We start from the raw sequence: 72,089 nt of genomic DNA on the forward strand, positions 1-72,089 counted from the left end.
GACGAAAATTAAATAAATACGGAATAATAAATAAAACGTGATAAATAAAAGATTAAATAAATAAAAACTATAACATAAAAATAAATAAAGAAAAATAATTTAAATAAAATAAAACGAGTCTAGTCCTCGGATAATACCTCAAGATCGGTATCTGACAGTCGAAGTCGGTTGATTCCACGAGTTGTGATTTTCCGGCGTTTTTTGTGTTTTTGATAAAATATTCAACTTTGGAAAATTTGAATTTTTTTGGGAAAAAAAATATTTTCTCCAAAAAATTGACTTTCTCTCTCTAAAAATGTCTAGAGTGAGAAAGCTCCAAAAATTCCCTCCCCTTTTTTGCATGGGGATCCGTGCCTTATATAGGCACGGATCTCGGAATCTTTGGGCGACGCCCGGCTAAAGTTGGGCGTCGCCCAAAGTAGGTTGGGCGAACGCCCAACATGCGTTGGGCGTTCGCCCAACAAAAGTTGGGCGTCCGCCCAACCCCGTTGGGCGTTCGCCCAACGTCGTTGGGCGCTCGCCTAGAGGCCGCCGGGCGTGCGCGCTCAGCGGCCGTCGGGCGTGCGCCCCGTGCTGTCGGGCGCGCGCGCCCAGCGGACGTCAAGCGTGCGTCCCGCGCTGCCGGGCGCGCGTCCAACTATCGTCGGACACACGTCGGCTGGCGCTAGGCGTTCGCACCACGTCGCTGAGCACTCGCGAGCTGTCCACTCGGCGATAGCGACTCCTACTGACCTCTCGTTTTTTTATTATATATTTTTGCGTTAAAAACTCCCGGAACCAACCGCTTCAACCGTCTTGTTTCAAGTTTTCGTCACAGGTCCTCCGACTCGGTGTCTACACTTGCCCCAAGGATTCTTATCCGCTGCCTAACATAGATCAACTCCTTGATCAAACTGCCGGTCGCAAGATCTTGTCTCAGTTTGATGCCATCGCTGGTTTCCAGCAGATCCCTTTGGACCCAGCCGATGCCGAGAAAACCTCTTTCATTATGCACGAAGGCACATATTGTTACAATGTCATGCCTTTCGGGTTAAAGAATGCGGGGGCCACGTACCAGCGTTTGGTAGATAAGATGTTCGCCCATCTCATTGGCAAGACGGTACAAGTGTATATCGATGACATGGTGGTCCTAAGCACCGAAGAGGGCGACCATTCACAAGATTTAGCAGAAGTGTTTAAAATCTTCAGAGCCTATAACCTCAAGCTGAACCCAGAAAAATGTTTCTTCGGAATTCGCAATGGAAAATTCCTGGGTTGCGTGGTATCAGAAAAGGGCATCGAGCCTAACCCCGCAAAAATCGAGGCAATTCTAGCAATGGAACCACCGCGCGACCTGCAAGGGGTTCAAAGGCTCAATGGAAGAATCATCGCTTTGGGACGTTTCATCTCTTGCTCGGCGCAACGGTGTCTCCCCTTCTATAAAGCAATCAAGAAGGAGCATCCCTTTAGGTGGTCTACAGATTGCCAGACCGCGTTCAACGCCATAAAAACTTTCCTCGCAACACCCCCTCTGCTCTCGGCGCCAAAACCAGAGCAGGACATTCACTTATACTTCACCATCACGGATGAAACAGTAGGAGTCGTTTTGACTCAAGAATAGGGGATGGAGCTTTTTCCAATCTACTTTCTGAGCAAAGTGCTGAAGGGAGCTGAAATCCGATACTCCGAGGTTGAAAAAGCCCTATTCGCCATCACTCAAGCTTCAGAGCGTCTGCGACCATATTTCCAAGCGCATACGGTTGTGGTCAGAACCAATTATCCGCTAAAAAAGGCCGTCCAGAGACCAGAGGTTTCCGGGCGTATCACCAACTGGTTCGTTCGGCTCTCCCAGTTTGACGTACGTTTTGAGCCCTACACGACGATCAAGGCTCAGGCACTATCTGATTTTATCGTCGAATTTACTGGATGTGCTACCACCACGCCTACGACAACGGCAGCTAACACTGACGACATCTGGACTATGAGCATAGATGGGTCCTGCGCTCCAGGACGGGCAGGCACTGGCATAGCCATTCAAGGACCCAGCAATCTCCACATGCGGTACGCCGTCCGACTATCTTTCCCGACTACGAATAATCAGGCAGAATATGAGGCCTTGATCGCCTCTCTTCGGCTGTCGAAAACAATAGTGAACGGACGACTAACAATATGCTCGGACTCAAAACTTGTCGTCAGCCATGTCAGCGGCATTTACAAGGCAAAGGACCCGACAATGTGCCAGTGCCTGGCCCTCGCCACATCCCTGATCAATGACCTCAGGACGAAAGGAGTAACCCTTGACCTAGTGCTAGTACCGCGAGAGGAGAATGAGGAGGCAGACGCTATCGCCGCTCTTGCAGCAGGCGAACGGTCCAATGACCCGCTCACCTTAATCGAGATCGCAGGCGCCCCGACCATTCACGTCGAAAGCTCGCTGCAGATCAACTCAGCAGACACCGCGGCAGGAGGATGGAGAAGCCCAATTATCAGATATCTTCAGGATGGGACACTCCCAAAAGATCGGAAAGCGGCATCCCTCGTGGTCCGGTGTTCTTGGCGTTATGCATTGCATGATGGATTACTTTATCGCAAATCCGCCACGCATCCCTGGTTGCGCTGTGTATCCGAGGAAGAAGGGGATCACTGTCTTAAAGAAATTCACCAGGGCATCTGTAGCTCGCATCAGGGCGCCCGAACAATTGCGAAGAAAGCCTGGCTCCAAGGGTTCTACTGGCAGACCATGGATTCCGATGCAACGCGTCTAGTCCGCAGTTGTCAGGCATGTCAACTACACGCCAATACTCATCACGCCCCGACGGCTCCATTTAAGGGTATCATCACACCTTGGCCATTCGCGGTATGGGGCATCGACCTGCTAGGCCCTTTCCCGATGGCTTTAGCACAAAAGCGTTTCGTTGTCGTGGCGGTCGATCACTTTACCAAGTGGATCGAAGCTGAAGCCCTTGCCAAGATAACCGCCGACAACATTATCAGTTTTCTCAAGCGAACAATTATATACCGATTCGGGGTCCCTCACTCCTTTATCACTGACAACGGGAAGCAGTTCGACTGCAGTCAATTTCGCGATTTTTGCGCGGACTGGGGCATCAAAGGACGGTACACGTCGGTAGCTCACCCTCAGAGCAATGGCCTCACGGAGGTAAGCAACCGAATGCTCCTTCGAGGAATCAAAGCACGTTTATCCGACCAAGGCAGGGCATGGCCCAATCACATTACGGCAATCCTATGGTCTTACCGCACCACCCCTCATACAGGAACAGGACGCACTCCTTTTTTCCTCGCTTATGGGGCAGAAGCAATGGCACCGTCTGAAGTCATCCTTCGCTCCCCCCGACAAACCAGTTTCGAAGAGGTCGACAATAGCATGGAGCTTAGGGAAGCCAGCGATCGGCTCGAGGAGGAGCGCCTTAATGCTCTCTTGCATATCACGGCCCATAAGCAGAACATCACGCGCTATCACGATAGAAGAGTTCGCCCCCGCACTTTTCAGGTCGGAGACCTTGTGCTCAGAGAAGCCGCAGCTGCGCAATCCCCTTTAGCTCAAGGAAAGCTCGGCCAATCATGGGAGGGGCCTTACAAGATCGACACTGTTCTCCATAATGGGGCTTATAAGATCGCCTCTTTAGACGGGATGGTCTACGACAATAGCTGGAATATCCAAACGTTAAAGAGATATTATCAATAGCTTGTACACAAGAATCACGATTCATCGAGATATTTTGGTTACATCGTCTAACGATATCATTTTGTTAATGATTTTGAGCGAGCAGAACTCTATCTCGTTCTCCGCCAACTAAACATTTCAAATGTTAGCATCAGGCTCTTCGATCATATCGAACGCCTCCTACATCGTCTAACAATATCATTTTGTTAACGATTTTGAGCGAGCAGAACTCTATCGCGTTCTCCGCCAACTAAACATTCAAATGTTAGCATCAGGCTCTTCGATCATATCGAACGCCTCCTACATCGTCTAACAATATCATTTTGTTAACGATTTTGAGCGAGCAGAACTCTATCGCGTTCTCCGCCAACTAAACATTCAAATGTTAGCATCAGGCTCTTCGATCATATCGAACGCCTCCTACATCGTCTAACAATATCATTTTGTTAACGATTTTGAGCGAGCAGAACTCTATCGCGTTCTCCGCCACCTAAACATTCAAATGTTAGCGTCAGGCTCTTCGATCATGTCGCACGTCTCCTACATCGTCTAACTAAATCATATTGTTGACGATTTTGAGCGAGCAGAACTCTATCGCGTTCTCCGCCAACAAAACATTCAAATATTATCATCAGGCTCTTCGATCATACCGAACACCTCCTACGTCGTCTAACAATCCCATGTTATGAACGATTTTTAGGGAGCAGAAATCGGTCCTTTTCTTCGCTCCGTTTAACTTACAAATAATATAATAAAACTCCTCGAGCATCCGAATATAACATCCGAATGTTATCATTTGAGTATCTCCACACAACATTCAAGTGTTATCGAGTTTCTCGAGCACCTTGAACTTTCGCAACGTCATCCGACATTCCCTATGTAATAACGTCGGCACAAACTTTTTGGGACAACTTCACAAAAAAAACAGATAGATTGAGATGAACTCGCAAACTATAAGGTCAACTGAAATATCAAAATACAACAAGATCACTCCTGCCACAAGGAGCCATTGCAAACATACCTATGGCTACAGCAAACGCATAAGACAAACCTAACACATTTAGGTAGATCTAGGACAATCAGGGTTCGGGATAGCCTCCTCGTCCATCAAATCTTGGTGCATCGCTCTCCAGTCCACGCACTCATCGGTATTATGGCCATTCTGCCTATGATACAAGCAGGCTTTGCCCACATGTGTCACACGGTGATTAGGATTAGCAGGAACGGGACCAAGACTACCCTGCCTCGCGAACTCCAAGAAAACCACACTTCGAGGTTTGATGGGATCGACGAACGTCGGTCCATACGGACGCGTCGATGAGGCATGGCGCCCTACTCGCCGGTATTCCGTCTTATGAGGGAAGTTTATCACCCTTTCCATCTCATCGGCTAGAAGCCTTTTTTATCCAGGAAGGATGCGGATTAAGCACCGGAGCGACGGTTTCATCGGGTTGGAGGTATCCGATGCCCTCATGAGACCATATTTTCTTTTCTGTTGAAGAGAGCACGCTAACAACTACCTCATAGGAATCGGTGACAGATCCAGTATAGGGAACCGAATTCTCGCTCTCCACTTTCCTCCTTTGAGAGGCCCAGTCCCGGTTCATCCAAACAGGGGACGAATACCTCACCTTCCTTTCCAGATCGCGCTCCTCAGACGGGGGACAATAGACATAGGGATGTGGCATCGCTGATATTGCCTTTTGCACCTCCAGCACGCGGGCTGGATCGACGATGTCCCGAAGCGACATTTCTCCGAGAAGATTAGTTAAAGAAGAAAAGGAAAAGGTGAAAGAGAAATTGCAAGTCCACAACAACAAAAAAATCCGGCTCCTATTTATAGCAAAACGGAGAAAAGACATGAAAGACATCACAATGAACTCCAATAAAATCAACATGCAGGACACATAATTAGAATACTACAATATCACAAAAAAGATTCAGATTGTACGGGTCATCATTACATCTTTGAAAGCAAATGAGCAAAGTACAAACTGCCTACTACTGCTTCTTGAAACGGCCACAAAATTCGACGGCCTTCGCCTGGGCAGCTTTGTCATACACATTCGGAGCAAAGATCACCTCCGGAGGAACCTGGTAACCTGCGGAGTGAGCAGCGGTGATCAGCATCATACGATCCAGCTTTATGAGCTTCTCCTTGCGCTGACCAGCGAAGGCACGAAGATCAGCAGCCTCTTTCCGCGCAACTTCCAGTTGTTGCCGAAGGGAGTAATTCTCCTCGGACAGCACTGCCGCCTGTCCCATTTTCTCCTTCAAAGTCTCCGCCACTCGGCGAGTCCACCCAACAGCCATCCTGAGCAACACCCTGTACGCACAAATCTCCCCGACGTCTTGTTTCACCCTCTTGGAGAGCTCCACTCGACCGGTCGTCTCTACTTTCAGTTTCTCGGACAAAACAGTAATCTCGACCGCACGACGTTCCAGAAGCTCCCCCGCAGCTACCAATCTCTTGTTTGCCTCCTCGAGATTGCCAACAGATCTCCGTAGACCGTTTTCCATATCACAAAAAACATGATCATCATTAACGCACATGTCAAAGACCCTGGTTGCATTTTGGATAGCCTGCATAAGATAACACAAGTTAAAGACAAAAATCATGAAAGACAAATCTAGGCTAACAGTACGGATAGGAAAACCCACCACACCAAGGGCCGATAAGGTTTCCAGGCCCAGGTTCATTTTTGAAGCCCCCTCCATCCGCTGATGCTCCCCAGGGACCCTGGCAACGCGAGCCATCGCGCAAGCTAGATCGGAAGTCATCATATCAGAGTGCACCGATAAATTCATGATATAGTCCATGAACTTGGAGATTTTCGTTTCCATCCTCTTAACCATTTCCAGATGATCTCCTACTCGATCCGGCACGTCAGCAGACAGCTCGGTCCCACCATCAGTACAGGACTTCTTGGCACTCTTGCTGGCCTCAGCTGCATTTTCCCCGACAGGCTCTTCCCCGGCCCCAGATTCATCAACAGTTTTCCCCGTATCCCTTTTTCGCTTCCGAGCAAGCATCCCATAATTCAGACTGCCGCCTTTTTCCTCTTCAATAACGATCACCTCCACATCGCCCTCGAGCTCCTTGGCAGCTGGGTCATTCACGGGCTTTCCTTGCGGGACATCGACTATTCCGTCAGCATCTTCTCGTGCATCAAGAACCCCTCCCATACTTTGCACCACTTGGTTCGCATCCTCGAGTGAGGAAAACGAAGCCAATGAACCCGAAGCTCCTCCGAACGCCTCATCAGCGGTCTCCAGACCAACACTGAATTCATTAGGGTCAAAGTCCATGCTGACGCGAGGATCTCCTGGACCTGCAAATACAGAAGGGAAAAGTACACTAAGGCATTCCGAATACGCAACAGAGCATTACGTACGACATAATTCACAAAGCAAGTTAAAATCCCAGCCCCCCACCTACAACGGCAACATTCACCGAGATCGCCTCCAATTCCGCCAATTCTCCAGCCTTGAAGTTATATCCCCGTTTCCATTTCTCAAAATCCGCAGCCGACCACCTGGAAAGTTGAGCCATCCGCCATTGATTCCAGATGTAGTAACCGGTGGCCAGGAAATGACGAACTAACTCATCTACATCCTGCTTATGGTCCTTATTTGACGGGAGACCTTTCAAATGTTTCACCAAATTCTCCTCGAAAGGCAGCTTCGGGCGGGTTTTCAGCCATCGACTAGAATCCATGGGGTCCTCGTTCTATACGACCCTAAAAGGAAAGTCTCCGTCGAGCTTCCTCACCAAGAAATAGCGGTGACGGTATTCGGATAATTTATCTTTCAAACCACCTATCACTTTGAACTTCTGGTGTGAGAACGTAACATGTTGAGATCGGTGCCCCTTGTTTGGTTTAAAAAACTTGCGAAAAACCAGACCTGTTGCTCGATACCCGAAAGATTGGCACAGAGAATAGAAGGCGACCATCATTCTCCATCCGTTCGGGTGTATTTGCCCAGGGCACAGATCGTATTCCTTCAGCACTTCTATAAAAAAGGGCGGGAGCGGTAGCCGCATCCCCGATTCAAACTGCTCCTCGTAAACGATGAGCTCATTTGTGCCACCCGCAGAGTGGGCTCGATTTTCTTCGCCCAGCGCAACCAATTCGTAGGGTTCCCCAAGTCGATATACCACAGATATTGCCAGCAGATCTGCTGAGACAATTATACTATATGCATCTTCGACCGAAAGGGATTCCGATCTCTTAGGACGCTCGGCTCTCTTAAAGCGCTTACCTTCGATACTCGAAGTCCCAACAGATCGAGTCCACACCCTCTCACGCATTTCATCGTAAATCGCGACAAGGGGCCGCTCCGCAGTAATCAGACCTTCCGGCACAACCACTACCACCTCTAGAACGCCGGCAGCAACCCCTCCGGTAGGACGATCGACAGTAGGCGGTGGACGAACAACGGACTTCTTTCTTTTCTTCGCCGCACCGGCCACTGCGCTAGTTTCACTCTCCTTTTCCGCTCGCCTTTTTCGCGATACCGTTCGCGTCCGCGAAGTGTCACGAAGCGTGAAGTCACCAGGGGTAACCGGCGGTAGTCTGCTTAGGGCTCCCCGTGAAGAACCCTCTGACATAATACCCCTCCCCAGAAAAGACGAAATAAAAAGAAAAACACAAAGCCAAGGCCAAGAAATTATACGACTAACCTTAGCAGAAGTTACGACAGACTGACGCGAGGAATCTCCCGAAGAGCAACGATAGTCAGATAACCACCAAATATGCAGAGCACGAGCAAAAGAGGGCGGGCCGACACGATCGCGGAAGGAAGGCAAAACCCACAGGAAGCAAAAGCAACGGCAAATTTTCTCCCAAGGAAAATTTGAGGAAGAAATAAGAAGATTTCTACCTACCTCTTCTGATATTTATAGCAGGGGGGTAAAAGGCGCCGGCACAGCTCATTTTTTTTCATTAAATTTTTACGACGCATGCGGGGGATTTAATTACAGACGCAATTAATGCGGCACTACAAACAGAAAACGCATGCAGTAATCCCAAAGGTTTCTTCAGATAATCCGACGAACTCTTCTTACAGTTGTCTGCCATTTATCTGGCCAAGAAACAGTTGCAAACTCGAATCTTCTCGAATTAAATACTCGACTTAACTCTTCGGCGGGGGGGACTACATGATTTGGGATATGAACTAGGGCCTCAAGGCCCAGAAGGGCCCAAGGCCCAGGAGGGCCCAAGGCCCAAGCGCCCTCTATAAGTACGCAGCTCATCTAGGAAGTCAGGGCGGGTAACTCTTTCTAACTCTCACACAATTGATTAATTGACGCTCTTGAGCTACTAACTATCTTGATCGTCGGAGTATCCGCAGGGACCCTTCCCGGCGCAGGGACGAACGACCAGGCAGCCAGTTCACATCAGCAAAGGCTCGGGTCACAGTATTCGCATTCCCAGATTAATATATATAAAGGTAGAGCGGGTCGGGCCGGGCCAACTCGAGTTTTCAAAATAAATCCCAAGTCCAACCCATTTTATATGCGGGCTTGTGCGGGTTCGGGCTGGGCCGGGTCAAATGATGAATATACATGTCCAAGCCCAATTCATGATGGACGGGTTTGGACGGGCTGGGCGGGCCAACGGGTTTTTGAACAGGTCTACTTGTGTGTGAGCCTCATCATTTTTATAAAAATAAAATAAAAAATAACACGCTTATATAGTAACATAACGTGTTAGAATAGAAGATGTTTGGTTGGAGATAATGATACAAGAATGAGAATGAATTTTCCTATTATTAATGTTCGGTTAGTTTATATTCAAATGAAATAATTCCCTTAAACATTAAAATCTATAATTCCTACCTTTTACCCTGTCAATTAACTTTTTTTTTGATAAATACGAACTTTATTAATTATAATAAAAAAGAATAACATTGCTAAGGAAGTAAGGGGTAGAATACGAATAGACACAGAACTAATCGCTCGTGTTAAGCAATGAGCCGTTGAGTTCGCTGAACGCCTAACAAAAGAGACTGGAACATTTTCAAGCTCTTGTAGAATAAGAATACATTATGCAATAATATCATATAAATAAGAAAATTAGATGAAGGCTGATGAATAGCGTTGACAACTGAGAGACAATTGGATCGGATTTTCACATTGCTGTAATTGGATGATTTGATCTACGATAGTGCCTCCTTAACTGCAATTGCTTCAGCCAGAATAGGCTCATAGAAACCCTCCAATGGTTCGTGGTAGGCATAGATATAATCCCCCCGGCAATCACGAAGAATGAATCCGAGAGAGCAATACCCAGCACGAGGAAATAAGCATGCGTCAACATTGCAGATAAGAGAGCCCTCTACTAGGCGTTGCCAATGAGCAGACCTTGGCGGAGCCCCTGGGCTGGGTTTAATTTGAGATGCTGTGCTGCCCGCCACTCTTAAAGATCCTTCCTTGCCAGTGCCACAAGAATATTTGCACTGGTTTTTTTGTGTTCCCAAACCGTTGTGTTCTTGCGCTTCCATAAATGCCAAATTACATAGACAATTATATCAACCTCTGTTAACCTCGGGGCTTGAAGAATGGAACCAAACCAGTCAATAAATTTGTAACACTTGTCATTCGATGATCTGGGAATATAATTTCCCAAACACTAGCTGCCCATGATCACACAAGGAATACATGATTTTCGTCTTCACCACGTGTTTGACAGAGCAAACAAATATCTGGGTGCATGCTGTGTCTTTTGCTTAGGTTTGTCATGGTTGGTAAACAACCCGAAAATAAGCACCATACACAGTTGATCACCTTAGGTGCAAGCTTGAGGTTCCAAATACATGACCATATCTCTTTATTACCCGAGTTTAAGGTGGGAGCAGCCGTGGATAATGCTCAATATCCACTGCGGACTGAATAATTTCCAGTTTTGTAAAAAATCCAATATATCATTCGTCCGCCTTGCTTACATCGCGTCTTGGGATACCCGGTCAATTAACTTGATTCCTTCTCCATTCATCACTTTATCACGTCAAATTACTAATTCATACATAATCAGATAGTCTACTATTTTTCTACTCAAACCATTAAATTTGAATTTATTTTTGATTTTTTTATTAAAATTAAAATGATTTAAATAAATGGTTTTAAATAGACATTCTATTCATTTTGATTCCAATGACTGTTGAACCAAACAGTTTCAAAAGGAATTAAATTCTGATTCCAGATTGAACTAAATATAATAAATAAATGGACATTTTGATTTCAATTTTGTAACATTCCGATTTCAAAATTTAAACCAAACGCCCTAACATTTTGTTTGGATGAGATGTTATTAAAGTATGGTAAGATAAAGTAAGTTGAATGAAATATGATAATGGTTTGTAAAATGCATTGTTGTGTTTAAAAACAAAATAAAGTAAGTGATAATTTAAAATGTTTGTTGCATTTGGTTTGAAGGTAAAGTAAGGGGTGTCTTTTATGGCTACTTTGTTTTTGACAAAGTAAAGTTTATTTTGATTTTTTCACCATTGAATGATGGTTGACTTTAATAAAGTAAGTTTATCTAATGGTGGTGTTAGCGATATTTTGCGAATATGCTAATTTCAACCTTGTCACGTGTGGTTAGGGTGCGGGCGTGCCAGAGAAATTATTTCTCAATTATGAAAACGGTTACGTTTGTGAAATTGTGCGTCGAAAACATGAATTCTAATCGAAGCGATTGGCGAGGGACGCAATGATTGAAAAAGTCCCTCTTGGGTCTCTAGCGCCGTTATAAAAACTTTGCTAGATTAATTATTTTTATTTAAGCTAATGTGAATAAATTAAAGACAGGTAAAATAAAGAAATTGAAAGTACGAAGTTGACACAAGATTTAGTGAAAAAATTGGTATTTTATTGATTTGATATGTTCAACAAGCATGAAATTGGATAATGAATTACAATTGAAAAATTTCTATACTAAACATATAGACAATCAATTGAATTGGGAAAAGACAAATCAATACAAAGAATTGAAATGCAATTAAAATAAATTAAAATTCAACAACAAACTCGGAGCCACAATAGCTATCTCGGATTGACGTTGAATTTTGGTGTTGGTGCGAGGTTCTCGGAGAGGTGCAGCCGGTCGGGCCCGTATGGTATACGATCTTGGCAATGTCAAAACGTTTGGTAGGCAAATGGGGCAGATTTAACCCTTGCATTTGTTGGGCTCGTTCGTCAATTGTCGTCCGTGCGGCACTAGCAATTTTCTCCCCCGAGTTGCTAGTTCAGCCTCTCCCACGATTCACCTTAGCAAGCTTTCGTTGCCTTAGCGAATTTAACGTCACAAGTATAAGAAATGCACAAGAGTGTGAGGAAATAAACAAGTATTGTATTGTACAAAGAATGCTTTACAAGAGTTTGAGAGCTTGAGAATCGTGGGAGAGGCTGAACTAGCAACTCGAGGGAGAAAATTGCTAGTGCCGCACGGACGACAATTGACGAACGAATTGTGCCCGTGAAATTAAGCATTGGAGCTTTGAGAGGGGGTTTTGAGTGTGAGTGAGTGTGTGTTATTATGAAGGATGGAGGGTCTATTTATAGTTTTTTGGAGTGGCATTTTGGTAATTGTTGAGTGGTATTTTGGTAATTGTTTATCAACTAACCCTTAAAATTCTCTCTAACCTTGCCCACTACCTTGCCACATCACCCCACTCCCTCAACTTCCACAAACTACCACTAACTTCCATGCCACATCACCCCACTACCTTGTGGTTAGAGAGAATTCTAAGGCTTGGGCCTAGGTGTGGGGATGGGCTAGGCTTCGTAGGTTAGCTCGTGGTGGTGTTCGAGTAAGTTTGGAGAAGTCGGGTGGACCGAAACGGGGCTCCGAACGAGGACTGATCTCTTGTTCACCGTGCTGACTTCAACTCGCCGAGCTGGAGGTTAGTTTACATATATATATATTTATTTATTTTTATTTTCCATTCATCATTATTATTTTTCTAGAAAAAATAGAAACTATACCCTACAATTAAACCCAAGCTTTCTATATACATAAAATAAAATTTATTTTATTTTGGGCCAACAATTGCCCCTCTCTTTTGTGCATAAATGAAATAGCAAAAATAAAATTTATGCATAAAAGAAGTTTTTATTAAGTATCTTCTTTTTCTTTTTTTTAATAAGATAATAGAGAAAGAATCCTGCAGGATTTTAAAATTTGAATTCCTCAAAACTCTCCATCTTAATCAATCTGCAATTCTTCTTCCTCTTTTATTCTTTTTCTTTCTGCCATTTTCTTTTCTCAAAGCTCAACAAGTATTCAGAATCAAGCTCTCAATCTTTCAATTATGGGTATGCAAACTATCTTTTCTTCTCTATTTTCTTGCTTTGTTGATTTTTCTTTTGCTTTTGTGTTAATTTACCGCATGCAGAATCGTGTTTATTACAAAAAATGGATAAATTGAATTGGAATTCAAATGTAAAAGTTTTGGAACTACCACATGTGGGTGAAATTTTGTTGCTGAAATTTTGTATCTGTCTGTCACAGCTACCTGTTCATATTCTGACACCATCCGTGCTGATTCTTGCCTAGGCATAACTCTTGGTTTGCAAGAGGTAATTTTCAATGAATTTTGCAATTTTTGATCATGTATTTGAAGGTAGCATCCGTAGGCTTCAATTGATTGTGTCTATAACTCAATTTCAGGATAGTGTCTTTACTATTAGCCCTATTGCTGCGAATAACTCTCCTTTGCCCCCTTATCCCATGAGTAGTTCTATCGAATTGACCCTTCATAGGAAAACTTATCAATTCCATGTAAGTAAGAAAGGGTTGATATTCCCTCGCTGTTACATTGGATGGAATGACCTTGTAGATCGCTTAGAGCTGAGATATGCGAGTGTTTGGGACCAAGTTGGCATTAGGGATTTTGTTCGTTTGACCCGTCATAAAATTACTCCTTGTGTGAATGTGCTTGAGGGGGTGCTGAATTATTGGTCACCGGTATGTAACTCGTTGATCCTTCCGTTGGGCCCCATGTCTATCACTTTACGTGATGTAGTTGCTTTGACGGGGTTGCCTATTATCGGGGAGGAAGTCCCAAGTTGTGTCGAGACAAATGTGTTCCCTGAAGTGAAAGCTATCTTATCCAAAGAGGCCGAGATGTATGTCTAAATGATCAAAATGAAATTGGACAAGAGAGAGTTAGATGATGAGGATCATGTGCATTTTCTGTGGATGATGCTTAGCAATTATATCTTCGAGCCGTTGGGCCTCAGACCTACTGCAGAAATATTGATTATTGCTAAGGCTTTGGCTTCAGGCCGCCGTTTGGCTCTTGGAACTATGTTGTTGGCCTCAACATTCCACCGTCTAGCTCTTACTGTTGAGGATAGACCATTCATGAAACCTCGAGGTGGTTTGTGGTTATTGCAGCTGTGGCTTTTTGTCTACTTTCCTCACCTATCCACTGCTTCGTCAATGGTGACTTCGGGCCATATTGGTGTAGACCTTTGCTACAGCTGTTCGAGTCTGGCTGTTAGTGTGGTTGTAAGGTTTCTTCGTACTTTAGTGCCATCTACTCATAATGAGTTGTTTCTTTTTTGGAAAAAAGATAACTCATGTCTACCATCTTGGGCCCTCTCTTACTTGTCTACTTCCCCCCATGAAGGTGCTAAATGGTGGATGACGGTATGTGCAACACGTCGGTTACACCACGGGGTGAACCGAACCAGAACCTCTCGATCATCAAACCCTGGTTTGACCTTATATGCACCTTGTCTTTGGGCACGTCAATTAGGCTTTTTCCAATCTATTCCGGGGCAACTCCCATTTCCTACCTCTTCTCAGCGGTGTGGGGCTAGTGATGAAGATATAGCCGCTGCGGTTCTGGATGCAGGATATGATCAGGGACCACTTCTGCTTGGATCGGATCAACCTTCGTTCGATGCTTAGTGGGAGACCATTTTTCAGCATTGTATCCCACCTGTTGGTAAGCTCTTTTGCTTTATTTAGTTATTCTTTTTTTTTACTATTATTATTCTTATTTTATTTTATTTTTTATCTTTATTTTTTTTTAGATTCAAGCGGTAGCTTGGGAAAGGATAATAATCTGACTCTCCTAGCCCCGAATGTGCTTGATGCAAATGAAAAGGGCAAAGGAAAGGCAGTTATGCTGGAGGAGGGAGAGCCGGTGCCTACTGCCGCAGGGCCTTCTATGAGACAAAGAGAAGAAGATGACTTTGACGAAGACCTATATTTTGGTTTTGAGGATGAAACACTGGATCAACTAGGGGCACGCTGGAATGTGACTTCTTCGATTGGAACCTTGTCCCTCGATGATGGCTCGACTGAGGTGGGTATGACTCCATTGCAACTTACGGCACGAGCCCGTCTTCCTTCTGCATCTTCTCTAAACCGAATGATTATTGCACCATTGTCTCAGGTTTGTATGATTTTGCGGATTCGTTATTTATGAACCACGGTTGAGATGCTTTAGTCAGATTGATTGATTGATTGATTTGCTACAAATATGGCAGGAATCAGCTCTTGTGCATCCTTTGTTGGTTCGTGTCGGTCTTAAGGCTGATAATCCTTTTGCCGGCTTGGATTTTTCATTTTTGGAAGGGCCGTCTCCTGCTGCATGTGATTCATCCTTGCCTGGTGATGACTTGTTGAGTGACGCTCGTGCCAATCTTAGTAAGCTCGTCACTTCTCCTCTTGACTCTTGGACTCCCACCCGCATTGAAAGAGCAATGATTGATTTTGACCTCATGATGGGTGCGTGTGCTCATCCTTTCAAGACTGAACCATTGAAAACCGCCAAGAACCATGTATTATTTTGCTATCAGTCATATGTTACTGAGAAAAACATGGCAGCGGGTCTTGCAGCTCGAGTTAGATCAAACATGGCAGAGCTTGAGGCCTATAGCAAGAAGTTCAATACTTTGGTTGATGCTGAAGAAGCGGATAGGCAACGATTAGCCAAAATTGCAGCTGTAGAGGAGCGTCTTGTGGCATTAGAGAAGGAGGTGGCTGAAGCTCGAGCGTCTAAAGAAGAAATGGTTAGAGCCAGTTCTGGGTTTAGAGCTTTTTTCCCACGGATGGAGGAAGAGTTGGGCCGTGAGAAAGATCGGTTGGCCAATCATTATGATGAGATGTTGGAATGGCACCGACAAAGCGAGCAACACAAGGAGGCTGCCTTAAAGCTTTGTGAATCTTGGGTGAAATACCCGAAGCCTGATTTCTGTTTATTTCCGTGAGGTACATTCACGGGTTGCCTATACTTTCCTTTCTTTGTTTTGAGCTTGTGACCACGCACGCCTATTTTTTCTTTGATAGAAGTTTTTTTTTTACTGGCCCCTAGGATCCAACTTGTCTCGTCGAGACCAAAGTGGTCTTGCCGAGATGACATGGTGTCTCGCCGAGACACCACGCGATGGTTTCTTTTGAACCATCACTGCCGTCTCGTCTCGTCGAGACCAAAGTCGTCTCGCCGAGACGACATGGTGTCTCGTCGAGACACCATTTTTTTTTTTTACTATATAGCAGAAGGATGAAAAATATTTTATGAGCTAATCACTAACTAAATATTTACTAGCACATGCGAAGAAATCTGCCATGCATAGAATACAAGGAAAAACTCAAACATATGTAAATTGAAAATCGAGATGATTTATTGATTATCGAACGTTAATCCCGTCCCACATACTTTGAAAATATTTCTTTAAATATTTACCGTTAATGTACCTCCTATGTGGTTCTCCGCCCAAGCTCTTCAACCAATATGCGTTACCGGGAAGTACCTTGTGGATTTCAAACGGTCCTTCCCAATTGGGTGATCATTTCCCAAGCTCACGATCCTTCGTCCCGATGGGTAGAATCAGCTTCCATACTAGCTCGCCTTCTTGAAAGTTTTTCTTCCTTACTTTCTTGTTGTATACGTCTTCCACTTTCTTCTTCTGGATCATCATACAATCGAGCGCCTTCTGCCTTTCATAATCCAAGTCTTCGAGTTCCATGGTCATGGCTTGCACATAATTGTCCGGTTCTAAATCGTTTTGGCGCATCACACGTAGTGAAGGCACAATGAATTCTAATGGTATTACTGCATCATGGCCAAAGGTCAGGAAAAATGGACTTACTCCAGTCGCCCGTGTCTTAGACGTTCGCATAGCCCAAAGTGTTTCTGAGAGAACTTTGTGCCATTCTCTAGGATTGTCTTCTAGCATCTTCTCCAAGATTTGGATTAGAATCTTGTTAAACGCCTCGGCTTGACCATTTGCTTGTGCGTAAAATGGAGTGGAATGAATCAATTTAATCCCGTACTATTCTACGAATTCGTTCATATCTTCGCCTGTGAACATGGTTCCTTGATCTGTGGTAATGGATTCTGGAATTCCGAATCTATGAATTAAGTTCTCCTTGATGAACTGGATTACTTGTGCTTGGCTGACTTGCTTTATTGGTGCTGATTCTACCCACTTGGAAAAGTAATCTGTGGCAACTATGATGAAACAATGGCCTTTTGACGAAGCTGGAAATATTTTTCCAATTAGATCAATAGCCCATCCTCTAAAAGTCCATGGTTTCACAACTGAGTGTAATTCTTCTGAGGGAACTCATTGGATTTGGCTATACAATTGACACTTCTTACAACCCTTCGCATATGTGATGCAATCTCGTAGGATCGTTGGCCAGAAGTACCCATGACGGTTTATGAGCCACCACATTCTCCTTCCGGACTGGTGAGCTCCACATGTGCCTTCATGGACTTGCTTCATGACCTTCATTGCTTTCGAAAAGCTGAGGCATTTAAGCAACATCCCGTCGTAGCTCTTCCGGTACAAATCACGTGCCATCAACATATAATTTCGAGATTGAATGCTTAGTGAATACTTCACCTTTTTGGATGGGTCGTTAAGATAATCGATGAATGGTTTCCTCCAATCCTGAGCTAAATTAATGTCGATGTCGAATGACTCAAACTGGACGCCTCTATCCGCCACGGGCGGGTGGCCCTGTCTTCTGATGATGACGACTTTGTATGCTGTCTCTTTGGAGATTTTCATTCCAGAAGCGATTTGGGCTAACTCGTCAGCTTCCCAATTGTCATTTCTTGGAATATGCTCCAAACTGACCTCATCAAACATTTCTAGCAGTTGGATTGCAAATGCGAAATAAGGTAATAATGATAGACTTGAGCATTTGTATTCTCCTGTTAGATGCCGGATGACCAATTGTGAATCACCGAAAATCTTGACCTCTTTTGCTCCTAGGTCGATTAAGATTTCCAAACTAATGATCAAAGCTTCGTACTCAGCTTGATTATTTGTGCAGTCGAAATCTAAGTTTACAGCTAATATCGTCTTAGTCCCGGATGGGGCTGTGATGATCACTCATGCTCCGTTGGAACTGTCTGTGCTTGAACCATCGAACTTTAACTGCCAAGGTTCTTTATATGTCAGATAGATTGGCAGTTCCGTCTCTTCGGAATATTGGAAACTGGTTGGGTGATCGGCTACAAAATCTGCAATTGCTTTCCCTTTTACTGAGGATTGGGGGAGATACGTCAAGGTGAACTCGACCAACGCTAGTGACCATTTCCCGATCCTTCCCGAGAGGATAGGCTGGCTTAGCATGTACTTGACCAAGTCTGTGCTGGCGATCACATAAACTCTTATTTTGAGCAAGTAATGTCTCAACTTCGTGCAAGCGAAGTAGAGGGCTAAGCACGTCTTCTCAACCGGGTTGTATCTCGTCTCTGCTGATAGCAACGTTCGGCTCAGATAGTAGATGGCTTGTTCATGGCGGTTTGCATTATCTTGGGCAAGTAAGCACCCGATTGACTCATCGGTTGCTGATATATAGAGCTTGAGTGGAGTGCCCTCCCTTGATGGCATCAACACAGGTGGATTACTCAGGTAAGTTTTGATCTCTTCGAACGCCGCTTGATGCTTGTCGTCCCATTTGAAGCTTTGTTCATCTTTGAGCCTCAACAAATCTGAGAATGCTCTGGACTTTCCAGCCAAGTTGGATATAAATCGTCTCAAATAGTTTACTTGGCCCAAGAATCATTGCAACTCCTTTTTATTCTTCGGCGGTTGGGCTTCTTTGATTGCTTTCGCCTTATTATTGTCGATTTCTATTCCTCTTTGATGGACTAAGAATCCGAGGAAATTTCCGGCTTTGACCCCGAAGGCGCACTTCAGAGGGTTGAGCTTCAAGTTATACCTTCGCATTCATTCGAAGCTTTTCCTCAAATGGTTGACATGTTCTGCTTCTCGTTTGGACTTAATAACGATGTCGTCTACGTATACTTCCATGGAGGTGCCTAATAAATCGTGGAAAATGGCATTCATGGCTCTTTGGTATGTGGCACCGGCATTTTTTAAACCGAATGGCATGACAACCCATTCGAACGTGCCAATTGACCCCGGGCATCGAAATGCTATTTTTGAAATGTCTTCTTCGACAATAGGGATTTGGTTGTACCCCGCATAGCAATCACAAAGAGATATCAATTCATTTTTAGACACGGCATCTACTAACATATCGGCTATAGGCATCACATAGATGTATTTTGGCGTAGCTAGATTCAAATCACGAAAGTCTACGCATACGCGTAGTTTACCGTTCTTTTTCACAACAGGTACGACGTTAGATAACCATACCGCGTACTTTGCTGGTCTGATGAATTTGGCTTTGAAAAGCTTTTCTATCTCTTCCTTCACATTGCCTTCAACCTCTTTACTCATCCTCCTTGTTGGTTGTTTGAAGGGTTTGAATTCTGGCTTGATTGGTAACCTATGCTCAACCACGTCTTTACTCAACCCGGGCATTTCATCATAATTCCACGCGAAACAGTCCTTAAACTCGTGAAGCAAATTGATGATGGCCTCTTTTAAGGCTGGGCGTAGTAAGCTACTGACGAATGTAACCCGAGGTTCCTCTTCTGTTCCTAGATTTACTTCGTCTAAAGGGTCGACTGCCATGGAACTTTCATCTTCTAACTTTGGGTTCGCCCTCTTCAGATCTTGTAGTTGGATTTCTTCCCCTTGAGGATTTAGTTCTGTTGTTCCTTTGGGGGTTTCGACTTCTGAGACCCTCATATCGTCTTCTTGGTACAGTTTCTCCGCTAGTTGTTGTGCATTCACTTTTGATACAGCGGCTGAAGCTACCGCTTCTTTTCCGATGTTGTCCTAATCATGGAATTTCTTCAATTACCGGTTCATTACGGAATGGCCTTCGACGAGGCACGATTGCCGTTGGCTTTAAGATATTCTTAATCTCTTCACCACATAATTTCTCTTTGTAATTGGACCCAACTCGGATTGGGCCAACAGATTCCTCATAAAGTCTAGCCTCGACCACATCTGAGTAGATTTCGAATGGCTTCTCGTTCGCCCGAATGACTTCCACATCGTCTCCCTTCCAAAATAGAAGAAGTTGGTGTAATGACGAGGGGATGCATGAGTTGGAGTGAATCCAATCTCTCCCCAAGAGTGTTTGATAGCTCGCAGTTGAATTTACCACAAAGAAGGCGGCCATAGCGGTGTGAGAGCCTACAGTGAGATACAAATGTAGGACACCATACGTCTTCGTAATTTCTCCCGTGAAGGCTGAAACCGACACCTCTGACGAGATTATATCTTCCTTCGATTTTCCTAAGGCTAGGACCATCTTCATCGGTATAATGTTAACGGCTGATCCATTGTCGATGAGCACTCTGGAGATTGGTTTGCCATCTACGTGAGCCTTGACGTATAAAGGTTTAATATGGCGGGTCATCCTTGGAGTGGGCTTGTCAAAGTAAATCCTCTTCATACCCTCTTCACCCGATGCGTTCGGTATCGTGTCTTCTTGCTCCTTGTGCTCGAGTTTGGGGACTTCCTCATTGGTATCTTCACCTCTAAAATCCGAAGGTAAGATTAAAGAGGTAGTTGCACACTCTATCTGTATGACGAAATCGCCAACCCGGATCTGGAGGTTTTTCTCTTGACTTTTTCCTCCTCTTTTCGCATCATTAGAGTTAACGCTGGATGATCCCTTTCGACCATTTCTCTTTTCTGTCTCTCTTTTCCTTGATCTTCTTTTCGCATTTTTGGAGAGAGGCCTTGGGAGCTTCTTATGGCTATTTAATTGCCATTGATCGATGGGCGACGCGCTCGAAGGTGTCACAAAACGTGGTCGTTGTTGTTGCACATCTCTTTTCTTTGTATTTTGTGATTGCCTTGAACTTTCCTCCAACTTAAACAGTATCGCTTTTGGTACCCATATCTTCTGGGTCTTTAGGTCGCAACGTTGCTTTCCTTTGCCCCCCCCCCCCCTACACTAGCGAAGTGGCATTAATCATGTTGGCTACTGGGAATGGGTCATCGTCGATCAGCATCCTTTCCTTCTTTTCCGGGAATTGGAGTATCCCGTAGTTAATCCTATCCTGTACGACATTTCTAAAACCAAAACAAGCTTGAGTATTATGGCTCCAGTTGTCGTGATACTTACAATAATCTCTTCCGCGTATTTCATCTTTGGATGGGATCACGTGTCTAGGCGGAAATGTGATGAACTTCTCTTTTAACAAGTAATCGAAAATCTCTTTCGTCTTTGAGACGTCAAAAGTATATTGGGTAGTCGGATTCCTTTTGACTACCTCTGGTGTTTTGGGATTTTTTAATAAAACGGGACATGTTTGAGATCCGGTGTTTGTTAAATCGGTGATGGCTACCTCATGTGTTTGTACATCCCCTTGATAGCTTCCCATCGAGTTCTTCTTGCGTCGATGATCTTCCCTCATCAGTTCCTCATACTCTGAAACCTTGGCTACCAACTCATAATAGTCGTGAAAATCGATTCCCTGAAATTTCTTCAGGTTTTCGAATTCTAGTCCACGTTGGGCAATCTTTACGAATTCGACCTCGGGGATATTGATTCGACATCGATGTCGCATCTTTTTGAACCGGTTGATAAAATTTTCAACCGGTTCCCCATGTCGCTGCGTCATTCGAGATAGCTCCGCAACACAAACCTCGGGTTCCGTTCGATAGAATTGGTTGTGGAAAAGCCTTTCCATTTGCTCCCATACATGAATGGACCCTGATGGCAAAGTGGCATACCAAGAGAACGCTGGTCCCGTTAGTGATCCTGGGAATAGTCGCAAGCGCAACATGTCGAAGTTCGTGTCCATGCTCAAACCACTGCACTGAAAGGTGAAGCGTGCCACATGCTCTACGGTGGATTGCCCTTCTTCTCCTGAAAATAAAGTGAAATCAAGGACTCTAAAATTGTGAGGTAAGGGATATAGTTGGTCGTACTGCCGTGGATACGGTTTTTGGAATTCGGGTCGGTACACCTCCCTCACGGCTGGCCCATAAATCTCTTAGACGATGTTCTTTATGCGTTGGGCCTCTCCTACGTTGTTGGTGGGTTCCACGCGTGTGTGTGTCGTCCGTTGTGGGTGAAGGCTGCTTCCTCTCCCATTGCCCCCCGAATTACGAGTATAGCTCTCCTCGTAATGTTCGGTATGGTTACTAGGCCCGGTATGAGACCTAAACTGTTATTGAGGTGGTGGGACTTGAACGGGTTCTGGGCTAATCCTATCGCCGCGCTCATTAAACCTGAGGTTTTCTTCTCGAATTGGTGGAGGGGTATACCTTTCACCGGCACCTGAGATCGACGTTCCTTTTCCATTGCCTGCCGGTCCTTGGGATCTTGACTTTTGTGAGAAAAGCTCGGCACATTTTTCTGGGATTTTGCCGATTTCTCTAGTTAAATCGACAATCCTCTCCTCGAGAGCCGGAACCTTGTTGGAATTGTTTATCGCCTCACTGTTAGCTTTGAACATGGCCTCGTTGCTAACTTGCATCGCGCTGCATATAGCCTCATGATTCTCTCTCATGGTTTGTGAAAACCCATGTAGAAATTGGCTGATTTGCTTCTCCATACTTGCTATAAGTGGTGTCATGTCGAATGTGGGCGGGCTTTGAGGTGGTTGTTGGTTTGCACCTCCGCTATTGCTCACAGTCTCGGCCACAAAAGCCTTCGGGCATTTCGGACTCATTGTTATGATTTTGATTTTGACTCTCTTCGGAGTCCAATGGAATTGGATCTTTCCCGGTGTTCTTCCTAGGAGGATCCTCCGTGAGTACTTATAGGTGAAAATGATGAAATTAAGTTAGTAATCTAGTGTTGAAAAAGAGAGAACAAGAAAATAAATAAATACTTATTAATGGAATAAAAGCAAAGCATGAAAAACAAGTGGTTTAAAAACTGAATGAAAAATATATACGTGGTATAAAAAGAAACGGGCTTTTAAATTTTTTGGCAAAGCTTAAATATACGAGAAAAATACGATACGAGGTCTGAAAAATAAAAATAAAAAAAAGGTGTTAGAAATGGTTTTAGGTCCTAAATGCAATTTTTGGTAGCCTAAAAAAAACAAAAGGTCCCACTGGGCATGCCAAAAATTGTTAGCGATATTTTGCGAATATGCTAATTTCAACCTTGTCACGTGTGGTTAGGGTGCGGGCGTGCCAGATAAATTATTTCTCAATTATGAAAACGGTTACGTTTGTGAAATTGTGCGCCGAAAACATGAATTCTAATCGAAGCGATTGGCGAGGGACGCAAGGATTGAAAAAGTCCCTCTTGGGTCTCTAGCGCCGTTATAAAAACTTTGCTAGATTAATTATTTTTATTTAAGCTAATGGGAATAAATTAAAGACGGATAAAATAAAGAAATTGAAAGTACGAAGTTGACACAAGATTTAGTGAAAAAATTGGTATTTTATTGATTTGATATGTTCAACAAGCATGAAATTGGATAATGAATTAAAATTGAAAATTTTCTATACTAAACATATACACAATCAATTGAATTGGGAAAAGACAAATCAATATAAAGAATTGAAATGCAATTAAAATAAATTAAAATTCAACAACAAACTCGGAGCCACAATAGCTATCTCGGATTGACGTTGAATTTTGGTGTTGGTGCGAGGTTCTCGGAGAGGTGCAGCCGGTCGGGCCCGTATGGTATACGATCTTGGCAATGTCAAAACGTTTGGTAGGCAAATGGGGCAGATTTAACCCTTGACTTCATTGGACTCGTTCGAGTACTTAAGAACACGAAATTGGACGAGTAAATAGGCTAAATTTAACTTCAGAAAGTGAGGAACAAACTTCTATAAGGGATCGAAGGCTAAAACGGACTTTAAATAGACGAAATTGGGAGTTGAAAATAACTGGACGAATCTGGAAAATTCTGGAAACAGAATATCTAAAAGAATTTGGGCTGTAAAGATTAGCTTGTAACTACAGTTTCTGAGCACGGAATTGGGAAAATAAATATAATAGATTGAACCTCAGGACATCAGGAACAACTTTGTTGAAGGGATCAAAGGCAAAAAATGAATTTAAATGGACGGAATCGGGCTTTGAAAATACTTGGACGAATCTGAAAAATTAATTTGAAAACAGAGTTCTAGCTAGGAATTGAGCAAATTGAGCCAGTTAAAGGCTTGGGAATGCTAAATTGAATTGAACAAACTTGGAAATAGGCTATTGGAACTTGGATTAAAGCTAAAGCAAGCTAAAAGAAGGAATTAAAACTAAGAACTTGAAGAACAAAAAGGAAGAACTTAAGAATTAAGAACAAAAAGAACTAGAGATTAAGCATTGGAGCTTTGAGAGGGGGTTTTGAGTGTGAGTGAGTGTGTGTTATTATGAAGGATGGATGGTCTATTTATAGTTTTTTGGAGTAACGTTTTGGTAATTGTTGAGTGGTATTTTGGTAATTGTTTATCAACTAACCCTTAAAATTCTCTCTAACCTTGCCCACTACCTTGCCACATCACCCCACTCCCTCAACTTCCACAAACTACCACTAACTTCCATGCCACATCACCCCACTACCTTGCGGTTAGAGAGAATTCTAAGGCTTGGGCCTAGGTGTGGGGATGGGCTAGGCTTCGTAGGTTAGCTCGTGGTGGTGTTCGGGTAAGTTTGGAGAAGTCGGGTGGACCGAAACGGGGCTCCGGACGAGGACTGATCTCTTGTTCGCCGTGCTGACTTCAACTCGCTGAGCTGGAGGTTAGTTTACATATATATATTTTTATTTTTATTTTTATTTTCCATTCATCATTATTATTTTTCTAGAAAAAATAGAAACTATACCCTAAAATTAAACCTAAGCTTTCTACATATATTTTATTTTGGGCCAACAGGTGGTAAAAACAAAGTAAGCACAGACGACACTTAAAGTAAGGTAATATTATATAGGCTTAATAGACACTCAGCCCCCTAAACTTGTAACTTTTTTTCACCTGGCCCCCTCAACTTAGGGGACAACCTCTCAACCCCCTTAACTCTCCAAAAACATCACATACAACCCCTTAAACTTGTAACTTTTTTCACCTGGCCCCCTCAACTTAGGGGACAACCTCTCAACCCCTTCAACTCTTTAAAAACATCACATACAGCCCCTTACACCCCTATATCCGATCCCGTATAGAAAACACGCTTGACTGTTGACCTCACCAATGCCACATGTCATTTTTTTCTTAAATTTTTCCATTTAAAACCAGTAAATTACCCCATAATTTGGGCATCCGTAGAGTCTTCTTTCTTGATTTGCAGTTTTCCACGAAACCTTAAGTACAACATATTCACCACAAAAACATGATTCATGAGTACCCACCATGAAATCGGTTTCAAGAACAACACAAGCCCTAACCTAATTGACAAAAAAAAGAATTATCTCAGAAGAAGAAAGAGGCAAACCAGAAGAAGAAGAAGAAGAATGAGAAGAATAAAAAGAAGAAGGTAGAGAAGGAATAAAGGAGATGAAGGAGATGGATACTTACTGTTGAACTCCAATCGGAGACCGATCGGAGACAGAAAAGAGGTGAATCGAAGGAATCAGAAAAGAGGAATGAATGCTTTCTGAGGAGAAGAACGTTAGAGATTTAAGAAGAAAGGAGATTTTTTTACTGTTTAAGTTTCTAAAGCCAACCTTCACGCGTTTTCTAATGAGTACAATCCTAACTTACTCCATGTCAGAGCCACGTAGGCGTTAAGGGGCTATATGTGATGTTTTTAGAGAGTTGAGGGGGTCAGGTGAAAAAAAGTTGCAGGTTTAAGGAGTTGTATGTGATATTTTTGGAGAGTTAAGAGGGTTGAGAGGTTGTTCCCTAAATTGAGGGAGCCAGGTGAAAAAAAGTTGCAAGTTTACTTTCATATGGTTATAATAAAGTATTTATTTAAATATAAAATAATAAGAAAAAATAAAAAAATTGAGGGTAATATAAGAAAAATAAAGTTACTAATCATGATTCCACTTCAAATTAGACGGCAAGTAAAATAATTCCAGTTTTACTATTACCTTTATTCCATTATATAAATTATTTTAGAGTTTTTAATACAAATTTAAAAAAACAATTAATATAGAGTCAAATTAATAAATTTGTATAAATTAACTTACAAAAATTCTCTCTCATATAATGGTTGGAAATAAGTCTTGAAATACTAAAAAAAACATATAGACACATTCAAAATCATAAAAATTCAATCCTTAAACCAAAAAACCAAACGAGAAATCCTTAAAAAAAAGTAAAACTACTTACATTTTGATTTTTTTTTATAGAATGGGACAGAGTACTTATTATCATCCTTTACAATTTTTCTTACTTTAGCCATGTTTGGCGAATAACACATTAACTGTTAGCTGATTATTTTTTTTTATTAATTGATTTGATTAGCTGATTGTGTAAACTTATTTGTTTGGTAAAACTTAACTGCTTGTTTTTTTTTTTTATTTGAAGTTAGAGAGTAGTAAATATGGGTAAAAAATGTCATTCAAAAGAAATGAAGTAATAAGCTAATTAAAAAAAACTCATAAAATGAACTTTTTTAAAAGGCTTAATATATCATTTGCCCCATGAACTTGTCCAAAATGGTTGATTGACCTTCTGAACTTTCAAAGTGTCTCGATAGCCCCCTGAACTTGCATAAAATGTAATCAATTAATCACTTGGTTGTAAAAAAGTAAGTTAAATGCGGAAAATATGTTGCACGAATCTTAAAAAAGTAAAACGACTAAGATCAGGGTATGCGATTATAATATTAGAGAAGAAAATGTTTTATAATTGAATAAGTAAGAAATTCTTTTTTAACCTGTTTTAATTTATTTTGTGAAGTATGTAATAAATTCTAAGGCACGTATAACATATCTTCCGCATTTGATTTGTTTTTTTACAACCGAATGATTAATTGATTATATTTTATGCAAATTCAAGAGGCTATCGGGACACTTTGAAAGTTCAGATGGTCAATCAACCATTTTGGATAAATTCCGAGGGCAAATAATATATTAAGCCTTTTTAAAATTACCTTTTTTGACATAATCAACTATTTCAAAACTCTTTCCACCAAACACATAACATCTAAAATAAAAAAAATGGGTAAATTACACCCATGGATACTGAACTTTACCCATTTTCATATTATTATCACTGAACTTCATTTTTTTTATCGATATGATCACTAAACCTTACACTTTTTAATACAAGTGGCCACTCAATTTTAACTAACTTCTCAAAATGACCGTTAACGATCGTTAACGATCTCAAAATGAAAATATTCAAGAATTAAAATTGTTCAGAATGACATTTACCATGAAATCACATCTTTTATTTTCAAAAATCACATTTTTTAGAGCTTTATCTCTCTAAAAAATTACTTTCTCTCTCCTAATCAAACAACACCTAAATGACCTCAAAACGAAAATTTTTAAGAATTAAAGTTCCTTATAATATCATTAAATCTTTGTATTTTTTATTTTTAGCCGTCAAAGGTCGTTTTGAGACGTTAAGTGGCCACCGGTGTTAAAAAGTGTAAAGTTCAGTGGCTATACCGGAAAGAAATGAAGTTCAGTGGCCATAATGTGAAAATGTGTAAAGTTCAGTGGCCATGGGTGTAATTTACCCGAGGAAAAATGTTAAAAGGGTATTATAGTAATTGTAGTGATGAATCTGTCCTATAAAAAGAGTTTAGGGTATGCAAAACCCTAAACATCCTTGTTCGCCTCCTGAATGGTAGTCTCTGCTCTGCCCCTAATTTTTATCTATATCTGCCAATCTCCTTATCTCTTTAATTTGGTTGTGTTTGGTGTTTATAGATCTGTGTTTTAGATGAAGGAGATGGGTGCGATGATGATGAGATTATAATCTCGTTAATCTGATATTAGTATGTGGATAAACTCTCTTCCATTCTTTTTCAATCTGAGCACCTTTCTCCTTTCTCTCTGCTGTATTAGCTTACATGATTTCAGACCCTGACTTGGTTTGATGTCTAAGCATTTGTTTGTGGATCTAATCTTTGTGGAGGATGTTGCCATGGCTTGATGTCTAAGCATCATTGTTTCTGTTGAAATTGGTGAGTCTCACGTTTATTGCTATGCTTGAAAATCTGATATAGCAGCTTTTCAAAATATTCAATAGATTAATCTTATTTTCTCACTTCACCCGGTGCCCAAAATCCAATAATAATCTCCTTCTCTTTAATTTTGTTGTGTTTGGTGTTTGTAGATCTGTGTTATATATAGAGGAGATGAGTGCGATGATGATGAGATTATAATCTCGTTAATCTGATATTAGTACGAGGATAAACTCTCTATTCCATTCTTTTTCAATCTGAGCACCTTTCTCCTTTTTCCCTTTTCTTATTCTCTGCTCTATCAGCTTATTTTCTCACTTCAGCAGGCGAGTCTCAAGTTCATTGAATAGTATTTTTTTTCAGAATATTCAATAGATTAATGTATGCTATTTTATTTCTGAAATGAGTATTTATGAAGGTCTTTTGTTATGGCTTATAGCATTTTTAAGTTGGGAATCTCAATGCTTCATACCTGTTAAAATAGATGACAAATTTATTAAAATGATTTCATGGTCTTGGGAAGCTCTTTTGTGTTGCCTTGGGCAATGTTAGAACATGTATTGCAAATTCTTCTATTTTTAATGTAGTTTTTTTTATATAGTTATTCTATTTTTGAAACCTGAAACAAGCAAATCAACAGGTTTTACTCCCAAAAGGTTGAGTATGAGAATAGGCTTTTTTCCTTGTTTTTCCTTTTTACGTCTAGAAGCTTAAAATTGTTTGGGGTTGATTCTGCCTAAAGTACAATGATACATATTGGGGATGTTTTGTTCTAGCTGAAGCAAATGGATTTTGTTACACATTTTATTTCTCAACTTCAATGATTATTTGAAGGGAAGCTGTCAATCTGTGTTTACACAACTTTTGGATTTGGGTAAACTCAATCAACACTTTCTTGTTTACTTTTATCAAGCATGTTGCAGCAGATATAGTTTGCACACAGTTTTAAGCTCACATTTCCTCAAAAGTAATTCTAGGCTTGTCCTCATGTTTTGCTTTTGTGGCACACTGTAATTGTGTCAAATGAACTAGATTCATGATTTGATATTATTGGGAAATGGTTCTTATCGGGTATGTTGGATAGGAATTTTCTTTCTGTATCAGTTTGGGTGACGTTAGCAAGATAGAGTAAACTAATAACTGTTCAGGTGCCTACTCGGGAAAAAAATCCTCTGTCCCGAATTCCCTGTCCCCTTCTTTGTCTCCCATTCAATTTTTGACACGTGTCCCTTTTATCTTACTTTATTGCTACTAACTATGGTTAGATATACTTAACTTTGGTTAAAGTAAGATAAAAGGGACACGTGTCAAAAATTGAATGGGGGACATAGAAGGGAAGGGGACAGGGAATTCGAGATAGAGGATTTTTTTCCACTACTCGAAATAGAAACATAATTCTCCAAATTTTAATTTTTTTTACCCTACTAAAAGAATAACTTACTGGACGTTTGGTTCACATAAGGGTTATGAAATGGAATCAAGAAAGGGAAATAACGAGAAAGGAATGAAATGACATTGAATTTCTTTATCTAACATACCTCTTATTCTTTTTATGATTTTTTTGGTTCAAATGAAGTAATAAGCTAGAATTATGATTTTTTTTTTTGAAAACATCAACTAACTAAGCTAATTAGGCAAAATGTATGAGGAAAAATTATTAGCATTGGAAAGGGATATAAGAGATAGAAAAGTCTTGATTACTACCAATAATAAATATCTACAATTAGCTAAAATCGATCCATAGACTAATAAATTTGGCTAATTAAACATGAGCGGCATTATTTGCTAATTAAGGAATATAAGAGATAGAAAAGTCTTGATTACTATCAATAATAAATCTACAATTAGCTAAAATCGATCCATAGATTAATAAATTTGGCTGAAGTGAAACTAGCTTCCACCATTTTTGGATCAGTGAGACATTGAAACTTGTGAAAATCAGCCATATACTGCAATAAAAACCCTAGAGTTGTCTTGTAATATAGCTTCCATGCTTTTCAAGTTGGTCGACACAAAAGTTGCTTCATTAACATTGCACTTCACGGATTGGGACTCTGGTTTTTACCATTGCTATGTTGCTGTTACTTGCTGACTTGTTGATCTAGTCGTCTGTCGTTTATATTGTCGCCATTCCTCCCATGTTTATATTGAGTATCGCACTGCTTTAGCCATTTGTATTATGGTGTTGTTCTAGACCACATAGTTTCGTTGCTGGACCAGCACTGCTTTTTTGGTTTCAGTTGTATCTGCATTTAAACAATAATAAAGTAACCTGTCAATAGTGATCTCAAATTTTGCTCCCAGAGGTGGGATTCCTGCAGCTAGCCTTTAGTTCCTTGCACATTCGCATCTCGAGAACATGTGTCAACTATATTCAATGTCATGATCACTCATAGCACACTTCATTATACCAACCATCCATCCGGACCTATACTCGAATGCTGAGAATTTGCCATTAGTTCATACTCGTATTTTGCACTATAGACCCTGTCTCATCTTTCATTTGATTCCATATCAGCTTATCTTCACTATTACTCATAGGTATGAACATCTTGCAAACCAACACTGCTTCTGTATTATCCAGTAGTGAGAAGACCAATTCTTGATTCCACCAATTCCTTCTTTGTAGCCATAAATCGGCCACCACGGCTTGAGTCGCTTGGCTTTGATCCGGAAGATGGAGCAATTTCAGACTGTCATTTCTTTGTCCAACCAGATGGAATTGGTGAGTATTAAACCTGATGTTTATACTTGTAACATCTTAATTAATTGCTTCTCCCGTTTAGATCGTGTGGATTTGGGGTTTTCTATTCTCGGTAAAATTTTGAAGCTTGGTTTTCAACCTGACCTTGTAACCTTCAATACTTTAATCAATGGTTTATGTAGAGATGGTAAAATTGGTCATGCAGTAGATTTGTTTGATAAAATAGTAGCTATGGGTCATCAACCTAATGTGCGAACTTATAATGTGATTGTGAATGGTCTGTGTAAAATTGAAAAATTGCATGTGGCTATGGGTTTGCTCAAAAGAATGGCTGAGAAAGGTTGCAAGCCTGATGTGGTGACATACAATGCCATTATTGACGGCCTTTGCAAGTGTAATCAAGTTGATAAAGCATTTGAACTCTTCAAAGAGATTAAGAGTCAAGGAGTTTTGCCTAATGTTGTCACTCACACTTCACTAATTCATGGTCTTTGCTATTCAAGTAACTGGAAGGAAGCTTTAGCTTTGTTCAGAGAAATGTTGGATAGGAATATAGCACCAAGTGTAGTGACATTCACTATATTAGTTGATGAACTTTGCAAAGATGGAATGATAATAAAGGCTCAATCAATTTTAAGCAGAATGATTCAAACCGGTGTTGAGCCTGATGCCGTTACATATAGTTCACTTATAGATGGATATGGTCTACATGGACAAATGCATCTAGCTAGAAAAGTGTTTGATGTTATGATGAGAAAGGGTTGCAATCCTAACGTCCATACTTATAGCATCTTGATCAATTGGTATTGTAAGAAGAAATGTATTTACAAGGCAAAGCAACTTCTCTACGAAATGTCTTCTATAGGTTTAATTCCTAACCATTATACTTATAGTTCTCTTATATATGGCTTCTGTTATACAAAAAGACCTTGGGAAGCACTCAAATTTTTTAGAGATATGTGTGCAACTGGCTATCTTCCGGATGTAGTAACATACTCAACTCTGGTACATGGCTTTTGTGAAAATGGACATCTTAACATAGCATTATCCTTATTTCATGAAATGAAAGTGACCAAATTGAAGCCTAATATAGCTACATACAATATCATAATTGAAGGCATGTGCAAAGCTGGAAGTTTTAAGGATGTAAAGCAATTGTTATCTGGACTTTTTATTGATCGATTGCAGCCTACTGTTTACAACATATACTATAATAATTGATGGACTTAGCAAGAGAGGATTTGTAGATGAAGCATATCAGGTCTTCAGAAATATGGAAAATGGTGTTTGCTTGCCAAATAATTGCTCTTATAATGTGATGATTCATGGATTTCTTCGGCGCAAGGATTTAGTCAAAGCAGCTGCGCTTATTCGTGACATGCGTTGCAAGGGCTTTTCTGCAGATAACACCACATTGATGTTGGTTGCTGAGAATAATGCCATTGTGAAATTACTATAAAAAGTCTTCGAGCATATCAAGGTGAGATGATGAGTTGAAATTTACATTTATTACACCGGATTACAAATTATGTTTTGCTTCTCTAAATTATTGATACTCCAACTCAATTTATTTTAATATGAATCTGATCCCACTATAAAAGTGTAAAGAGTCGGTCAAAATAGGGATAGAGATTCCTATGTTGGATGTGATTTTTTACGGAAAAAAATGCGATTTCTTTGATAAGATGTTCATCTTTGTCCAATGGGTTGTATAATTAGTGATCTCTTATTGCATGGGCAGCAACTTAGTAAGCAATTTAATCTGTAAAATAGCAATGTCAGAATAGAATGTGAGGTTAGCGGTAGTTAATTGCTGAAAATTTTCTTTCATTTGCATGATAGTTGCGAATCTAGTTTTATTTTCAAGCTACGAAATGAGTTTATGATACTTATTTCCCAGTGCATACGATTACATGATTTCTGATCTTGATTTAAGCTTTCTGAAATTAGCGCAACGGTAAAACGTTGTTGCCGTGTGACCTGAGGTCACGGGTTCGAGTCTTAGGAGCGGCCTCTTGCCAATTAAATTGGCAAGGGAAGGCTTGCCCCCAATACACCCTTGTGGTGGGACCCCTCCCCGGACCCTCGCTCAGCGGGGACGCGTAATGCGACCGGGCCGCCCTTTTTTTTTTTTTTATTGTTGGGATCTCAAATGTTTGTACCTGTTAAAGTAAAAAACAAATCTATTAAAAAGATTTCATGCAGTGAACTCCGCTAATTAATGTAGCTTTATTCGGGTATATATTTCAGGTGTTGGCATTGGTATTGGACTTTTGTCTTTAATCCTTTGCAACTATAAGTTATGTTAGTTCTTGAAGAAAAGAAGAAACAGAATTCGTAAACAAAGACCTATCGAGCAGAATGGTGGCTTCCTGTTGCAGCAACATCTCTTATGTGACGGAGGAGGTTAAAAGGCAAGAGTATTTACATAAGAAGAGGTGGAAAGAGCTACAAGCAACTACAACCAGAGAAGATTTCCTGGCCAGGAAGAGACTACGACACTATTTATAAAGGAATGTTGCCGGACAGTAGCATAGTTGCTGCGGAGTGATCAAGAACTATTGCCAATGTCTCACAGTAAAGTTCATATATTCCTAGTTTAAATTTCTATTAATCATGGAAGATATCTGCCTTTCATGTTATCTTTTTTTGCATACTTTCTTTGGTATCTTAGAGTGTTGGTGGATATTCTGCAAATAAATAAGTAAAAGGCTACTCGCCTACTTGCAAATGCAGCAGAATTGAGTTGGTAAGAATTTGGAGTATGTAACTTGTTTCTTTGTTCGAATTTTCCTTTTCTCCTTTTCTTATGAAGTTTAAGAATTTGAACGTTGTTTCTATCATCTTTGCCATTAGATGGAAATTTGTAGAGAAAATGATGGCTCTTTCTCCATCTGATGATACCCCAAATTTAATCTTATGTTTGACCCCTAAAGTAGCGAGGCTGTTAAAAGTCATTACATCTATACCCCAAATTTATGACAAGGATTTTCTGTGTGTTTGGTGGGAAAATGTAACAAGTTAGTAGTATGTTAGAGCTGTTAGAATTAGTCAAGGGCTATGATGCACGGAAACCTGGTACTGTTTGATGTTTGAGAAAAAGGATTCCAAAAATTAGGGGTCATTTTGATTGTTGAGTAGTTCTATGTTTAATCTTAGCATTTTGTCTTCAACTGAATTTTTTTCTCATTACTAAAATGTTGTCGTGTGACCAAGAGGGCACGGGTTCGAGTCTTAGGAGCGGCCTCTTGCCAAATGAATTGGCAGGGGAAGGCTTGCCCCCAGTGCACCCTTGTGGTGGGACCCCTCCCCGGACCCTCGCTCAGCGAGGACGCGTAGTGCGACCGGGCCGCCCTTTTTTTTTTTTACTAAAATGTTCAAATTTCAATACATGTTTGATACATTTTGCAGTTCAAAATTATCCAAGTGTGAAAAATGTGGATACTACTTTCTTTTTTGTAATAGTAAAGTATGATTTATCAGTTCGAGGTTGTTTGGCCACGCTTTAGACTGTCGCTTCCTAATTAATGTTGACTGTGTATATTAGGGCAATACTTGATAGTGTATAACTTCTACTGCAATAAGGACATCACCTTGTTATTTATAACATTGCACAAGAAACTAGCCTAATTTCATAAGGTTTGATTAAGATGTTTTTTTTTTCTAAATTTATAATTTTTTACTTTAAGATTCTGTAAATCCATCCGTCTTTCATTCTTGCAAAAATGATGTAAAAAATCTCTAAATCCATTGGTAATTTGTTTTTGTATTAACATGCTTCTATTGCAGCTGCTATTTATTCAGATCCTATTGCAATTGTCAACTTTCTATTGCTTGATTTAGTGGAGTGGTAGATCTTTGACTGAGGGTTACATTCCTGCTTCAATCATTTGAGTACTTTTTTCGGTCTACTCGGTGTTTTCCCCCTAAGTATGTCTACGAGCGCGGGGAGTTCTGCAACAAGCAAGTAGTTGAACTTGTGTGTATTATAGTATTATATGGCAACTATCTAGTTTAGCTTGTTCATACTAATTTCAGTGCTTTACCTGCTTCTGGAATTCAGTAAATGCAGAACATACAAGCGAGAAAAAGACAAGACTATGATTACTCATTATTGAAGATTGAAGTCAAGTAGCAGCATAGCCTGAGAAATCGGATATGTACCGATCACTACACTTTAGTTTTGCAATATATTCTGTTGTGATATTTGGTATTTTGGTATTTCTCCTAACTGGTCCATGAACTTGTATTCTCCTTCACTCACATCCTCAACGTATCATCTGCGTAACAAACAAACATCAGCTGCACATGTGGAAATGGTTGTTAAGAATTCAGTTATGGTTAACTAACTTGGCGCCATCTATTCATTCTATTTCATATATCTCTTGGTTTTTAGCAAGTCAGAACTGTCTTTCTTGTCAACAAAGACGGTAACTTCTTTAGAAGGATGGTTCCCCATACTTTGCTCGGACATGGTTTTTTCCACTTTGTTGGTGGAAATCTGAGAGATTTCAACAACTAATGGATCCTTCACAATGTTTGAGTTCACATGGGTTCTAGTAAAACTAGGTGCCATTTCAGCCAGTGCTCTGCCTTCTGTCTGCTCTTTCTTTTTTTGTTTTTTTTGATGCCTCGGCCTTTCTATTCACTTTCATATCTAATGAAGCTGTTGATGCTTTTCCAGGAGAAGTTTCATTGAGCTCATTTGCAAAGAATGATTACTAGAACTTAGAGTGGTTATTAATTATTATCTTATCATTGTATTTTTATTTGGTCGTTAAGTTTATAATTAATTCAAATCATCTCTCTTAAAATATCAGTTTTCAAATGAGAATTAGATTAGAGACTGCTAGTATGGTTTATCAATTTGATTGCTGAATATTGTTATAGCTCCATACTGAGGATTTTTATTTTTCTTTTTACATTTATACTATGTTTAGATGGGAAAATTGCTGAATTGATTTTTGTTAAGTCTTTCTACAGAGTTTTAATAAGAAGCTTTGATTCCAATTGCAATTGCATACAAACCAAGATTTCATTGCATACAAGATCTGTTATAAAGACTTTACCTCTCCTATGAAAAGGCTTTTAGACCATCTTAAAATTTAGGTGCAATTCTCATTAACATCCCAGGAATGTTTCTCTGCCTGGAAATTACTGCAAGTTTTAGCATCACATTTTGCATAAGAAAAGTAGAGTTCATGTCAAATAAGATGAGTCCAATCCAAATCATCTAAATTTACCGTGCAGTGTTAGATGTTTGTTTTGAAATGAAAATGATGCAAATGATTAGTGTTATCTCAAAACTATTCTTCAGATTCATAGCGAGCGATGGTGAATCGGCTGGGTTACATGACAGCTTTGTTTTGATGGTTTTAATAATGTGTTGTTATTATGTGTACAAAACAGGTGCAGAGGATGCGATAGTTAAAGTAAGAGGATTGACTTCAATCTCAAACACAGATGATAATTTATATGTGCAACTTTGGATTGGTGGCCACTGGCCACCTACCAAGTGTGATTACAGAACAGTGTCCATGGGGTGTTTTTGCATTTTAAATTATGATTTGCAAAACAACATCTTGGCTAATGCTATAAAGGGTATGTAGTTGATTTTCGAATTTAATTGGATGGAAGTTGTAATTTACTCTCTGTTGTAGGGTTTTGCAGCATTTTATCCGTTGAGTCTGAGAATTGGAGGTGTTAGCAACCACTCACAATACTTCCCTACCTAAGAGAATATATTGCCACTTTTCCTTTCAAACAATGAATGCTAATTAGATTGTGTTTGTGTGTGGATGTTAAAATTGCAGCCTGGAATAGCAGTGCTTCTAATAAACATGTGCAACCAGACCGCCTTCGCAGTAACTGTAGAGGAGGATCCGAGGATGATTATCCAAACACCGGCAGCTTCTCTTTTGGGTACAGCAGTGTTAGGACCAAACAAGGCAAGATAAATTTGAAACCACTAGGATGTGATGCTACTCAAGGTAAGAATATTGAAACTTGAGATTCCGAGCATGAATCCAGAGCTGGTTGATCCATGGACACCCATTTCCGTTGCTTGTTATTCGGTTGTATATGCTGTCATCCCAGATTTGAAGGCTCTTGCTTGTGGTTTGATTTAATTAGTTAGGATTCAATCCTTGTTTTCTTCTATGATTCATCTAGTCCAATTCAACTTATACTTAGTTAAAGGGTAGATTTCAGGATCAACTTGATCTTCTACAGACATATACGAATAAGGATTCATTAGATTTAGTCCAAATCATCTAAATTAGTTGGGTGGTAGATTTCAGGGATCAACTTGATCTTGTGTGAACATATATGATATACCAATAAGAATTCTTGGATTTTCTCTTCTACAACTTGACTGATTTACAATTATATATGTATATATGAATATATAGTTGGATTTGAAGAATATATATGCACTTTAGTGTCAGGTATAAAAGAAGAGAAAGCAACCACGTACTAGCCTAGGCTGTTATATCAGTCACATATTCAACCATGCATCCCAGACAAGAAAAGCGTATAGGCGGACTCCTGAAACCCTCTTTCACTCCAATCAAGAATCGATCAAAAGGAAGCCCCAAATGTTTCAAGCCTTCAACCTGCAGATACAATACAAGCCCTCATAAAGAAATACAAGCTGCAGAGAGAACTACATGGTCTTATTTATCAGTCTACAATTAGTTACCGTAAGCGTTGCTTCTTCTTCGTGGCTACCTAAGGGTGTCTTGCATGGCATAAGCCCCAAGAGAACTATATGTATGATGGTAAGGAATCAAACATTTATGAAGCATTTCATAAAAAGGTTGTTTTGCCCCGCAAATCTGTTTCTTTTTTACAATACCAATTAATCAAAATGTTATAAGTATGAATATTAGGACTACAATCCTTTTTCATCGTCTCCATCAAACACTTTTTTAACAAGACGCATTTATCCATGTAGACCATATCCATCCATCAATGAATTGTAAGTAACAACATTAGGTGCAACACCCTTTCGAGTCATTGTTCCAACTATACATTCAGTTTTTACTATCAGCTCTTCTTTGATAAGTCCATCAACTAATATGTTAAAAATAACTACATTTGGTGTTATATTGTTACTCAACATTTCAATGAACAATGTCAAAGCTTCCTTCCACTTACTCAAACTGAACATGTCATGAAGGAAAGAATTATACGTTATTAGCAAAATGTCTTGACTCTTAGTTTTTGTGAAGAGATCAAATGTTTCGCTAATTAAGTTATACATGCAAAGACAATATTTGTCGTCTAAATTTATTTAAAGTGACCTATAAACCCCTTAACCTATATTGCCTCTGAATTTATTTGTCTCATAGTCTTGTTTAAAGTGATATAAATTGTAATTTGTTTAAATTAGTAAAAAAAATCTAGAACTAAACAAATAAAGGCATAATTCGTAGCATAATTCGTAGCAAATTTAGAAATTAATAGAATATTATGTAAATTTAGGAGGTTAATGAAACTTTTTTTTTTATCAGCATTGGAAACTGAGAAAATGAAATCAGTTGGCGAAAATAAAATAATCATAAAAAATTAAACCATAAGGCTACGATAGAGAGGAAGTGGATATAAAAAAGGTAAATCTCAAATAAAACTTGTGTAGTTTCACTAATTTTCAGATAAAGGACTGTAGTTTACTTTTTGTCAAAACGAGAATTGAAATTTTCAACTTTAGCAAAATAAGGACTTTTTCGATTGATACTATTAAAATCATCATTGACGATTTAAAAAAGGGATAAGGTATCAAAATAGGCCTAAGGTTTTTGGGGAAGTACCAATTTAGGCTTAACGTTCAAAATAACACCAATATAGGCTTAACGTTTACAACATAATATCAATTTAGGCTTAACGTTTACAATATAGCATCAATTTAGGCCTCACGTACAAAATAACACCAATATAGGCTTAACGTTTACAAAATAATACGAATTTAAGCTTAACCTTTATAAAATATATACAATTTAAGCTAAACGTCACAATTAAATTAATCATAGTATATTCTTTCCCTATTAACTTTATATGTTATCTTTTTATTTAGTCCTATATTCTTATTTATTATAATACAATTAATTAGTATTCTTGTCCATTAAGATTTTATATTTGTTTTTCATCAATGATTCCATGACTTCTAAATTCCATGGCTCGTGTAATATATGCAAACTAAAAGCAATTGAATGTCCACAATATTTCGAATATGTTCATGAAAATAGACATCTTAACGTAGCATTCTCCTTATTTCATGAAATGAAAGTGACCAAATTGAATCCTGATATAGCTACATACAATATCATAATTGAAGGCATACAATATCATAATTGAAGGCATGTGCAAAGCTGGAAGGTTTAAGGATGTAAAGAAATTGTTGTCTGATTGCAGCCTACTTTTTACACATATAATATAATAATTGATGGACTTAGCAAGAGAGGATTTGTAGATGAAGCATATCAGGTCTTCAGAAATATGGAAAATGGTGTTTGCTTGCCAAATAATTGCTCTTATAATTTGATGATTCATGGATTTCTTCGGCGCAAGGATTTAGCCAAGGCAGCTGAGCTTATTCGTGACATGCGTTGCAAGGGCTTCTTTGCAGATAACACCACATTGGTGTTGGTAGCTGAGAATAATGCCATTGTGAAATTACTATGAAAAGTCTTCGTGCATATCAAGGTGAGATGATGAGTTGAAATTTACATTTATTACACTGGATTACAAATTATGTTCTACTTCAATTCAATTTATTCTAGTATGAGTCATATATAAGTATAAGTATAAAGAGTCAATCAGAATACTTTGCAGGGACTTTGTGCCAGGGATAGAAATTGTTGTGCTGGATGGATGAGAAATTATTTTGAAATTGTACTGAAATGAATCTTTAGGTCAAATAGTTATATTATATGACTCAGCCTATGAGAAATTCATTAATAGGTGGAGAACAACTTTTAAAATTGTACTGAAATGAATCCTTAGCTCAAATAGTTATTGAAGTTTCTTTTGAAACCGTTTCACCCTTTATGTTGTTTGTTTTATGCATTCTTCTTATTGCTGGATAAAGGATAATCTTGGGAAGTCTGCTGTTTTTTTGGCTAATTAGATATCACATTTTTATCATCAATATCTTTAGCATTTCTAACGTGGAATTGAGGACTGGTCCGACTGATTTCCTTATTCTGCCTTCTATATGCTGAAATGTTTTTTCTGAATATAACATCCATTCTAGAGGTAAAGGTTATAGAGTAGATATTTTGATAGTTATGGCTTCAGTATCTGAATTGTATTTATTGTCAACTTGTCCCTATTTTCTTTTTAGGTTTTGTTATCTCATAATCCAAAAAGGTTCAATGCTTAGTGTCTTGAATGAGAAAGATAAGGTTTATTTTCGGGGTAAGGGTCAAATTTGCTGCTAAGGTTATTGGGGATTATCAATCGTATTGCACAAAATAGTCCAATTTTGTCCCCATAGTATAAAATTTTGCTTTACTATACACTTATGGCAGAAAATTTCATCTTTACCCTTTTCTAAGTCAATGTTGACGAAACTTAGTGCCGGAATTCCTTAAAAAAAGGTAACATTGAGCTAGGATTTTTACCATGGAGCAAAATTGAGCTGTTTTGCATGATGATGACAAAATATGACCTTATCCCCGTAATATATTTAACTTCATTGATATGCTCTTCTTTCCTTCTTTCCCTTTCCACATTATTACGCAAATTACAATTGACCTTTATTTGCTTTACACTGTCCTTGTTGAGCTTGAGGTTGAATGCAATTAATTGTGCTTATATCGGTTCATATTATAGTATTTTTGGAGAAATTTGTATTTTTATCTTGCTAGTTATTTTTATAGTAGTTTTATACATTAATTAAGGACATATAAAATATGACTGGCATTATTTGTTGGCAATGAATAGGCAGCTCTGTTTTGCTAGGTTCATAAGAGTAAAAGATTTTGATCCTATTTGCCTTGTATATGCTTATAGGTCGATAACAAAAATTTATGTTCAGCAGCAACTTTTGGGTGAAATTTATATACAGAAGGCAGGAGTACTTGTTATTTACCGTCTCTATGGTGATTTGAAAGCAGGCAAGTACATTGAAAGCTAACTTCAGCAGTTGTTCGTAGAGACCTATTATCATAGGATTGGATTCCAGATCAGGATTTGAGGGTGTAGCTCGAGCTAGAGCGAGAGGGAGTTCAAGCTGAGCCAAGATTGAAAACAGGTACCCAAAGGCGAGCAGAGGTTCCTTTCTTGAGTGTACTGACATCTCATGCATCAGTAGTTTCGCTTAAGCAATTCTAGTGACGGGTTGTTTACACATTTGCAAATTAGGATATTATAGTTGCTTACCAATGGATTTTTTGTATTGGTAGTCCAATGTATTTTAATACGAGTCTAGTGCCTCTAGTCTGTATGACTTAGAATTCTTTACAGGAGATTTGTGCTAGGTAGACAGATCTACTTTTGTGCTTACTAAGCAATTGAACTTGCCAAATTGTGATTTCAAATATAGATGGAGATTGTATTGCGTTTTTTTTAATTTCTAATAAATTAATGATAATGACCGACAAAAATTTCATGTTGTGTTATTTTTTTTTCAAAATTTAATTTTTGGTCTGCTTCCTTGCTTGGAATTAACAAATGGCTATAGTTTCAAATAATTGATCTTTAATTTTTTCTTGTAGCTAATTTTTCACAAGTCTTAAAAAGGTTGCTTGAACTGGCTTGTAGCTGTGTTTTTGTTGCTAAATATTGTATGGAATACATATTTGTACCAGAAATTTTATGCATCACAAGTACGATTTGCACTAGAGTATATCCAGATGTTAGAGGATTTCTTCATTTGGAAGTTGATTTCAGCCATCTGCTTGCACTAGCCTGTTGATGTGAAGATTTTGCTACAAACAACAGTGGCAACTTCCTTTGCCTTAGTAGCGGCCACCATCATTTCCAATTGAAGCCGGTGTCTCTGAAGTTCTTCTGCAGTGCCTAAAGGTTTGACAGGTTAGCAGCTTTTTCAAAATGTTAAACAGATTTCTACGTTATATTATTTTTTCTATGTTGATGCATAATTGAGTCATTTTGTCACTTGATTCTAAACTTACATGTAAAAATGTACATCATTTTGATCTTATTGAAGAAAGGCTTTTAGTGCTTATATTGCACCTTAGAGCTGGATGTGTTTTGGCTTGGTATTCTCATATCTTTGGTCCTTGTTTTAAATACTAATGAATGTCATTTCGATTGACCTCCTAAATTTTAAAGTGTCATGTTTGTCCCTTGAACTTACTTAAAATGTCTCATTATTAGCCCTCCACGTGGAACAACAATGAGAGATTTGAACAAGTTCAGGAGGGTAATCATTGTATTCACTATATCTCATTTTAAGCAAATTTGTGGGGCCAATAAGTCATTGTAACTAACTTCAGAGTGCTAATTAGACACCTTAAAAGTTCAGGGTATGGATCGCATTTTAAGCAAATTTATGGGGCCAATATCTAATTAGCTCCCTAAGTTCACGTGGCAGAATTAGGAGAGATTTGAACAAGTCAAGTAAGTTCAAGGTGATCAATAGATCATTGTAATCGCTTCAAGGGGTCAACATGTTAAGGGGGTCAGTAGGTCATTGTAATCACTTCAAGGGGCCAACAACATGTCAATGTAAACAAGTTTAGAGGTCCAATAGGTCATTCTAAGCAAGTTCAGGGGGCTAATGGACATCTCCAAAGTTTAGGATGATTGGAAAATTGCGAGAGCTAATAATAAACGAAGTTGTCATATTATTCCAAATAAATCATTGGAAAATTGTGAAGCTTCTTGGATGTTGCTTGGAAACACAGTTTCTATTGCTCGTCTACGAGTTCAAGTTCTGGTTTCCGAATAAAAGAAGTCAAACAAAGGTATCTTATTTGCTTGCTTCTTTACCAAATTCTTTGAATTTTTACCTATCATTTTTCTTCATGCAACTATACATATTAACATTCCTGTTTTTACTAAGTTTCTCCCTCAATCTCATCAATGTTTGGAGGAATTCAAGTGTTAACCTCAATGTCATTAACAGGTTCTCTGCCATTTAAAGTGTGTGGACTATGGGTTGAAATTTAATTTTTATTACACTTGTTTACAAATAATGTTGTGCTTTTCTAAATTATTAGTATAAGTTTATATAGGGAGTTTGTGCTAGGGATAGAGATTTCCCGGCGAGGAAGAGACTACCACACTGTTTATAAAGGAATGCTGCCCGACGGTAGCATAGTTGCTGGGGAGTGATCAAGAACTATTCCCAATGTGTCACAATAAAGTTCACATATTGCTAGTTTAAATTTCAGTTAATCATGAAAGATACCTGCCTTTCATGTTATCTTTTTTTGTATACTTTCTTTGGTATCTTAGAGTGTTGGTGAATATTCTGCAAATAAATAAATAAAAGGCTACTTGGCTACTTGCAAGTGCAGCAGAATTGAGTTTGTAAGAATTTGGAGTATGTAACTTGTTTCTTTGTTCGAATTTTCCTTTTCTCCTGCTCTTATAAAGTTTAAGAATTTGAATTTTGTTTTCTATCATCTTTGTCATTGGATGGAAATTTGTAGAGAAAATGATGATACCCCAAATTTAATCTTATGTTTGACCCCTAAAGTAGCGAGGCTGTTAAAAGTCATTACATCTATACCCCAAATTTATGACAAGGATTTTCTCTGTGTTTGGTGGGAAAATGTAACAAGTTAGTAGTATGTTAGAGCTGTTAGAATTAGTCAAGGGAATCAGTAGAAGTAACCTGGTACTGTTTGATGTTTGAGAAAAAGGATTCCGAAAATTAGGGGTCATTTTGATTGTTGAGTAGTTCTATGTTTTATCTTAGCATTTTGTCTTCAACTGAATTTTTTTTCTCATTACTAAAATGTTCAAATTTCAATACATGTTTGATACATTTTGCAGTTCAAAATTATCCAAGTGTGAAAAATGTGGATACTACTTTCTTTGATTAATTGGTTCGGGGTTGTTTGGGAAAGCTTTAGACTGTCGTTTCCCAATTAATGTTGACTGTGTATATTAGGGCAATACTTGATAGTGTACAACTTCTACTGCAATAAGGACATCATCACCTTGTTATTTTACTTTAAGATTTTTTCCTAGACTGTTCAGGTTCTTCTATTGACTTCAACATAGTAACTGCCCATGATGCTATATTATTTATCTTATCAAGTTTAGTATCAGTCTTTCATTCTTACAAGTAAAAATCATGTCCATGGTGGATTGTTAGGACTGTAAATCTGTAAATCCATTCTTGCAAAAAAAACTGTAAAAATGATGTAAAAAATCTGTAAATCCATCCGTCTTTCATTCTTGCAAAAATGATGTAAAAAATCTCTAAATCCATTGGTAATTTGTTTTTGTATTAACATGCTTCTATTGCAATTGTCAACTTTCTATTGCTTGATTTAGTGGAGTGGTAGATCTTTGACTGAGGGTTACATTCGTGCTTCAATCATTTGAGTACTGTTTTCGGTCTATTCGGTGTTTTCCACCTAAGTATGTCTTACGAGCGCGGGGAGTTCTGCAACGAGCAAGTAGTTGAACTTGTGTGTATTATAGTATTATATGGCAACTATCTAGTTCAGCTTGTTCATACTAATTTCAGTGCTTTTCCTGCTTTCTGGAATTCAGTAAATGCAGAACGTACAAGCCAGAAAAAGACAGACTATGATTACTCATTATTGAAGATTGAAGTCAAGTAGCAGCGTAGCCTGACTGAGAAATCAGATATGTGTTGACCACCACACTTTAGTTTTGCAATATATTCTGTTGTGATATTTGGTATTCTGGTATTTTGGTATTCTGGTATTTTGGTATTTCTCCTAACAGGTCCCTGAACTTGTACTCTCCTTCACTCACATCCTCAACGCATCATCTGCATAACAAACAAGCATCAGCTGCACATGTGGAAATGGTTGTTAAGAATTCAGTTATGGTTAACTAACTTGGCGCCATCTATTCATTCTATTTCATATATCTCTTGGTTTTTAGCAAGTCAAAACTGTCTTTCTTGTCAACAAAGATGGTAACTTCTTTAGAAGGCTGATTCCCCATACTTTGATCGGACATGGTTTTTTCGGCTTTATTGGTGGAAATCTGAGAGATTTCAACAACTAATGGATCCTTCACAAGGTTTGGGTTCACATGGGCAGCTCGGTGGTCGGCTCAACAAAAGCTCGGCTCGACTCGGCTCGATTACAGCCCTAACTTCAGATGATCAATATCTCATTTTAAGCAAATTTATGGGGCCAATATCTAATTAGCTCCCCAGAATTAGGAGAGATTTGAACAAGTCAAGTAAGTTCAATGTGATCAATAGATCATTGTAATCGCTTCAAGGGGTCAACATGTTAAGGGGTTCAGTAGGTCATTGTAATCACTTCAAGGGGCCAACAACATGTCAATGTAAACAAGTTTAGAGGTCCAATAGGTCATTCTAAGCAAGTTCAGGGGGCTAATGGACATCTCCAAAGTTTAGGATGATTGGAAAATTGCGAGAGCTAATAATAAACGAAGTTGTCATATTATTCCAAATAAATCATTGGAAAATTGTGATGCTTCTTGGATGTTGCTTGGAAACACAGTTTCTATTGCTCGTCTACGAGTTCAAGTTCTGGTTTCGGAATAAAAGAAGTCAAACAAAGGTATCTTATTTGCTTGCTTCTTTACCAAATTCTTTGGATTTTTACCTATCATTTTTCTTCATGCAACTATACATATTAACATTCCTGTTTTTACTAAGTTTCTCCCTCAATCTCATCAATGTTTTGGAGGAATTCTTATAATCTCTATTCAAGTGTTAACCTCAATGTCATCAACATGTTCTCTGCCATTTAAAGTGTGTGGACTATGGGTTGAAATTTACTTTTTATTACACTTGTTTACAAATAATGTTGTGCTTTTCTAAATTATTAGTATAAGTTTATATAGGGAGTTTGTGCTAGGGATAGAGATTTCTGGTGCTGGATGAGTATTTTTGTGAAGAACATCTATGATTTGATAAGTTTTTCAACTTTGTTCAACAGGTTGTACAATTAGTGATCTCCTATTGCACGTGCAACAGCTTCTTAAGCAATTGAATTTGTAAAATTTCAATGTCAGAATAGAATCTGAGATTACTAAATCAAAGCAGTCATTAATTTCTTATTTGCATTTACATGATCGTTGAGTATCTAGTGTTATTTTCAAGCTCCGAAATGAGTTTAAGTTACTTATTTCCATGCAGATGATGACATGATTTCAGTTTCCGATTAAGCATCTGTTTATGAAGCCAATCTGTGTTAAACATCTAGATACTTTTGCACCACATAATTTCAACAAATTGTGAATAGGAGAAGTTAATTGAAACTATAATTCTATATACTTGTAGTGCAACTGGCTGGTGGAAGGTCATAGATATCTTATGTTCATATCTCATCTTCTTTTTAGATGCATATTGTTCTTTTCTACAGCTTATGAAACTGAAAGGAAACAAAGGTTACTTAATTTCATTCTCTTTCAATAAAATTATAGAAATTGATTTTAGTAAACTATATAAGAAATCAACAGAATGTTTCCACAACAGAGTACACAATTGACTATGCCATTTCTGACAAAGATGTGATCTTTTAGAACTTTTTTATGTGCACCAATACAAATGAATAATAGTTTAGAGCATGCAGTACAAATTGATATCCATTGAGACAAATTTATAGAAATTTCAAAATAATATTATTATTCTAATGCTTAAAGCTTAATCAAATAAAATATACAAATTGGTCAGCATTTTGGAAGTTCTGAGTGTTGCTGTAAGCATTGCTTCTTGTTCATCTCATCATCTGCAACCCAAGGACCTGAATGAAACCCAAATCAGATACTTAATAACAAATTATAATTAATCAACTACACAAACAGAGATTTCAATGTAAAATAACACCAAGGCTGCATCATTTATATCTATATCCTTTCTTTGTGCCAATGGACTACAACACCAAACAAACATTCCATAACTTGATACTGCTAATTCTACTTGTCAGGTTTTGTCCTGTATTTCAGTTTTGGCCTCTGTAATTTTTACTTTCGTGCATGGTTACACAATCTGAGAAAATAGTTTAACCACATGCCAACGTGTGTAAAACAAAGATAAAATAATCGTCTGGCCCTTGCTTTTATGAGCTCTTCAGAACTCTGCTTTAATAGATAGTATAAAGATACCATCAGCTGCTTAAGAATTTATTTAAGACAATATTTATAGTAATTTCAGAATTGCATCATTCTCCACTACCAACGCAAATGTGGTGTTATCTGTGGAGAAACCTTTGTCATGCATCTCCCGAATAAGTTCTGTTCCATGGATAATAATATTATAAGTGCAGCTATCTGGCGAGCAACCACCCTTTTCAGATTCATGTCGGGTACTTTTATGAAAAAACTAAATTTTAGTTTTTTTTGATAAAAATAATCGATACGTGATAGCCAGGTGGCGCATATGTGGATGTCATGTGTCATTTCGGTTAGAAATATGAGTTGTCTCATATTGACGTATCACTTATGTCATCATTCCGATGTTTTTTAATGACTGAAATTGTCGTAGTGACCTAATTGAGACAAAACTCAAAAGTTGAGTGATTTTATTAAGACAATTTGAAGTTGAGTGACATTTTAAGATAACAATATAAGTTCAGTGACTAATGGTGCCACCGTGATTGCAAATGCAAAGCTTACGACTTGGCAAAAAATGTTAAAGCTTATGACTTAGCTATTTTTATTAGTTGTCACATTTTTTTTTATTTTGTTTTAATTTTACAAAACAATGAGTCTTGCTAGTTCGCAAACTATTCAAATTCGGTTCGGTTAAACCCAGTGTTTTAAAAGTCGGCTAAGTCGCCGACTAGTCGGCGAAATTCAGAACACTGACCGATTTTTTATAACTGGGCGGGTTAAGTCGGGGGTCCGATATATTTCCGCCTAGGCGGTTCAAGTCGGGGTAAATCGGGGCAAGTCGGGTTAAGCGGGTAGGTCGGGTTAGGCGGCTAAAAATCGAGTCAAATCATAAAATTATAAAAAATTTGCTACAAAATAAATAATACAAATAATTAATGATCACAACAACAACTAAAAAAATAAAACTAATTTACACAGCACTAAATAAAACTAATTTCAACATATATTGGAAATTAAAAATCCCAAACTAAACTACCCATAACCCATCTAATGTTGTGCCCTAAATTCACTTTAAGAAATTGCAGCAGCCACCACTCCTCCTCTCTGCTCCTTCTTCATCATTTTTTTTGGTACACTTTTATGGATGTCAAGGTTATTTTATTTTGTGGACACTTTATTTTTTTTATTTTTGTAATGATATTAAGTTACGAATATTAAATATTTTGAGGAAGAAAATAAAGAATTAGTTGATGAATATGGAGAAGGTAGTAGACACATTTTTTATGAATATTTATGGATATTTTATTATTTATTTAAAGCAAATATTTATAATATTTATATAATATTTATTAATATTATTTTTAGATATGATAATTTATATTTTAAATGTGTTTATATAATATTTATTTGATTATAAATATAAAAAATAGAAAAGTACATATCCGATTAATCTCCGATTAATCTTTTGAGGTCTTGTCCGCCCGACTAGCGCCTTACAACTTTTAGAACACTGGTTAAACCTCGGTCAAAGCTCAGCTCGATAGGATTCGACTCGAGTTCGGGATCGGCTCGAACACTAATGAATATGAGTCTAAGCTTTTTTAGATTCGGCTCGGAAAGCTCACGAACAGTTTCGATTATCTTTTAATTACTATACATTTCACTAATTATTTATTATATGTATATATCTTTTATTATTTTAAATTTTTCTTTCATTATTATTATTCATTTTTCATCATACACGTAAGCTTTAACCTGACACAAAATAGCTTTAGCCGTTAGGCTTTTAGCTAGAAATTTATGTTTTGATAAAGAACAAAATATATTACAAACTTTACTATATATTTGAGTGTTTAAATTTTTCTGTTAATTTGCATTTTCCGACCACAAGTAGAATCTATTAAAGAATTTTTTTATCTCATACGCTACTTATTCTATTCATGTATGATAAATTTAATTAAAGCTCATTAAAAGGTCGATAAAAGCTCGGTTCAATCAAAATTTAATCTGATTCAACCAAAGCTCGGCTAGATCAAATCTCGTCACTGGCTCGGCTCGCTCGTGTACACCTCTATATCTACCTATTCTTATTCAAAAATAGAATTAATCTATTTTGAGATGTCATCTCCAATTTTTTTTAAATACCAAACTAACGTCAAATTTTTTTTTTTTGAAAGAGTTAATTTAGCCCAAACATATAAAATAGTATAATTCTAATTTTAATGTTTATTAAATAATATAATTAAAGGTTTCATTAATTAAAAATGGACACATAGAGTTAACATCATATTAATCTATTGTATACATTTTTATTAGTGAAACCTTTGATTGTGGCATTTAACAAACATTGAAATTGAAATTGTATTCTTTTACACGTGAGCGCTAAATTAATTTTCTCCTCTCAATTTTTTTTAAGGTGTAATAATATGTTATTATGTTGTAATCATTTCATATGATCTATATAAATGATACCGATAATTGTGTAAAACCGATCGTACCAAAATAAAACATCAATCATACAAAAATGTATGACTTGTTGAACATAAGATCATAGGTTAGCTTTGTTAATATTTATGTATTAAAAGTCCAAATTTTGAACAAAGTTTAAAGCATATACTATTATCATTAAGGATAGATTCAGGAGGGTTTATAAAAGGAGTTTGAGCATCCACTAATCATCAGACATCAAATTTTTTATGGAAGCTATGAACGAGATTTTAGCTTTTTTTTTTTTTATGTAAATACAATAAAAAAACATCAATTTAACACTTATAAATTACAATAAGTATCATCTCTCAATAATTTAGTGCTTATTCTAGTTTTTTAAATGAAAATGCAATCGATGAAATTACTACTGATATGAGTTGTTTATGTATACTCATTTAATTTTATATTTTCATATATTATAAATTAAAAAGATAAAAAAATGATATCATTTTTTTTAAACTAAAAAAACTTTAATATATATTGGGAATCTCAATTTGTTTGAAATTACACCTATTAACCTTCTGAATTTATTTAAACTGATTTATTGGTGATTTATCGGACTCATAAGCTTGCTATTCTATTATTGCTTGAAATGATATATATTTCAATTTGTTATAATCATTTTTTGCTCTACCATATAAATTTGTGAAGTTAATCATATCAATTTATACATATTCAAGAAACTAATGAACATTTTATAAATTTAAAGGCCAATCATTTTTTTTTGGGATAAATTTCAGACGCTCTTTTTTTTTTTTTTTGATGAACAATTTCAGACGCTCTTGACATATAATAAGTTAGCTATATATTAGAATGATGGATCAATGAAATTGATGTTGGTATGATTAAAGAATTAGTAAATGGAATATACAACAATTGTAAAATACATTCTTTCTTGTAAAAATATTGAATTACGTGATAAGGGATGAATTTAATCATAATATTTCAAGCGAAATGCAGATCTAGTTTTAACGTACGAAATTGTGTAAATTTATACCTAACGTTTCCAAAGAAGAACAATTTTAATCCTGCGCTATCGAAAATTTTAAAAGATTGGTTTGATTGTTTTTTAACTGTTATGTTGGATCTTCCAAATAAATTTATCAATAAATTGAAGCGGTTTCGTACATTTTTTGTTAGCTTTTCGTAGCTATATTAGTAACACATTAAATATTTTAGACAATTTGACAAACAAATTTGTGATTAACTTATACATAGCAGATTTAGTTTTTAGCGTTTGAACATAATTTTTATAATTTTGTTAGTAATACACTAAATATCTTAGACATAATTTATAGGGTTAATTACAAAAAACTACCCTGTGGTTTCGCCGATTTGCGATGTGGTACCTGTGGTATTTTTTGTTACAAACAGGTACTCGTGGTTGACACCGTTACCAAAATCGCGGAAACGGCAGATTTGCCGTCAGGGGCGATGACGTGGCCGAGGGTATTTGTGCCATTAAGAAAAATTGACGATATAAAAGACCAAAAATCGAAATTAAAATCCCAAATCCCCCAAATTCATTAAATCCCCAAAATCCATTCGAAACCTAATTCCCGATTCTAGCAAATCCCCAAAATCCTTAAACCTAAATCGATAATCGCAGCTATAATTCTTCAATTTCGTTCGCAGGAAGAAAAATCGACCCTCAGAAGTTGCAGGAAAACAAGGTAATTTGCCTTCGCCATCGCCATGAGCTCATCGTCTTCTTCGTCGAGCTTAAACACACGAAACACGTACTGGAATGGAGTTCACTGTTTTTGCGGGCATAGAGCTAGGAGAAGAACGGCTTGGTCTTTGATTAACATGGGTCGGAGGTACATAGGTTGTTCTAGATACCCCAATGAAGATGCGTGTCATTTTTTCGACTGGATTGATCCACCTGTATGTGCTAGAGGAAGAGACGTTATGAAAGAGATGAAACTGAAAATCAACAAGTTCGAGGATGAAATCGAGCAATACCATGGTCGTGAGGTTGAACTGCAAAATGAAATTAGTAAATTAGCAGAGAAGAATAGGGAGTTGGAGGAGCTTAATGCTTGCAAAAATGCAGAAATCGTCTACTTGCAAGGCATGTTAGACCAGTACAAGAACACAAAATACCATTTCTCAAAGGCTTGGGTAGTAGTTGTGATCTTGTGTTTCGTTGCTTTCTTGTGGTTTAGTTTCACAAATGTTAGGGAAAAAGATGAGCTAGCCAAGATTGGCATCATGCCTTGATGTAGCTGTTGTTTGAATGAATGAAAATGGGTTTTTTTTGTGTTCATTGTGTGCTAATTGTCACTTGCTTTTTCGATCATTTTTGGTTTAAATTGCTAATTCAATTGTTGTTTCAATACGATAAACCAGAGATGTAATTGTTGTTTGAATATTGTTTTGAGTTAATTGTCACTCATAAGTTTGTGGTAATTGTGAAGTAGTTTATGTATTAGTTTGTGCCATGTAATCGACACAGATGTAATGGTAAATCTGAAGAAGATCTGTAAAACACAGATGTAATACAAAAAGTCAATAATATGTGTAACCCATTTTGTCATTCATGTACCTGATAAATACACAAAGATCTTGTCCAAAATACACAAAAATATGTCCAACTCTGCAGGACACAAAAACCTATTACCCATATACATGACACAAAAACATGTCAAAATTTGACAATCACAAAAACATGTCCAAAATTGACATTCACAAAAACATGTCCTAGCCTTCACAATCACAAAAACATGTTCACCATTTACATCAACCAAATACTTGTGAAACATTTACATGACACAAAATACATGTCACTTCTCATTAACTGGTACCCCCCGCACCCAATCTTGTTGCCATTCCTTCTAGGCATGATGTCCTCCTAGAACGCATAAGCCTACTTGTACCTGCTTGTTCAGAATCATTACTTCTTGGTGGTCTAAAATGATATGTAGGCACTGATGTGGTACCATCTTGAAAATGGTTTGTCCGTCCTCTACCACGACCCCTACTTGTACCACGTCCCCTACCACTGCCTATGTTTGATGTTGGTTGACTTTGAGCAATCCTTGCTCCTGCATCTGAATTCACATGTTGCTGTGGGGTTGGTTGACTAGCACTTGCACCCTGGGCCATCCTCTGTCTGCCACTCCTATCTGGACTCAACTGTAACAACCAATGCAGATAAGTTAATACACAATTTGAATTGGGAAGCATAAGAAACCATAATACAACAATTACCTGTGCTCCAGTTCTTCTAGCATTTTCTCTTCGCATCCTTCTTTGCCATGGACTCTCACCAGTTACCCCTGCTTTACAACCTCTAGCATTGTGGCCAATTTGCTTGCATTTACCACACTTAACAACACCTCCAGCCCTAGACACCTTAAATGAATTTCTTGGCTCATTAACCCCTTTGATTCTTCTCTTTCTTGGCCTGCCAGGTGGTTTTTGAACTATCCATGGATGGATATCAGGGTAATTGGTCCTATCCCACTCTTCATGTGATGGGACTGGCCTGAATGGATGACTGTACACTGCTATATTGTATCCTTCAAAAAATATTTGTCAACATATTTTTCTGGTTGCTCCCTGTGCATGTAAATGGCAGCAATAGCATGCTTACACGGAATACCAGATAATTCTCATCTTCTACAAGTACACGTACGAAGATTCAGATCAACAACAACTGTCTTATCAAAAGTGGTCACCTCATACAGTTTATCCCCAGCAGCAGTGCAGAAGCAATTCCTACTTGCAACTTTCAGTTTCTCCAAATGCTCTTGATATTTTGGACAAATGTCCCCTTTATATTTCAGCATTCCACACAATTTGATGTAATGTCTCTTCATACACGCTTTCCTAATAGTTTCCAAACATGAGACTATCGGCAAACACCTAGCTCCTTTGATAAATGAATTGAATGATTCAGCCATGTTGTTTTGAAGGATATCAGACTTGAACCATGCCCTTTAACACGAAATTACGGTGTAAAGCCTCTCACTTGATGCTCTACTACTCGCGTATAGTAATTTACTTCAATAATTTGTTGTCATTCATGTTTGTACTAGGGCTGAAGTTCGTAATGTTAGCTGGTTTTGTAGAGAAGATGAAGAGGAGTTAGAATATCAAAGGACATGTGTTTAATGGGGTTTTTAATTTCGATTTTTGGTCTTTTATATTTTCAATTTTTCTTAATGACGCAAATACCCTCGGCCACATCATCGCCCCTGACGGCAAATCTTCCGTTTCCGCGATTTTGGTAACGATGTCAACCACGAGTACCTGTTTGTAACAAAAAATACCACAGGTACCACATCGCAAATCGGCGAAACCACAGGGTGTTTTTTGTAATTAACCTAATTTATATTTGGAAGGTGTGAAGTGACAGTTAAATACCAATTAAACCAGTTTTTTCTAATTATCACGTATGACTAAAATTGACTTTGCTTGGAAATGTCAGGATTAAATTTGCTTCACTTCATACGCTAAGACTAAATTTACACTTTCCTTAAAGGCCCTATTTGGTAAAGAGCGTTTTGGGATAAAAAGAGCGGTTTTGACCAACTTTAGAGGTTTGACCACTGAAACCGCTAATTGGAGTGTTTGGTGGAGAGAGGTTTGAGAGAGAGTTTTGGGATGAAAACGCTAATTTAGAAAAAGCTCTTAAAAGGAGCTTTTTCAATTAACGTTTTGCAATATTAAAATTAATGGACTTCTTTAACCCTAATAGATAGACTCCCTCTTCTTCTGCGCCAAAATTAATGCTCTTATTCGTCTTTTTGCACAAACCGCTATTATCAATCAGCTAATTTTTACCAAACAGGTTTACACAATCAGCTAGTCAAATCAGCTAATGTAATCAGCTAACAGTTAATAGCTAACAGGTAATTCCCAAACAGGGCCAAAATGTTAGGGTTAAATTTATTCATTATCCTTTTTTTTATGGGATAAGATACAAAGTTGTCCCTAATATGTTTGGAAAATTATAGATATATATATGTTTGGAAAATTATAGATATACATATCTTGCCCTTTTACTTGTCCAACAAAATTATCAGTCCCCTTCTACTTTAAAAAGTTTTATTTACCCTCGTTAACTTGCTTAAGTAACTAATTGACTTTCCAAAAAATACCTATTAGCCCCTTAAACTTTCTTAAAGTAATCTATTAGTTCGCTGAATTTGTTTAAAACATACAAATTTCAACTTTTCTAAAATCTCTCCTTACTCCATCCCGTAGGTTTTAGGGGGGGGGGGGGGGTTAATTGTTCACTTTAAACAAATCTAGGAGATCAATAGAATATTTATAAAGTTTCAGGCACGCAAGATGTATTAAGCCTAATTTTAATGCTTAGGTAGTTTAGATGCTTTTGTTTTCAGGTGATCTATTTCCTTTATTTACATAGGTTGAATCCAACTACTTTTTTTCTTTCTTTCTAACTTGTGGATGTGAACTCTTCATTTTAGAAACTTGTGGATAATTCCATCATAAATAATCACTGCTTGCTTATGAGGAAACATGACTTTTTGGTTTCAATTAGCATTACTTTGAAGGCTAAAAGCACTTAGAAAACAAGAACTACTGATAACCAAGTTGAATGTACATATAACAGATCAAAAACTATCCTCAATAACAAAAACTAAGTTGAATGTACATATAACATATCAAAAACCTCAGCAGAATTGATTGCATCATTCATTTCCGGTATTCAAGTATAGAAGCCAAGCCACTAAAGTTCATCCTTGCCAAATTTGATATGCAAAGAAAGAACTAACACTCATTTCTTTCTTCTATGGTCACCTTCAATCTCAGCTGCCTTCGTTCATCGGATCAGTCTCCAATAATTATCCTTCTTTTATAAGGTTTTCAACTCTGATCATACCCCAACCAGATCTTCTTAACAACCTTAAGCAAAACCTCAAGTTTATTTCATCATACACTATACCAAGTTATAATTAAACAACAATAAAAGCAGAGATTTCAAGAGGAAAAAAGATGTATATACCTCTTTTCAGGTAGAGCTGCAAAGATCTAAATTCTGTAAGTTCATTTAGATCTAAATTCTAACCTGTGCCATATGTCACGGCCCGCCTAAAGTCATCCGAGGGAAGGCCCGAGCCAAATGCCCAAAGGGCTAAGAGAAGCGGCCTAGGGGAAAAACGGTCATTTTCCTGTTCATCGGAACGTTGCGGGACATGCCGGTGGACATCGGGCCAATCACATGTGCAGTCGTGCACAAGGCAGCCGGGCAGCGGGCCCGTGCCTGCCGGGGGCCAAATTGGCCAAGAGATGGTCCCCCCTATAGTGTGTCTTATACCAACTTGAGTCACGCTGTCGGCGGACATTGCCAAGCCCCACACACCACATGTTTTCCAAAGGTGGGGTAAACTACACCAATGGTACCTGAACTTTACATAGTTTACACTTTGGTACCTAGATTACATTTTGTCACAAAAATATACCTGAAGTAACGATGACCGGACAATTTAGTATATTTTTACCGGTTATGACCGGTGAACGCGAGTTTCATAAGTTAATTACATTAATGGTACCCGAACTTTACCATAATTCACACTTCGGTACCTGAATTTTATTTTATCCTAAAAACATAACACAAGTAAATGTGACTGAAAGGTTTAGTTCATTTCATCGGTTAATGACCGGGTAACATGAACTAAACATTGGGACTCACCATACACTCAATTAACATAAAATTATAATATTGTCATTTATGAGCTAAATGACAGTATTATAATTTTATGTTAATTGAGTGTATGATTGGTCTCAATTTTTAATTTAAAATGGTCAAACTCAGGTTGATCAATCACTGATTGGTCAAATATACTAAAATATTGAGTCATCTTTACTTGAAGTGTATTTTTTGGACAAAATGAAATCTAGGTACCAAAATATGAATTCGGGTAAAGTTCAGGTACCATCAATGTAATTTACTCGTCAAAATCGCATTGACCGGCCATTAACCGGTAAAATATACTTAATTGTCCGGTCATCGTTACTTTGGGTATATTTTTGAGACAAAATGTAATCTAGGTACGAAAGTGTGAATTAGGGTAAAGTTCAGGTACCATTGGTGTAATTTACTCTCCAAAGGTGTGTCTACAGGATTCCAAATGCATCCATATTTGGTATGTGATTCCTTGGGAGCTTTATGGAGCTACGTGCACAGGGAAGTGCAGGACAAATATTAATGGCAAGAAAAATTGCCATGGTGGAAAAATACGGGCCCGAGCTGGAGTCGTCGGGCCCGTGTGCGTGCCAGCAGGCACGCCGAGCCTCTGTTCGTGCGGGGCAAGCAGGCAGCAGGGCCAAGGACTGCAAGGAGCTGCGAGTGAAGGCCAAGAGCTGAGGGAGACTTCCCCGACTGAACCTCAGGATGCCGAGCTACGGGCCCAGAAAATTCCAGACGGGCTCGGAGCGTGCCAGAACGGGCCAGAAGCATCCGGAACGTGCCAGATTCGTGCGGAAGGTGCCGAAACGTGCCGGAACGTGTCGGAATAGTTCGGAAGGTACGGGAAATATTTCGGAATGTGCGGGAATGGTCCGAGAAACTTCTAGGGACATCTTAGAAATGTCCCAACCTTTCTAATTGTTTCTTATTTGTTCTTTATCTAGAATATTCTAGGATTTTTATGTATGAATGTTTCTAGAACTTTCCTACGTTGCCTATAAATAGGAGGAAGGTGTTCATTTGAATAACATACAATAACACAAGACACAAAAGTGTGAGCAAGTGTGAGTGCTTCTTTGTGATCTAACCTTTGTAAAGCATTCTTTCTTAATAAAGAGTGTTTTCCTCACTTAGCATTTGTGCAAGATCCTGATTTTCCGCTGCATAACGTTACCTAACGTGCAAGCTAGCAATCGAGGTTAAGGCTGAACTAGTAATCGGGGGCGAAATTACTAGTGCCGCACGGTCGACAGATAGTCAAGAGGCTGTGTCCGTGACACATAACAGTGACAATGGATTGATACTACTAATTCGGGAAAAAGCTAATGTTCATCTTTTCTACTTGTCAGGTTTGGTCCTGTATGTTCAACAAATAGGTCTACTTTTGCACATGGTTACACAATCAGAGAAAATAGTTGAACCGCATGGAAACGCTTATAAGACAATCCTAACATAACCGTCTGGCTCACAACAAGCCCACAATCCACAATGAACAACTCTATAAATGATATCCCTTGCTTCTAACTCTAGTTCATAAGCTTTTTGCTGATATGTCACTCACTCTTTTATGAGCTCTTCATAACTCAGCTTTTATATATAGATACCAACTGATTAAGAATTCATTCTCCAAGAAAAAATTATGTAAAAAGATAAAGGATCATGCATCAACTTCATAATTGTTTTAATTCAACAGTACATGTTCAAACAACACAGCACAAAGATCTTCATAACAAAATCATCTTAACAATACTATATGCTGAAAACATTACATTTTGTTAGACATCCCACATTGCTAAATGAGGAAGCTATATGGCTCCTTAAATATGCGAGACAATCCTCACCCTTTAAGGTACCTTTTAGGGTGAGTTAGGCCTTTGTTTACATGTTATCAGAGCCCAAATGAATTGGGCGTGAGGGGGGAATGTTAGACATCCCACATTACTAAATGAGGAAGCTATATGACTCCTTAAATATGTGAGGCAATCCTCACCCTTTGAGGTATCTTTTAGGGTGAGTTAGGCCTTTGTTTACACATTTTAAGATCCAAATGTTGTAAAATTTCACATGCAGGCTTAGAGACAAGTGATAGAATTACTCGAATTAAATGTACAAAGGTAAGGCATAAAGTTCCTATCTACTGAGTTCAAAAACAAAATCAAATATGAAAAAGTTAAAATGCTAACCTCTCAGATTCAGGCATTGCATTGCAATATATGAAGATGTCAATTCATCTTTTCATCTTCATACCCATCAAGATAGTTTTATAGCAATTTCCAAATGGCATCATTCTCCACTACCAACGCTACCGTCATGTTACATGCAGAGAAGCCTTTCTCACGCATGTCGCGAATAAGTTCTGCTGCCTTTGTTAGATCCTTACGTCGGAGAAATCCATGGATAATAATATTGTAAGTGCTACTATTCGGTGAGCAGCCATGCTTTTTCATTTCTCTGATGACCTCATAAGCTTTATCCATGGATCCTTCTCTGATAAGTCCACCAATTATTATATTAAATGTGCAAATAGTAGGCTGCAGCCCATCAATAGAAAGTCTAGATAATACTTTCTTCACATCATTGAGCCTCCTAGCTTTGAACATTCCATCAGTTAGAATATTGTAGATAATTATATTTGGCAACATCAGGATGTTTGTGTTCACAAAAGCCATGTAGCAAAATTGAGTATGTCGTAATGCCTTGAATCAGTATATCCCGTTTCCTATTCGGAGTAGGATTGGGTTTCGGATTCCTAGTTGGATTAGGATCATGGGTTCCTAGTTGGATTGGGATCATGGGTTCCTAGTTGGATTGGGATTGGGATCATGGGTTCCTAGTGGGATTAGGATCATGGGTTCCTAGTGGGATAAGGTTAGATTGGGTATTATAAATACCCCATTATGTAACCTAATCATTGTAATCTGATTTCTCTCCCTCCTAATAAATACTATTCTCCTTCTGCCCGTGGACTAGCCAACACAACGTTGGTGAACCACGTAAATCTGTGTTTTTCGATTGTTTATTATTTGTCTTTCATTAATTCTGCACAACAAACTGGTATCAGAGCTTTCGGTTTCCGATCGGGGTTTTGTTTTTGGGAGAGAAAGATGTCTGCGATGAACGTGAAAATCGAAAAGTTTACTGGGAGAAATAGTTTCAGTCTATGGCAGATCAAGATGCAGGCTTTGTTAAAACAACAAGGTCTGTGGACGCCATTGAAGAAGGCAACGGGAGAAGTCACCGCTGAGATGGCGATTCTAGAAGAAAAGGCACATTCGATAATTATGTTATGCCTCACAGATGACGTCATCACTGAGGTCTCAGACGAAGAGACTGCTGCTGGTCTGTGGATGAAGTTAGAGAGCTTGTACATGACGAAATCTCTAACAAACAAACTTCTTATGAAACAACGTCTGTTTGGCCTGCGAATGCAGGAAGGTACGCAACTCAGGGATCATTTAGATCAATTGAACACATTATTACTAGAATTACGTAATATTGATGTGAAAATTGAAGATGAAGATGCTGCTTTGATTCTGTTGGTGTCTTTACCACTTTCATATGAGAATTTTGTTCAATCATTTATTGTTGGTAAAGATTTTGTGACTCTGGAAGAAGTTAGGTCATCTCTTCATAGCAGGGAGTTGCGCCATAAGGCGAACAATACAGGTGCAGATAATCAGGCCTCTGGACTGTTTGCCAGCCGCAGTAAGGGAAAGGGAAACGGTGGAAAGAAGAAGTCTAAGAAACCGTCCTCAAAGGGTCCCAAGCCAGACGACACATGTAATTACTGTAAGGAGAAAGGACATTGGAAAACTAATTGTCCAAAGAAGAAGAAATCAGAAAATCAACCAGGTTCTGCTGCTGTAGCAGATGGCTACACCAGCTCTGAAAATGATATTACTCTAGTTGCTGATGGACACACTCATCACTCTGATGTATGGGTTCTTGATTCTGGAGCATCTTATCACATTTGTCCAAGGAGAGAGTGGTTTTCAACTTATAAGCAGGTAGATGGAGGTAGCATTTCAATGGCTAATAGTCATGTCTGCAAGGCAGTTGGAATAGGCTCGATCAAGTTGAGGACACATGATGGTAAGTTCTGCACGTTGAACGAAGTCAGACATGTTCCGATGATGATGAATAATCTGATATCTCTGAGTCTGCTAGACAGCAGGGGTCTCAGCTGGTCAGGAAAAGATGGAGTTCTGCATGTTTGTAAAGGTTCTGATGTGATTCTGAAAGGTGTGAAGCATGGTACTTTGTATTTCCTGCAAGGTTCCACTGTTACAGGTTCAGCTAATACTGCATCGTCAGAGATTGACCAGGAAGATATGACAAAGCTATGGCATATGAGACTTGGTCATATGGGCGAAAGAGGGATGCAGATTCTATCAAAAGATGATCTTCTTGGTGGTCATAAAATCAAGAGTCTGGAGTTTTGTGAACACTGTGTCTTTGGGAAACTACATCGCAGCAAGTTTCCCAAAGCTATTCACATTACAAAAGGCACATTTGATTATATCCACTCTGATTGTTGGGGTCCATCTCGAGTTGAGTCTTTGGGAGGTCACAGATATTTTGTGTCTCTGATTGATGATTATTCAAGAATGACTAGGGTCATCATGATGAAGCATAAAAGTGAAGCTTTCAAGCATTTCAAGCAGTGGAAAGCATTGGTGGAAAACCAAACAGGAAAGAAGATAAAGAGGCTGCAAACTGATAATGGCCTGGAATTCTGCTCGTCTGAGTTTGATCAGTTCTGTAAGGATGAAGGGATTGCTCGGCATCACACAGTCAGGAATACACCGCAACAGAATGGTGTAGCTGAACGAATGAACCAGACACTACTGGAGAGGGCGAGGTGCATGCTCTCTAACGCTGGGTTAGATAGAAGATTCTGGGCTGAAGCGGTGAACACAGCATGTTATCTGATTAACCGTGGACCACACACCGGCATACAGCTCAAGACGCCTACAGAAATGTGGTCAGGAAAGGTTGCTGATTACTCAAATTTGAAAGCTTTTGGGTGCACAGTTTACTATCATGTTAATGAGGGTAAGCTAGAGCCAAGAGCCAAGAAGGGAGTGTTCATAGGCTATGGAGATGGAGTTAAAGGCTTCAGGATCTGGTCTCCATCAGAGAAAAGGGTCATTCTGAGCAGAAATGTAGTCTTTGATGAAAAATCTGTGCTTAGACCCATTGTGAAGCCTACAAATGCAACAGAAACTGATAGCATTGATAAACAGGTGGAGTTTCAGGTCATACAGAGTGAGAGTGGCTTGAAGGAACAAGAGTTAGAAGCAGAAATAGAGCTACCAGAATCTACACCATCAGTTTCCCAACCATCTGAAGCTACACATCGTAGCTTAGCTCAAGATCGACCAAGGAGGGTTGGAGTTGGGCCACCTAAGAGGTACGAGGACATGGTGGGCTATGCACTACAGGTTGCTGAAGAGGTGGACACTCGTGAACCATCAACTTACCAAAAAGCTGTTTCAGACACCGATTCTGAGAAATGGCTTGCTGCTATGGGAGATGAGATGGAATCCCTTCATAAGAATCAAACATGGGATTTAGTCATACCACCTCTAGGGAGAAAGATTATTACTTGCAAGTGGGTTCTCAAGATGAAGGAAGGGATATCACCTGCAGAGGGAGTCAAGTATAAGGCTAGAGTTGTTGATATAGGTTTCAATCAAAGAGAGGGAGTGGATTATAATGAGATATTCTCACCAGTAGTCAGACACACCTCTATTAGAGTGTTGCTAGCTATAGTTACACATCAGGATTTGGAGCTTGAGCAACTTGATGTAAAGACAGCCTTTCTGCATGGAGATTTGGAGGAAGAGATCTACATGACCCAACCAGATGGTTTCCAGATTCCTGGGAAGGAGAATTATGTGTGCAAGTTGAAGAAGTCCTTATATGGACTTAAGCAGTCTCCTAGGCAGTGGTATAAGAGGTTTGACAGCTACATGATGCAGCTGGGCTACACCAAGAGCCCATATGATTGTTGTGTCTATTACAATAAACTGGAAGATGAGTTTTTTTATCTATCTGGTGTTGTATGTAGATGACATGTTGATAGCTGCAAGGAAGAAGCACGACATTCAGAAGTTGAAGGGTCTTCTCAGTGCAGAGTTCGAGATGAAGGATTTGGGTGCAGCTCGGAAAATTATGGGAATAGAGATTTACAGGGACAGAAGCAAAAGGAAACTCTTTCTGTCACAGAAGGGCTATATTCAGAAGATCTTGTCAAGATTTGGCATGTCTACCGCAAAGCCCATAGATACTCCTAGTGCTGCAAGTGCACATATGTCTATTGCTTTTTCACCTAAGTCTGCTGAAGAGAAGGAGTACATGTCTCGAGTTCCCTATGCTAGTGCAGTAGGAAGCTTGATGTATGCAATGGTCTGCACTAGACCTGATCTTGCACAGTCTGTTAGTGTTGTTAGTAGGTTTATGGGTGAACCTGGCAAGGAGCATTGGCAAGCTGTGAAGAGGATCTTTCGGTACCTAAAAGGTACATCTGACGTTGGTCTCATTTATGGAGGTGATACAGAGTGTTTGGTGACAGGTTTTTCAGACTCTGATTATGCTGGAGATGTTGACAGTAGAAGATCTATGACTGGTTATGTTTTCACTCTTGGTGGTTCAGTTGTCAGTTGGAAAGCTACTTTGCAGCCTACAGTGACTTTGTCTACTACGGAAGCGGAGTATATGGCACTGACTGAAGCTGCTAAGGAGGGGATTTGGCTTAAAGGACTGGTTAGTGATCTTGGTCTACATCATGATCAGGCTACAGTGTATTGCGACAGCTTGAGTGCAATCTGTTTAGCTAAGGATCAGGTTCATCATGAGAGGACCAAGCATATAGATGTGAGGTATCATTTTCTGATAAGTGAGAAGAGGGTCAGGGTGAAGAAGGTAGGCACTGCTGACAATCCGGCTGACATGTTTATCAAGCCTGTTCCACGGAGCAAGTTTCAACACTGTTTGGACTTGCTAAACGTCAGAGATTATTAGTTGCCCTATGGGGGCGACTCTGAGGCAGAGGGAGAAGTCTGTTCATCTGGCACTGTCATGGGTGCATCTGCTATGTTTTCAGGAGGATTCTGTTGAAACACCTTTCCACAAGATTTTGATTTGATAAAATCATCCATGATTAAGAAACAATTAAATTTAAGTGCTTTGATTTAATTGTACTAATGTGTTTGTTCAATATTGAGTGCAAAAATATATATATAAAAAAATAAGACAAGACGAAGACAACATGAAGTCTCAAAAACAGGCTAAGTAAAGAATGGAACTCAGCATGAAGAATTGAACAGAACTCAGCATGGAAGAATGAGAGCTAAGTAAAACAGAGCTCAGCATGAAGAAATAGAAGTTGAGTAGAGTGGAACTTAGCATCAAATGACTTCTTCTAAGGAGTCCGAACAGAACGGAGCAGACTAAGAAGGAACTCAGCCTTAAAGTTGAACATTCGAAGATAACGAGTAAAGCCGAGTTACAGTCAGGACAGCATGAAGGATCCGTTCACTAAAGGACAAAGTCTGCCAACCTTCTGCACCAATAATTGAAGCCTCGAGAACACACAGAAGTCTGATTCCAAGAAACATGGGCCAATGGATTATTGGTAAAAGACAACTGACACAAAAAGACAAGTCTGACGTAAGAAGACAAAACCTGATGCCTGAAGAAAACAGAAAAAGGGAATGGCCGGAAAAGTCTGAAGCTGAGCAGAAGATGTTCCCTAAAAGAGCCGTTTTAACCTTAACGGCTAAATCATTTTCAAATGATCCATCTGCAGATTTCCTTCTATATAAGGACAATCAAGAACCTTGGATCATTGCGGAAGTATCAAAAGAAAAATACAAAGAGAGAAAATCTTCAAAGCACTCAAATACAAAAAGGATCTTACACCAAACCTTCTATTCTTTGTGTAAATGCTAGATTGATTCTTTGTAATCTTCTAAAGTGTTCCTTACTGAAAAGAGAACAAGTATTTATCAATTGCAATATTGAGAGTGTTGTGCTGAGTGCTTGGTTGTAAGCATTCAATGATAGAGAAATCTAGGTGCTGGGTTGTAGCACTTAGTAGGAGTTGAGTAGACGAATAGAGGAAGGTACTCTTGCATATTCAACTGCCTTGTAATCGGTTTTTGCTCTACCGTTTAAGAGCTCAGTATTGGATCCAAAAAGCCCGGAGGACTCTGGGGACTGGACGTAGGTAGAGAGGCCGAACCAGGATAAGTGATACTGAGTAATCTCTAAACTCTCTCTCAATATATATACATTGCATGTGTTGTTTGATTTATTTACTCAGCATATAAATTTCCTAAGCTGATCCTGAGTAAATAGTGGTGCTGAGTTAGAAGCTGGCCTCCAAGAGTGTCAGTCTCTAACTTACAAGAAAACAACCTTAGTCAATATCTGACTAAAGCTGTTTTACAACATATCTCACCAAGCTGACCAAAAGCTGAGTTTACCAACTTATAATTAATCTTTTAAGTCAGCTTATTAATTAAACGCAAAAAGTTATATTAGTTCCTAACCCCTCCTTGGAACTAATCACAAGGGACCAACAGATTCAAGTCAAGGTGGAGATTTATCGTAATGCCTTGAATCAGTATATCCCGTTTCCTATTCGGAGTAGGATTGGTTTTCGGATTCCTAGTTGGATTAGGATCATGGGTTCCTAGTTGGATTGGGATCATGGGTTCCTAGTTGGATTGGGATTGGGATCATGGGTTCCTAGTGGGATTAGGATCATGGGTTCCTAGTGGGATTAGGTTAGATTGGGTATTATAAATACCCCATTATGTAACCTAATCATTGTAATCTGATTTCTCTCCCTCCTAATAAATACTATTCTCCTTCTGCCCGTGGACTAGCCAACACAACATTGGTGAACCACGTAAATCTGTGTTTTTCGATTGTTTATTATTTATCTTTCATTAATTCTGCACAACAGAGTAAGTTACTTCATTTGGAATATAGCCACATGCACACGAGTCCTTAAAAAACTCCATGGCTTCCCAAGAGCTTCTTGCATGGCATAAGCCCCATATTAGAGAACTATATGTATGATGGTCAGGAATCAAATTTTTACGAAGCATTTCATAAAAAAATTGTTTTGCCTCGCAAATCCGCTTCTTCTTGCGATACCAATTAATCAAGATGTTATACGTACGCACATTAGGACTACAGCCCTTTCTCATCATCACATCAAACACTTTTTTAACAAGACGCATTTGCCCATACAGACCATATCCATCCATCAATGAATTGTAAGTAACAACATCAGGTGCAACACCTTTCCGAGTCATTGTTCCAACTATACATTCAGCTTTTACTATAAGTCCTTCCTTGCAAAGTCCATCAACCAATATGCTAAAAGTAACTACATTTGGTGTTATATTGTTACTTAACATTTCAATGAACAATGCCAAAGCTTCCTTCCACTTGCTCAAACCGAACATGCCATTGAATTAAAGAATTATACGTAATAACATTAGGCAAAATGTCTTAACTCTTAGTTTTTGTGAAGAGATCAAATGCTTCGCTAATTGAGTTATATACTTGCAAAGATAATATTTGTCATCTGAATTTATTTAAAGTGATCTTTAGGCCTCTTGAATTTATTTAAAGTGATCTATAGACCTTTTGATCTATAGGTCTCTGAATTTATCTGTCCCCTAATCTTGTTATATAAATTGTAATTTGTTTTTTTGATCAGAAAGGTGGGCTAGGCCCAAAGGAAAAACAAAAAACTAGTTACTAATTAAAAGAGGAAAGGAGATCCCTGAAATGTCACTAGCCAAAACATCTCGGATGTCTGCAGGGGTCACACCACACTCGTGATGATCAATCGTAACTGTTCGCGCGAAGTTCGCCATCCAATCAGCTGACCGATTTCCTTTCCTGTAGACGTGCTGAAGTCTAACAGTCCAGTTCCTAGCAAGGAGCTCTTTGCATTTTTTAATTAACCAAAAGTATCTTTGCATTTTTTAATTAACCAAAAGTACCTATGACGGGAAGTGTCGAGATGAAGCAGCCGGAGCACAACTTGGGAGTCAACCTCCATAATGATCTGTCTGGAACCATTCCGCCACGCTAGATCTAAACCGAAATATAGCTCCCATAATTCGTGGCGAATTCAGAAATTAATGAATATTTACGAGGTTAATCAAACTTGTTTTTTTTATCAGCGTTGGAAACTGAGAAAATGAAATCAGTTGGCGAAAAAGTAAAAAAAAAATAATCATAAAAAAGGTGGATATAAAAAATCACACGATTGAACGCTTTAGATAGCGATAAAAGACGAGTGAGTTTAACATTGAAATCAAAATCCCCAATTTTTTTAATTTCTAATTTGCTTTTTTGTTATTCAGATCAGATCAGATCCACAATGCTCACCATCATCTCCAGACGCCTTCTTCTTTCTTCCTTTTCTCCATTTCATCATATTTCTCTCCTCCATACGAGTTACTCTGCCGCTGAGCTCAATGAACTTGTCTCTTCCTTCCATAAGCTTCTTCGCACCAAGCCCCGGCCATCAGTAATAGAGTTCAATAAATTGTCGTCTTCACTGGTGAAGATGAAACAATTTCAGACTGTCATTTCTTTGTCCAGCCAGATGGAATTGGTGAGTGTTAAACCTGATGTTTATACTTGTAGCATCTTAATTAATTGCTTCTGCCATTTACAGCGTGTGGATTTGGGGTTTTCTATTCTCGCTAAAATTTTGAAGCTTGGTTTTCAACCTGACCTTGTAACCTTCAATACTTTAATCAATGGTTTATGTAGAGATGGTAAAATTGGTCATGCAGTAGATTTGTTTGATAAAATAGTAGCTATGGGTCATCAACCTAACGTGCGTACTTATACTGTGATTGTGAATGGTCTGTGTAAAATTGGAAAATTGCACGTGGCTATGGGTTTGCTCAAAAGAATGAAAGAGAAAGGTTGTGAGCCTGATGTGGTGACATACAATCCCATTATTGATGGTCTTTGCAAGTGTAACCAAGTTGATGAAGCATTTGATCTCTTCAAAGAGATTAAAAGTCAAGGAATTTTGCCTAATGTTGTCACTCACAGCTCACTAATTCATGGTCTTTGCTATTCGAGCAAGTGGAAGGAAGCTTCGGCGTTGTTTGAAGAGATGTTGGAAAGGAATATAGTACCAGATGTAGTGACTTTCAGTATATTAGTAGATGAACTTTGCAAAGATGGAATGATAATGAAAGCCCAATCTATTTTAAGTAGAATGATTCAAATGGGTGTTGAGCCTAATGTCGTTACATATAGTTCGCTTATAGATGGATATGGTCTACATGGACAAATGCATCTAGCTAGAAAAGTGTTTGATGTTATGATGAGAAAGGGTTGCAATCCTAATGTCCATACTTATAGCATCTTGATCAATTGGTATTGTAAGAACAAAGGTACTTACAAGGCAAAGAAACTTGTTAATGAAATGTCTTCTAGAGGTTTAGTTCCTGATCATTATGTTTATAGTTCTATTATATACGGTTTATGTCATGCAAGAAGACCTTGGGAAGCACTCGAATTGTTTAGAGATATGTGTGCAGGTGGCTACCTTGTGGATGTAGTAACATACTCAACTTTGCTACATGGTTTTTGTGAAAACGGGTATCTTGAATTAGCATTCTCCTTATTTCGTGAAGGGCAAGTGAGCAATTTAAAGCCTGATATAACTACGTATAATATCCTAATTGAAGGCATGTGCAAAGCTGGAAGATTTGAAGATGTAAAGAAATTGTTGTCTAGACTTTTTATTGATCGATTGCAGCCTACAATTCACACATATACTATAATAATTGACGGACTTTGCAAGAAAGGATTTGTAGATGAAGCATACCAGGTCTTCAAAAATATGGAAAATGATGTTTTATCGCCAAACAATGGCTCTTATAATGTGATGATTCATGGATTTCTTCGGGGCAAGGATTTAGCCAAGGCAGCGGAGCTTATTCATGATATGCCTTGCAAGGGTTTCTCTGCAGATAACACCACATTGGTGTTGGTAGCTGAGAATAAGGCCATCTTGAAGTTACTATAAAAAGTCCTCATGCATATCAAGGTGAGATGATGAGTTGAAATTTACATTTTTATTACATCAGCTTACAAATTATGTTCTACTGCGCTCAATACTCCAATGCAATTTATTCTAGTATGAGTCATATATATAAGTATAAAGAGTCGGTCAGAATAGTCTACGACGAGTTTGTGCTAGGGATAGAAATTCATGTGTTGGATGAGAAATTATTTTGAAGAACATGTATGATTATATAAGTTGTTCAATTTTGTTCATTGGGTTGTGCAATTAGTGATCTCTTATAGCACAGGCAACAACTTACAATTGAATTTGTGAAATTGCAATGTGAGAATAGAATCTGAGAGTATTACTGTAAATCAAAGTAGTTATTTACTGCTTAAAATTTTCTTTCACTTGCATGATAGTTTAGAATCTAGTGTTATTTTCAAGCTACGGAATGAGTTTATGATACTTATTTCACATGCATATGACTACATGATTTCAGATCCTGACTTGGCTTGATGTCTAAGCATTTCTTTGTGGACCCAATATTTGTGGGGGATGTTGCCATGGGTTGATGTGTAATCATCATTGTTTATGTTGAAATTGGTGAGTCTAAAGTTCATTGCAATGCTTGAAAATCTGAGTCAGCAACTTTTCAAAATATTCAGTAGATTAATCTTTTATTTTATTTTTTAAATGAGTAAATGTAAAGTTGAAACCTTCTACATTTAAATTGAGTCATTATGTTGTTTGATTTGAAACCTGCTTGACTCGAATGCTCTATGTAGGATGATTATATTATATGACTCAGTTCAGCCTATGAGAAATTCACTAGTAGGTGGATAATAGCTTTTAAAATTGTACTGAAATGAATCTTTAGCTCAAATAGTTATGGAAGTTCCTTTGGAAACCCTTTCACCCTTTATGTTGTTTGTTATATGCATTCGTCTTATTAACTTTTAGTTGCTGGAGAAAGGATAATCTTGTGCAGTCTGCTCTTTGTTGGCTAATTAGATATCATTTCTAACATTGTAGTGAGGAATGGTCCGACTGATTTCCTTATTGTGCCTTCTATATGCTGAATGTTCTTTCTAAATATATAAACATCCATTGCAGGGTAAAGGGTATAGAGTAGATATTTGATAGTTAAGGCTTTAGTATGTGAATTTTATTTATTGTCAACTTGTCCTTATTTTCTTTTTACGTTTTGTGATCTCATAATAAAAAAAGGTTCAATGCTTAGTGTCTTGAATGAGAAACATAAGTTTAATTTCGGGATAAGGGTCAAATTTGCTCCTAAGGTTATTGGGGAAGATCAATCTTATCGTACAAAATAGTCCAATTTTTACCCCATAGTAGAAATTTTAGCTTTACTATACCCCCATGACACCCTTTTCTAAGTCAATGTAGATGAAAGTTAGTGACAAAATTCTTTAAAAAAGGGTAAAATTAAGCTAGGATTTTGACCATGGAGAAAAATTGAGCCGTTTTGTACTATGAGGACAAAACTGAGATTCTCTAATAACTTTAGGGGCAAGATTTGCTCCTATCACCTTAATTTATTTAACTTCATTGATATGCTTTTCTTTCCTTCTTTTTTTTTCCACATTATTATGCAAATTACAATTAATCTTTTATTTATTTTGGACTGTCCTTGTTGACCTGGAGGTAGAATAAAATTTATTGAGCTTATATCTGTTCAAATTATAGTATTTTTGGAGCAATTTTTATTTTTAATTTGCTAGTTATTTTATAGTAGTTTTATACATTTAGGACATATAAAAATATGACTTGCATTATTTGTTGGCAATGAATAGGTAACTCTGTTTCTCTAGGCTCATAAGAGTTAAAGATTTTGATCCTATTTGCCTTGTATATGCTTATAGGTCGATAAAAAAAAATTCAAGTTCAACAGCAAAGTTTGGGTTAAATTTATATACAGAAGGCAGAAGTGCTTGATATTTACTTTCCCTATGGTGATTTGAAAGCAGGCAAGTACATCAAGGCTAACTTCAGCAGTTGTTCATGGAGACCTATTATCATAGGATTGGTTTCCAGATCAGGAGTTGAGAGAGCAGCTGTGAGGGAGTTCAAGCAGCCATGATTGAAATCAGGTATCCAAAGGCGAGCAGAGGTTCCTTTCTCGAGTGTACTGAGGATCATCTGATGCATCAGTGATTTCGCTTAAGCAATTCAAGTGACTGGTTGTTTACACATTTGCAAATTACGATATTATAGTTTGTTACCAATGAGTTTTTGTTACTCTTTGTTATTGGTAGTCCAATGTATTTTAATACGAGTCTAGTGCCTCTAGTCTGTATGAGTCAGAATTCTTCATAGGAGATTTGTGCTAGGTAGACAGATCTACTTCTGTGCTTACTAAGCAATTGAACTTGCGAAATTGTGATTTCGAATACAGATGGAGATTATATTACTGTTTTTTTTTTAATTCTAATAAATTAATGATAATGACTGACAAAAATTTCATGTTGTGTATTTTTTTTCAAAATTTAATTTTTGGTCTGTTTCCTTGCTTGGAATAATCAAATGGCTATAGCTGCAAAGGAATGATTATTAATTTTTGGTCTGTTTCCTTGCTTGAACTGGCTTATAGCTGTGTTTATGTTGCTAAATTTGATGAGTATTATATGGAAACAAGTGAGGATTTTTGTTTTCTTACATTTATGCAAGCTGAAGTGGTTTTTGGATATGAATTCATGAAGCGACGCTGCATTTATTCGATCATATATACTTGCTGCATTTCTTAGATTTTCACTAACTATTTCCCCCTGGAGTTTGTTTTAAAAACCTTCGGAGTTCATGTTGATTGTTGAGTGTTTAGGAGCACAAAGACTTGTGCAACTTAACTTCATGCTTTTAGTCTTATGTTGTTTGAGTGGCTTTGCACAATTTAATTAAGAAACTCCTAGTTAATATGACTAGTTCAAATGATATTCTTTGCACATTTCTGAAGTACTCATTGCAAAATAAGTTTTTTTCCACACTCATCAAAACTAATTGATTACCTGAAACGTACTAACTCTAATCAAATGGAGGCTGGTCGGTCTCCGCTTGGCCAGAATATGCCATGTGGTCAATTGGATACATCTCAGAACGCTTGATGTTGTTACAACCTTTATGTATTTGCATCATTAGAAATATGCTTTAAAAGTTGAAATTTATCTTCATTTTCAGATACCAAGTTGTCATATTATCATTGGAACATTATGAAGCTTTGTGGATGTTGCTTGGAAACACATTTCCTATTGCTCGTCTACGAGTTCAAGTTCTGGTTTCCGAATAAAAAAAAAAGTCAAACAATGGTATCTTATTTGCTTGCTTCTTTACCAAATTTTTGAATTTTCACCTCTCATTTCTCTTCATTCAACTATACATGTTAACATTATTCACTTGTACTCTGTTTTTGTTAGTATTAACATTCCTCTTTACTAGCTCTCAATGTTTTGAAGGAATTCTTATAATCTCTATTAAGTGTTAACCTGTTTTTCTGATTGCGGTTATATCCTACGATTGCTTGAAAGAAACAAATTCCCCTCCCGTACTATCGTGCTGGATGCATGATCCAGGAAATGCCAAAGGGATGCTCCAAGGTAAATGACTCCATTTCCTTGTTAGATATGGTCAATTACTTTGGAATGTTGCAATAGTTAGAATGACAAATTTGGGAGGCACATGTTCATGAAATGGAAGTTAAGTAGTTGGGAGCTAATTAAGAAATGTCTAACATGTAGTTCAACATGCTTAGTTACCCTAAGGATTAGTCTTGCAAACACTGTGTCTTTGGTGAAGTGATTGAAAGTTCAATACATGACACAAATATATTATTCAAAGAGACATTGAAAAGCATCCACTGTTGGTTCCAATGAAATTCTTCA

The 72,089-nt window shown here is 38.3% G+C and overlaps 2 protein-coding genes, 1 long non-coding RNA gene, 2 other non-coding genes and 1 pseudogene across 23 annotated transcripts; all 6 read left to right on the forward strand.

Moving 5' to 3' along the window:
- The first annotated feature begins 27,717 nt into the window (after positions 1-27,717).
- Positions 27,718-39,469, forward strand: LOC136206611 (pentatricopeptide repeat-containing protein At1g63130, mitochondrial-like). 15 transcript variants are annotated; one of them, XM_065997736.1, is made up of 4 exons: positions 27,718-28,062; positions 28,215-28,936; positions 30,604-32,246; positions 33,017-39,321. In XM_065997736.1, the coding sequence occupies exon 3, from the start codon at positions 30,740-30,742 to the stop codon at positions 31,985-31,987; it is 1,248 nt and encodes a 415-aa protein (XP_065853808.1). In that variant the 5' UTR covers positions 27,718-28,062; positions 28,215-28,936; positions 30,604-30,739; the 3' UTR covers positions 31,988-32,246; positions 33,017-39,321. The 15 variants fall into 15 exon arrangements, 14 of the variants coding, with proteins under 14 accessions (XP_065853808.1, XP_065853804.1, XP_065853807.1 ...); XM_065997732.1 differs by having other exon boundaries at positions 27,718-28,936; XM_065997735.1 differs by lacking the exon at positions 28,215-28,936.
- Positions 27,833-27,914, forward strand: LOC136207809 (small nucleolar RNA U30). The gene has a single exon (XR_010676935.1). It is a non-coding gene; the product is annotated as a small nucleolar RNA U30 (small nucleolar RNA).
- LOC136207808 (small nucleolar RNA U30) lies at positions 28,242-28,325 on the forward strand. Its single transcript, XR_010676934.1, has one exon. It is a non-coding gene; the product is annotated as a small nucleolar RNA U30 (small nucleolar RNA).
- Positions 39,470-40,781: 1,312 nt separating the features above from the next.
- LOC136206613 (uncharacterized) lies at positions 40,782-45,985 on the forward strand. Of its 4 annotated transcripts, XR_010676349.1 has the most exons (4): positions 40,782-41,021; positions 41,578-41,803; positions 44,465-45,477; positions 45,859-45,985. It is a non-coding gene; the product is annotated as an uncharacterized lncRNA (long non-coding RNA). The 4 variants fall into 4 exon arrangements; XR_010676348.1 differs by lacking the exon at positions 45,859-45,985 and having other exon boundaries at positions 41,485-41,803; positions 44,465-45,852; XR_010676350.1 differs by lacking the exon at positions 45,859-45,985 and having other exon boundaries at positions 44,439-45,852.
- A 20,209-nt stretch (positions 45,986-66,194) lies between these two features.
- Positions 66,195-70,685, forward strand: LOC136205794 (pentatricopeptide repeat-containing protein At1g63130, mitochondrial-like). 2 transcript variants are annotated; one of them, XM_065996584.1, is made up of 3 exons: positions 66,195-66,313; positions 66,524-68,235; positions 70,080-70,685. In XM_065996584.1, exon 2 carries the CDS (start codon positions 66,541-66,543, stop codon positions 68,212-68,214), a length of 1,674 nt encoding a protein of 557 aa, XP_065852656.1. In that variant the 5' UTR covers positions 66,195-66,313; positions 66,524-66,540; the 3' UTR covers positions 68,215-68,235; positions 70,080-70,685. The 2 variants fall into 2 exon arrangements, with proteins under 2 accessions (XP_065852656.1, XP_065852657.1); XM_065996585.1 differs by lacking the exon at positions 66,195-66,313 and having other exon boundaries at positions 66,363-68,235; positions 70,185-70,685.
- A 1,082-nt stretch (positions 70,686-71,767) lies between these two features.
- Positions 71,768-72,089, forward strand: part of LOC136207433 (scarecrow-like protein 13) — a 1,528-nt pseudogene continuing 1,206 nt past the window's right edge.

This window comes from Euphorbia lathyris, chromosome 9, assembly GCF_963576675.1.
Source record: "Euphorbia lathyris chromosome 9, ddEupLath1.1, whole genome shotgun sequence".
In the NCBI taxonomy this organism is placed as follows: domain Eukaryota; kingdom Viridiplantae; phylum Streptophyta; class Magnoliopsida; order Malpighiales; family Euphorbiaceae; genus Euphorbia; species Euphorbia lathyris.

Coding starts and splice junctions, on each gene's coding strand:
- LOC136206611 (XM_065997732.1), top strand. CDS start 30,740: ATGGAGCAATTTCAGACTGTCATTTCTTTGTCCAACCAGATGGAATTG.
- LOC136205794 (XM_065996584.1), top strand. CDS start 66,541: ATGCTCACCATCATCTCCAGACGCCTTCTTCTTTCTTCCTTTTCTCCA.